At 50.2% G+C, this 71,667-nt stretch overlaps 1 protein-coding gene across 1 annotated transcript; it reads right to left on the bottom strand.

The window, feature by feature from the left end:
• Positions 1-13,771: 13,771 nt before the first annotated feature.
• Positions 13,772-67,344, bottom strand: Klf13 (KLF transcription factor 13). Its single transcript, XM_052161477.1, has 2 exons — positions 66,404-67,344; positions 13,772-19,205 (listed from the first exon to the last, which is right to left on the bottom strand). Exons 1-2 carry the CDS (start codon positions 66,981-66,983, stop codon positions 18,916-18,918), a joined length of 870 nt encoding a protein of 289 aa, XP_052017437.1. The 5' UTR covers positions 66,984-67,344; the 3' UTR covers positions 13,772-18,915.
• Positions 67,345-71,667: the final 4,323 nt, after the last annotated feature.

Below are 71,667 nucleotides of genomic sequence, written 5' to 3'. Positions count from 1 at the left end.
CTTCCTCACCTAAAACAAAAGTCTGGCAGCTTAAAACAAAGTCCCAGCAGGTCCCTCCCTCCCTCCCTCCCTGTTCCCCTGCCTCCCTCCCCTGGCTAGTAGGATCCCCTTCTAATACCTGATAAGTTTAAGGCCTGGTGAGGACATCATAATTGTGGGCCAGTCAGCTATCTTGTCCCTGTTAAAACTGACCAATCCTAAATTAGGAGACAAAGACCCTTTTCTCCCTTTAGACCCATGGTAATCATTGCTACAGTGTTTTCCGTTGCACTAGTCACCACAGTTTCCCAGGATTGGAACCTGGCCCAAAGAATTATGTTAGCCCTGGTGTACCAAAGAAATTTAAGATCGGAGAAGAACAAGTCAAGATCCGCTTGACTCTTGAGCGGTCAAACAGACCAAAACCTCCTGACCACTACCAACGAGGGACTCGTGCCCTCCCATAGGGAAAATGATGCTTCCACACCTACAGTTCAAAACTGGTTTGTGATAGGACCCAAAGACCTAGAGGAGGAAAACCTTTCTCTGCTGGGCTCTTGGTCCCCACCCATTCCGGCTCTTCCTCTTACTTCCTTCCTTTCTCCTTATTGTACTCAAACAGACATGTTTACCCCGTGTTTTGAACTTTTTACAGACATTCTTGCTGGACCACATCACCACGACCACCTGGTACACACGCAAAATGGACTATAAAAGTCACAGAGTCTCTCTCTAAGGCCAAAAAACCCCCAAAGGACATGTCCCCTGCCACCAGAAAGTAGCCAGACAGAAAAACAGCACCCCCATTGCTCATTTGTAAAGGATCTTAATAAAGAAGTTCCCTCCCCCACCCCACCCCCTCCAAAAAAAAAAAAAAACAAGACCAGAGTTCCAGGAAACAGAACTCGGGGAAGCAGCCTACTGCCACCATATGTCCCCGGGGGCCCAGAAGCTGCAAAACCATGCAATTTATCGCATCTCCCACCCCTCAGGTTTGAAAACCAGTTTGTCCAGAATAACCCCCCGGGTCTGGAGAAGTCATACATCTCCTCTCCCAGCTTACAGTTATAACAGCTGAACTCAGACTCCACACCATGCTGTGGGGCAGTGGCATGGGAGCTCCTACCATACCAACTAGCTCTCACCATACAGGTAGACCTCAGCTCTCCCTTTTTTTTTTTTTTTTTTAAAGATTCCCCCTGGTGTTTATTTCTTCCATTTTCTTAGAAAACCTACTATCAGGAACAACCTTGTTTGCTTGCTGCTTTTGCTGTCCAGTCAAGGTGAGCCCCTGCCAGAGGCACCCGGGCCAAGGGTTCACTGTGCAGATTTAGAACAGCTGCTGAATCCCTCTTCCTGGGCAGGAGAGGCCTCCCTGGCTAGTTCTTGTAACTTCGTGGTGCGGTGGCGTCTGCCTGTTTACTCATCTGTAGCGGAGGTGACGGTGGGGAGGAACTGTGTGCACAAACCTACCTACCTGGAGGAGCTGTTCCGAGCAGACCAGATTGCCACAGGACTGCTGCTTATCACCACCCTCACGGCCACACCAGCTGGAGGCGGCCTGGTGTTTAGCTTCTCCTTCCCAGATTCCCCTCTGTCCAGGAGGCGGAAGCAGTTGCTGTGCAACCCCAAAGCACAATGGTGTTGGCTCTGGGAGACAGGGTTAAGCAGACTAATAGGGAAGAGTGTGGAAGGAGGCTGTACAGCCAAGTCACCCATCCCTCTGGCCAAGGCATGCTAAAGGGGCTGGGGTGACAACTCTGTAACAGGAATTCATTAAAGCAGAGCCTGCAAGAAGTGGGGAGCGCACCCCAACATCTACATCAGAAAGTGCTCATCCAGCTCCCAGTGCCAACAAACTTGTAACTCTTTTTGGTAGCAAATACTTCCAGTCCCAACAAACTTGTAACTCTTTTTTGTAGCAAATACTTCTCCTTAGAAAAGAAAAGAACTGTCGGGCAAGCAGGCTCAGTGGATAAAGTGTTGCTGCGAAGCCTGACAGTGTGAGTTTGATCCCCAAGACCCGCACGAAGGATCCTGACTCCTGAAAGCTGTTCCCTGGCCTCCACAGGAGCACAGGAGAGAAAAGGGGTAAGGAATGGGGAGAAAGGAATTTGTAAAAAAAAAAAAAAAAAAAAAAAAGAGCCTGTGGACCAGACTCCAGCCGGTTGAGGCAGTCCAAGGCCCCAGGCAGAGACAGAAGGCAGTGGTCTAGATCCAGCCAGAGCTAAGGCCAGAGTGGCAGCCTCCTATGGCAGAGGTGGTAAGGTTTCCTCTCGGTGAAATAGAGGTGATAATTTATACCTGTCCCTCCCAGTGTGTAACAAGGTCTTGCTGGACACACACACACACACCACCACACACTCAGAGCTCTCAGGAACAGGCCTCCTCTGCTTCAGGAATCCAACTTCTGAGAGTAGCTAGTAAGAAAGGGGCCTTTGAGGGAATCGCGTGAGTCTTCACCACACCTACATCAAGGTCCTGAAGTCCCCACTGCTGAAACACGGGCAGACTTCGGAGTTTCCGAAATGTCAACTACTCAGATCACTCCACTACGAGGTCCTGGAACGGATCATCCTCCTGAGCCTGTCCTGAGAGAGAAGACAGAGCCCCAGTAGCCTCCGGAAAGCCTGAAACACAGGAAGAGACTCATTACATTCACCTGCAGACTTGGAGGACAGAGAGTCAGGAAGCAGAGGACCCTGGGGGCAGGGGGCGGGGTTTACAAGGGCTGGTAGGGTGTAGCTCAGGGACAGGCTAGCCAAGTCGTGGGGGAGTGGGGCAGTTAAGACAGGCCAGAGGGAGAGAAGGGGGATGTGGGGAGAGTGAGCCTCAGGCCTCAGGCCTCTCCCTAACCACAAGGGTAATGTCTCGGGTCCCTCTCTCTGATGGTCTTAAACATCCAAAGCCATCCAGAGATGGCTCACAAGGGGGAAAGGCTCCTGCTTCCAAGACTTCCGAGTTCCATCTTCCCAGAAGCTCTGTTATCTTCTGACCAAGCCCTCTCCCTCATAGTAACAAATGTAACTTGAAACAACTACAGAAACAACTGTAAGCTTGCAAAGGATGCCACCAGCGATTCTAATTACCCAACCATCCTCTTTCCATCTAGAATGGCTCTTGCACACAGGGTAGAAGTTTCCCAGACAGATCAAACAGGAAGATAGGCACAGAGGCGATCCCATCTCTACTCCCAAGAGGGGCTTTGGGAACCAAGCGAGAGGGGGCAGGAGTGGGCCCACAGCACTCAGGCGATGCTCCGAGCCAGGCTCGGCATCTCCAGGGACCACTGCCCTAAGGGAACCTGCCACTGTCCTGGGGATGGGGGTCCAACCATGAGGAAGCTGGCCTGGGGCCTGAGACACCATGCAGGCAGTTATGGGGAGTGGCAGGCCTCCCCTCCTCCTCATGACTCTGGGGTTCCCAGCCCAGCAGGCACTATCAGTCCTGACGTGAATCACAGCCTTCCGGGTTTCCACAGAAAACACCAGAGGGCAAGCAGTTCAGAATTCCAGGAATTTATGAGAGCCTTGGGAAGTTCTGGGAGGGCTTTCTGGCCTGGTCCCTCTGCCCCTCCTTTAGCTCTGACTGTCCCTGGGAGCCCCTGTAAGACTGAAGAGAAAAATACCCTCACTGGCTCCAAAGACTGACATATACAACTCCCTCTGTCTCCTATGGCCCAAGAACTGTTACCTACACAGACCCCTCCCAGACCCCTTACCTCACCCTTGCAGCTCCATTCAGCCTGTCATAGCCCCCTAAAGCCTGCTTTACAGCCCTCCATAAGTTCCCCCACAGACTCTTACCCCACTAGTCCTCACAACCAGCTACATCCTGGAAGTTCCCAAAACCCTGGGGGGGGGGGTTGGGGGGACCTCTTTGGCTTCCTGCTCCAGAGAAGGGCTCTGTCAGTGGCAGGAGTCCTTACCTGTATCAGAGGCCCAGTATGAACTGAACAGGACAAGGCACCATACAGAGGGGAACATAGCACTTCCTGAGGACAGAGAAAAGGATGGAAAAGGACCTGACAGACTGACATAGCACACAGATGGTCTAGCCTTCAGAAGATGAATGAGACCCAAAAGCAAATGGTTATTTCAGCTTCAGGGAAACAAGAAAAGGGCGGTGGGGGGAGGGGAGGATAACACAGGCTAATACTGAGTGAAGACACGGAGGATCAATTCAGCAGGCCCGCTCTCCACTAAGGAGTTCCTCAAGGAGAAGGTTAATCAGCAACAGGATAATAGAAAACACTCAGGATGGAAGAGAGTCCTCAGATGGAGTTGCCCACGGAATGCAGGCGAAGCAAGGGCCATAGAGATACATGTGTGAACACAAAGCAACAGGGAGTGACTCCTTGACAGATTTCAAAGATGGTGTGAATGTGCATTTGTTACACAGACCGAGGACTCCGGGGCATCCAACTTCCTGTCTGTTGCAACGGATGTGCAAAAGTCAAGAAGCAAGGTCAAACTCTCATTTTCTATACCGGGACAAACTACCAGTGCAGTATGAGACAGAATAAAGATAACCTAAAACAAACCACACCTCCGATATATCCTTCTAGGCACGACTATTAAAGAATGCAGTCCAGCAAAGCAAGAAAGAAAATTAAGCAAAAGACATGGGTTTTTTAGACAACTTACTCGGTGACCATCAAAGCAGAGGGAGTCCCAGGCCCAGCAGGAAGTAGTCAGATTAGGGAAGAAGGCCTGGAAGGAGATGTAGGGAAGAGAAATGGCGGCAAAGGGGCACTGTCATGCTACTGACAAGAAAGAGGCGGGACTCAAAGCTACGGAGACAAAATATGTGCAAGAAAACCATGCTTCAATGCGAAAGTAAACAAAATGTCAGTGCTTGTGTGTGTGTGTGTGTCTGTGTGTGTGTATACACTGGTCCAAAGAGACCGGAAAACGATGTTGCACTCATTAGAGCTTAGTTACAGGAGGCTGTGATCTGTGCAGTGCTGAGAACTGACCTTGGGTCCTCTGAGGAAGCAAATGTTCTTCATAGCTCACTCATCTCTCCAACCTCTGCTTCGTGCGTTTGTTCTTCAAAGACAGGTCTCACTGTATTTCCAAAGTCGGCAGAGAAGTCCTGAGTAGCTTGGACACCACACTTGGCTTCCAATTTGCTCTTGAGGTCAGAAATAGCTTCCTTTCGTGGTATCAGCTAGTGCCACATTAGGCTCACAAAGAAGGGAATGTCCCTGGAACCTTTGGCTGCACAGCCTGTCAATTATTATGTGTAGCATGGTTACCCTGGGTCCCTTCTGAACCATTGAAATCCATCTTTAAGAGAGCTAGGAGAAAAGAGGGCATGGCAGCTCACCTATGTCAGGGCTGGGGCTAAGGGGTGGGGTTAATGCTAAGGGGCGGGGCTAAGGGATTGGGATGAGCAGATCCCTGGGGATCAGTGTCCAGACCTAGGCCGAGTGAGTGAGGTCCTGCCTCAAAAACCAAAGTATACAGCTTTCAAGGAAGGGCATTCTGGGTTCAACCTCCTGTCTACACACACACACACACACACACACACTCACACACACACACGCATACCCACAAAACTGCCTTTAGTTTACAAAAAGCACACGGCTGAGGAGGGCAGAGAAAAAAAAGTAGAAAGGGTGGTCAACAAACGGGAGGCAGGAGGGTGCTGTGTAACTTTAGAATGTCTGTCACGGAGCAGAGATCAACCAATGAACCCAGGTCCAGGACTGGGAAGCTGAGAGGGAGAGTTAATTACCATATTCATTCTTTGAATCAGAAAGAACTTTGAATCAGATTGGAGAGACGGCTCAGCAAAGAGCATTTGTTGTTCTTGTAGAGGAGACACAATGTAGACTTCCAGCATCCACATGGCAGCTCACTGTAATCCTGCACTAGGGGGATCCAATACCTCTGGCCTCCGTGGGTACCTGCTCTTACATGCATACTCCCACACAGATACATATAATTAAAGATAATAAAAACAAGCCTTTATATAAAGGAGAATGGCAAACAAAATACTTAAGTGCTCTAAAGATGTGGTATGCATTTTGAGGGGCGTCCAGCTGTGGCTCTTCGTCCTCCACTTCCCTCCTCTCGGGGCGTCCAGACACCCACTGCACACCAGGCTGGAAGGATGAAGAGGAGCTGGGAACTGGTGGAGTTCTGCAGGGACTCCCAGCCCCTGTCCAGCTGTAATGAATACCGGGTGCCAGGTGGAGGAGGCCTTCTCAAGGATCTTAGCATTACAGCTCTTTTAGGTGAAGGCCTTCTCCAACGATCTTCAACAAAACAGCTAGCTTTCTGAGACAATCTTAGCTTGTTTATATTTCTTTATTCTAGTGGTATTGTATGCCTCGCTCTATTTGGGGTCAACCAAGGGTTATTACATAGTTTGGGGGAAGGGGATGAGAATACTCAGGGTGGGCAAAGGTTCTGAGATGCCTCCTTAGCATGGGAAGGTACTCCAGGAATCTCAGGTGCAGGGTAGTTGACATTCCTCATGTAGGTGGAAGGATTCAGGCTCCTCCAGGTAGAAGAGAGGAAGCCCTGCTGAGGAAGGGAGGCTGACGTTTTGTATAGTGCTCAGGGCTTTGTGGTAATGGACCTTAGCAGCAAGGTTTCGAACCAAGAGACTCATGTTGCTGGTATGTAGGGAGGGTTGGAGCAGGCAAGAAGGAGAGACTCTTTCATTATAAGATTTGGGGAGGGGCTCTTTTTAAAGTTTTGTTCTTAGATGTAACTTTCACTAGCTTCAAAATCTGAAGCCAATGGGCTGGTGAGATGGCTCAGCAATTAAGAGCACTGACTGCTCTTCCATTGTCCTGAGTTCAATTCTCAGCAACCACATGGTGGCTCACAACCATCTGTAATGGGATCTGATACCCTCTTCTGCTGTGTCTGAAAACAGTCACAGTGTAAAATATGTAAATATATGTAAAATAAACAAATATTTAAACATTTTTCAAAAAAATTTTTTTTCATTAAAACCAAAAATAAGAACAAAAACTAGAGCCCATAATCAAATTAGTTCTCCGGCTGCCTTGACTTAGCATGCTAAAATAAAACATTTGCTGCTTGGGCATCGGAAAGCATTTCCACTGGCATTTTCTCAATCAGTTTTACAACCATCACCAAATGTAGATGGCGCATTTGTTCTTTTTCTGAGTACATACGTATAGGAAAACAAACCATCTCCAATGCTTACCCAAGGACTGGATACCAGCCTGGAAGAGCGGTGAACACCCATCACCCACCTTCTGGTACCTGTGACCCTACCCACACCACAGCATCCTTCTCTAGGCTCAGATCAATGAAACCTGCTCCCGTTTAAGAGACTTCCCACCAAGCTGCAGGCTCTCCTCCCAACTGGAGACAGCTCATTCTATTTTTACTCTGTGTCGCCGAGCGGCTGGAGTCCAAACTGAACAGTGATCCGGGTGCCAGACTCCCTGGCAACATCCCTCCTTTGGAGCACACTGCTCTGCTCTGTGCAGAGAAGAGGCTGGTCACTGCAGTCCCCACACCCTGTGGTCCTCACATTGCAGGGATGGTCTTCACACCATCTCAGGCGTGCCCAGAATACACAGGAGAACCTGTACCCTGTAAATTCAAACACGCGCGCATGGAGCAAAAACAGAGAGAGGGAGCACGTGCCCCTCTAATAAACCTTAAAGGTAACATGGGCATTGATGAATCCCTGGACCTTTGGAACCATCTAATTGACAGTGATTCTTCACCATGTGGTTTCGTAGTCATGCTTTAGACTCTAGCGTCAGTGTAGATTGCTAAAACAAACCACCACATCCCAGTAGCATTCATTGCTCACAGACCTAGTGGCTCAGAAGATCAGGGTGGCCCCGATCCAGTGTCTGGAGAGGGCAGGCCTCTGGGCTTACAGAGTGCCAACTTCTTCCTTGTGTCCTCAAATGTCCAGGAGAGGTCATGTCTCCTGTCTTCTTATTAATATACCAATCTCATCATGAGCACTGTGCGTGCATGAGTATCTCCTGGGGCTTTAATTCCTTCCCTAGGGACTCAGCTGCAACCCACGAAGAGGGGCAGGTGACATTCAGCTGGCAGCAGGCAATGCTGTGTGAGAGGCTGGCATAGCCAGCTCCATTTCCTGGGACAGCCAATTTGAGGTGTGACTAGGAGAATGGGATATTCAATTTCTTGTCCTTTCTTCATGCTACTGTGCAGGGGGACAAGGAGAAGAGGCATGGGGCACATCCATCTTCCTATAAACTCCCGTTGGGGACATCCTGTTCTAAGTGCTGGCCATGGCAGCTGATGGATGGGTCCTTGGAAGTGTGGTGAGGCACACGCCATCAGCTGCCCTTTGGCAAGCTTTTACCTCAGAAGAGTACTAGTACTAGTACTCACATAAACTCTACCTGAGCAGTTTCGAAATTTTTGAGAATAAAAGCGAACAGACAAATGCCTTCTGTGTCTTTGGATACCAAATGGTCACGTGCACCTGAGTTTGTGTCCCATGCACCTTTCTTCTGTAAATGCATAATACAAACATGGACTAGCTGTAGATAAAGTGTGTGTGTGTGTGTGTGTGTCTGCCTCACTCTCTACCTTATGACTTAAGGTGGGGTCTCCAGATGAATCTAGAACTCACTGATTTTTGCCAATCTGTTTGGTCATCGGAGCCCAAGGGTCTTCCTACGTACATCCCATGGGATCGCTGACACATTCTCACCCCCTTTTTACAGGGTCCTAGGGCTCCAAGTCCAGGCCCGCGTGCTCACACAGACAGTACGGGAGCCACCTCCTGAGCCACCCGCCCTCCCCCACACACCTGACTAACTCCTGTCCTTACAGTATTTGAAACCCTTAGAAAGAAGCTGGATATTGTATGATTCACTGAAATACCGCCTCACCTTGGATGTTAAGAATGTTTTAAATGTTTTTGGCTTTCATATTTCCTAATTTACTATCTGCTACATTTACGGAACTGTGTGTGAGGGAAGTGTGAGTTCAGACGGGCTCCTCCCACCAGCACCAGCCTGCAGGCAGTTGCCTTGTGTGACTCTCCTGGCCCTTCATCACTACTGCAGGGGCATTACTTGCCTGGATCTGGGGTTTATAAGTCCATTATTACACAGCTTCCGTGTGTGAACTGCCACCGGCTCCTGTCACAGGAGAGGTAGGAAGCTCACTGGCCCATGATGGGGAAGACATTGCTGAGCTGAGGAACAAGGCTATCTTCTCAGTCAGTGTTATGGCTACAGTCCAGGGACTGATTTTGTAGACATCTGTGGCTAAGAGAAAAAAATGAGGACTGTTTACTCGAGTAAACAGGTTCTGACCCGTTTCCTAAGCATCAACAGCAGTCAATCAATAACCTTACCTCCATGGTGTCTGTGTTAGTAGTGCCCTTCAGGGGACTCGAAAATGGAGGACATTAAGACTCAGACAGTTAGCCGGGCAGTGGTGGCATACTCCTTTAATCCCAGCACTTGGGAGGCAGAGGCAGGTGGATTTCTGAGTTTGATGCCAGCCTGGTCTACAAAGTGAGTTCCAAGACAGCCAGGGCTACACAGAGAAACCTTGTCTTGAAAAACAAAAAACAAAACAAAACAAAACAAAACAAAACAAAGGGACCCTTTCTTCATCTGTACTGCCGACGGTAATGAATGCAGACTAGCACAGGTATTACAGAAACAACAAAGAGAGGCCTGAAGGAATGCACTAAAAGCAGAACTCCCCTGTGAGCTAGCAATCTCACTGCTGGGTGTGTGTGCAAAGGAAGTGAACTCGGTGTGTTGGGGAGATTCACGCACGACTGCGATTCCTGGGGGAACACCCTTGTGGCATTAACAACTGGGCAGAAGAACCCCCAGATAAGTTATATTTAACCCGAAGCCTAAACCAATGAACCTCTGGCCTCTGTGAGCTGTGCAACCCTGGGAAGGCCACCCTCCCTCTCTGACCTTATCTTTTCTGTGTTGTAAGTCAGAACCACTCATAGCTCTTGCTGACGGTGCTGACTGGGTAGCGCCTGCCCCTTGGTGTACAGATGTATCAGACAGCAGTGGACACGGAGAAGCTGAGCTGGCTGCTGCATCCAGGCAGGTGTGGCAGTGTGAGCCCGACAACCCTCATCCCAGGTTGGTCTTGGTCTCCACCCACAACAATCCTGCAGGGCTGCATGCCGTTTCCCACAAGTGTCTGGGAATACAGACCAGACCCTGGAAGGCTTGGCACAGGTAGGTCCTGTTCTGTTGATGCGGCCAGCTCCTGGCTTCTGCTGCCTCGCTGTGACCTTCACCCTCCAAACACCATGGCCAAGCCCACTTCCCGGGAGGGAACAAAAGCTCAGTGTAGTGGGGGCGGTAGTGCATGCCTTTAATCCCAGCACTTGGGAGGCAGAGGCAGGCGGATTTCTGAGTTCGAGGTCAGCCTGGTCTACAGAGTGAGTTCCAGGACAGCCGGAGCTACACAGAGAAACCCTGTCTTGAAAAACCAAAACAACAAAAAAAAAAGCACAAATCATGCTCTGTGTGTTCAAGATGGGAAGCCCATCTGCCATCAGCATTGAGACCCAAGCCCTTTCAGGACTGCGACGGTCACCCCTGTGACAGAGGCAGGGCATACTTGCAGGGATGGGGCATGACAGTGCCCATTTTCCAGCAGTAATCTGGAATCTAAGGCGAAAGCAAAGCTATGAAGGGCCACGCGAGCCAAAGAAATACTCAGTTATGGAGGACCTAGGGCCTTCCTAATCCTTCTGTTCTTTAAGTGCAGCCCGATGGGCCTGCATTACTAGGTAGGTCAGATGCAGCCGCAGAGGCAGACACTAGAGAAGACTCCCCTGATGGTTTGGAATTGATGATGGGGCCACAAGCCAAGGAACGTTCATGAACTCTAAAAACTTTCAGAAGGAACCAATCATAGTGATACCCTGACTACAACCCAGGAAAACTCAGTTTAGACTTTCGACCTTCAGAGCTTTGATGAGGAAAAAAAAAATTAAATGTGTGTTGCCCCAAGCTGCTGTCTGGGGAAGTGTGTTAAAGCAGTAACAGGAATGAAGAACCCCCCAGATAAGTTATAATAACGTTTTATTTAACCCAAAGCCTAAACCAATGAACCTCTGGCCTCTGAGCTGTGCAACCCTGGGAAGGCCACTCTCCCCGTCTGACCTTATCTTTTCTGTGTTGTAAGTCAGAACCACTTAAGGCTTCTTTCAGTGCTGCTAAAGGGTACTGCTTACCCTTCCTACTACTATCATGGAGTCAGCCCTGCACCCTTGTTGGTGCAGGACAGGCAGATATCAATCATGTGGCTGTCAGAGCTGAGTTTTACCTGATCACACTGCTTTGCATGTAAGACCAGGGAGTGTTACTCACAGTAGGTGTTCCTATCATGGCTCGTTTGAGATTTGATTGAAGAGACAGAGCCCTTTGTGTCCTCAGCACAAATCCCAAGCCTAACTTGTGACTTAAGGGCCACAGCAGGTGAATGCCGGGCAGGCTATACAAGGAGTGTTTCCAAGGGTCTGCATGAGCATGCCCTGTGTCTGACCTAAAGCAGACAGCCCACCCTGTGCATGGTAAGAGGCTCTTCTAGAACACAGCTTTCTCCAGGGTGTTCCTACTGTCTGCTTGACAATTTCTCGAGCAATGGGGTCTCACAGTCAGTCTACAGGCTGGTTCCAGGGGTGGTACTGTGGTTTGGATTTGGTCCCTCGCCAACAGAAAGGCATGCTGGAGATCAACCACATGAGAGGTAGAAGAGGCAGCAGCTTAATCCAGCTGTTACGTTTAGAGCAAGGTATCTGGCTAGCAGTGAAGCCCCCATGACTGACTGAGAGAGAGAGAACCCTGAGGTGACACATGCACTGCACACATGTGCCTCTCTGTATGTGCTGCCTTGGGACTTTGCTGGGAGGAAGGCAATCAGAGGTGGGCAACAGACCTTGCATCTGTAGGAAAAACTGGACCAAAACAAACCTCTGTTCTTCAGAGCTATCCCTGTGACACCACATTCCTGAAAGCAGAAGATTGGCAAGGCCACATGGTAAGTCCATCCTCAGAGGCAGATGTGGCCTGTGAGCCGTGGCCAGACTCTGCTCTCTGGGATGATGGAAGCCTGACACATTCCCGTTTCATACCACACCTCCCCTGGCCTGGACACAGGCATTTTGCTCCACCTTGTTCCAGGATGACACCAAGATGTGCTGTTTGGACATCACATGTACTAATGGATTCTACTTCCAAGTATCAGTAAAAGCTGACACTTGCTTCTTAGAGGATGCAGGCAGTCAACACAGCTTCCCTCTTAGAACGAGCTCTCAGCAGTGACGTCACGGGTGACGGGCAGTTCTTTTTCCTGTCAGTATTTTTAAAGCCTCCAGGACCCTTTCCCTACACAACTGTTTATGGAAGCAGACCCACCCCATGGTTACTGCCATCTTTGGAAGTTCCTATACAATAAGGGAACACTGCAGAGGCAGCGAACTACACTGTCCTGGGGCAAATCTCCAACTGAGAACAGGCTGTAACTATCCTGTGCCAACACAGGCCTCAGGATGATGTGTTTATGGCTGTAGTTAACATGTTTGGGTGTTTTCAACACACCTCTCTCCTAATTGTAGGAAACTGTCCACCAGGGTCTATGTTGCTTCAACAAATCCCACTATCAACTGAAAAGCCTTCTTTTATTAGTATTTAGAATTTCTTAGTGGGTTTTACTTACAGATACAGACTGAAATGGCTTACAGCACAGGTGCCACTGTGCCTTCCTGGATCAAAAGGCAGCTATGGGCCTCAACTCTGTCCACATGTTACTGTGGGTAAGAGACCATGGGGGACAGACCCAGTCACACACTTGACCCTGCTGGCATCCAGGAGCAGCCATGGACAATTTGGCATCTGGTGTTGACAAATAGCAGATCTCTTGCCTCTTCCCTAGGCAGTGAATTTTGGCCTCTAGCCAACCATACAACTTCTGTGGCTAGAAATAGACATTTTTCTAGAAGCCTAGACAAAGAGTAGCTGTACCCAGGGAGAGTGTAGGTGCTTATGGGGAGTGCTATAGCTTGAGTTGCAAGCATTTTCCAGGTGTCCATGTAGTTGTATTGGTAGATGGTAGAGCTTAAGTCTTCGGGTCATGATGCTGTGCCCATCAAGGGTACAGTGGGAACCTGGCTCTCTCTTCTACCTCATGGAAAAAGGTGAGTGGCATTGTCCCCCTCCCTCTTGGTATAACATGCAGCCTTATCAGAGGCTTACAGCAAGAGTAACTGGCTATGGTTGACCCTATGAAACCATGAGCCAGCCAGGTGGTAGTGGCGCACGCCTGTAATCCCAGCACTTGGGAGGCAGAGGCAGGCAGATTTCTGAGTTCGAGGCCAGCCTGGTCTACAGAGTGAGTTCCAGGACAGCCAGGGCTATACAGAGAAACCGTGTCTCAAAACACCAAAAAAAAAAAAAAAAAAAAAAAAAAAAAAGAAAAAAAAAGAAAAGAAAAAGAAACCATGAGCCAAAAAACCCCCTTTCTAAACTGAGTTGATTATCCTATCTGTTCCAGTGACATGTAACATAAAGGAAGGCTGAAGGAAGCTTATAACCCTCTGGAGACATGGGCATCACATCCTCCTGTGGACCTTTAGTTAATGAGCTCAAAGAAGCCCCACAAGACAGGCCCAGAAGGGAAGCCACCCTTGGTCAGAGCCCAGCTGAAATCCTGCCTCTCCAATCAGTGGCTGGAGTTTCTCCAGATTTTAGTTTCTGCCCCTTTAACAGAACCTCTGCAGACCACACCCTTCAAGTGAATCACCTAGGCAAATAAAATAATGAATCATAAATTTTATTTCAAAATGTAAACGTCACTAAACATGCATACATGTTAAAACAATAAAATTTACAATTTCATTAATTTTTTTCTTTTGCATAGGACATTACAATATAGAATCTATGCCTTACAAAATACATAACAAAGTTTTATCCGAGCAAGCCAAGGCCAGATTGGGAAACTGTACAACTGTAATACTTCACTGTAGTGATCCAGGAAAGACGGAACATGGCCTTTGGAAGCATGTTGGGAGCTAGGTTTAAAAAAAAAAAGTTCCTATGGAAAATCTAAGTGGGAACCTGATGGAAATGGCCTTGGACCCTTGGATTTTGCCTTGGGATTTTGGCAAAGGATCCCACAAAAGTTCCACCGATGGCTTTGGATGGGAAGCAGTCACCCAGGCCTGTCCGACAAAACCACAGCAGGGATTTCCAGTCACCAAGGAGGGACAGGAGCTCTGACCCCACAATGCATAGTGGCTCAGCAGGGAGCCTTAGGGTACTGTCCATGGGGTCCCCACACTCGGTACCCAGGGCCTCTCCAGTGTGCAGTGAGGGAACAGAAAGATTCTTCCACCCACGTACTATGGTAGACACTGTAAATCAGGTAGGCCACTGGAGCAGATGACCAGGCAGTGTCTGAGTCACAAGAGTAGATCTAGCTACTCCTGGGGGAGGAATTCTCCAAAGTCTAGGGTCTCAGTACTGAGACAGGCAACCTGGCCCACAGGCACTGAGGGGAATGAGCACAGGCCGCTGACCGCAGTAAGTACTCTAGGGAAACAGCGGGGAGAAAACCCGCCCTCATGCCTGACCAGTTTCCTGCCCACCCCCAGGAATGTGGGGGAGGTGTCTTCTCTGCCATCCTGTTTGTTTCTAAATAAAAGTAGTAAAGTTTTAAAGCTGTGTGAGATGAGGGGTGGGGGTGGGGTGACACTCGACTGGGCTGGGCTAGAGTTTCAGAGCAAGTCCACTCCGTAGGGGTCAAAGAAACCAATCACACGTCCCTTCCCTGGTGGACTGGGGCGGGCCTCTAGGCCACCAAGAGGAAGGCCTGTCCCTCAGCAGTGCTCAGGCCTGGATCAGTGATAAGCTGGACTGTGTGTCCATGTTCGGGCACAAAATTCTCTGGAATGTATCCAGGACAAACCTTCGAAGACTCAGAATCAGGAAAATTAGTCACAGGACCTGGCTCTTCCTAGTGCCATCCTGATTTCAAAACAGTGAGTCAAACATCTGGATTTTAGCTTTGAAAGATATAACCACTAGGACAGACAGATGGAAACTTTGGACAGGAAAAAAAAAAGGGTGACCTACGAAGCATTTCTTACTGATCATAACATGACTACACACAAACCTTCCCGCACGGTCTCTGACCAAATGACCTTTTGTGAAGTGGGGCAGGAGGAGGGGAGGGACAATGGGTAACACCTGTCAGAAGTCAAAATAGGCAGCCTTGTAAACAAAGCCACCATCAGGAGCGGAGAAAGAGGCCCAGCTACTGCTCAGGTTAGGCTCCCACGGAGGGGCCCTGTGGGAGGAGATCCCAGCTGAAGCCTCTAGGAAATGCTGTGACCCTGTGCAGTCCATCGTAGCACCTGCTTCTGGCGAGAAAAGGGGCCAGTCTTCTGGACGGAGTGGGGCCGAGAGGCATTAGTCTTGAAAGGTAAACCCTCTGTTCTGCCACATTTCTCTTGGGACCACAGAATGTCACCTTCCCCCATCCATCCCCACATCTAAAGCACCCCTCCCTGGGGTCACAAGGGTGCAGGATTGTGCACCTGCCCCAGTGCTGGCCTCGGAACAAGGTTTCGACGGTGTGGGCTGGAGGTGGGGAGCCTTTGCATCTCGGGTCCTGTGAGTAGGGGGTGTGGCAGGACACAGGCAGGGCACCTCCAGGACCACACACCCATCAAGGGCATCACTGTCCATCCCTACGTAGCACCCATCAAGAGAGAACCGAAGGCCCTCTTTGGAAAGGGCTATTTTCTGTATGGCTGTAGGATTCAGTAGGCATCTGGGGAACAGACAGTGGCCCCGTAATATGGCTGATGCAAAGAGGGACTTTCTCATTTGGGACATGAGCTGAACTCCAGCCCCATGGTGGCTGAAGGCCAGAGCTCCTCTTAGCCGCTGCTGTGGGGAACTCTCCCTTCACTCAGGCACTTTCACTGTGGGATCTCTGCTTCCCATCCCGGAAATAAAGATCTGACTTTCCAGTATTATTCCTGGGCACCCTACGGGTTCCTCAGTCAATCAAACCAGAAAATATGGCCATAAACCTCAACAAAAAAAAAAACCTCAAAGATCCTGCAACAGACCCAGTCTGGGAAGACACTGCGTCTTAGAAGGCATCCCTTGTTTATGACAAGATGGGAACCTAATGAGAAGCCACTGGAAGTGAAGCTAATCATGTTCCTTCCTTCCTCCCACCCCTTGATGAGATGAACTGAAGCCCCAGATGATACAGGGGGGTCTATGAGGGGTGCCCTGGCCCCAGGCCGAAAGGGCCACACCCTGCCATTAAAGGAGAACCACTTTGGGAATGAAGACACGTTCATTTGCCGAAAATAGCCAACGCCTGCATATTTCTGTTTTAAGGCAACATTACCCTTCCATCTATCAGATGGAACAGCCCTGGGTCATTCAGAGGAAAAATTAAATTAAGTGCTCTCTTTGGAAACAGCCTACGCCCGCTCTCCCTCCCCCTCCCCCCAACCCGCTCTAAAACAAACCAGCTCTTTCTTTTATTCCAAGATGATGGGGCTTAGAGTCCTTTTATCCTTCCTATGTGCAGACAGTGATGGAGTTAGAAAACCTCCTGCTGTGACTCTGTGGGTACATAGGTCACAGGGAGACACAGGGAGACACCCGGCTCCTCCCAAGGAGAGACCTTGGCTGGCCTTTGGGGCACACTGCTGCCTCTGTCTTCAGAAATGTGGATGTAGGTGCACCAAAGGACTTTGGAATAAAATTCCTGAATCTGGAATGTGAATTCCTGAGACATGAAATGTGTTCAGAGTGTGGCTTTCTCTGCCTCACACAAATGACTTTGGGAGGGACTACACTTTGGAACTCAGCATGAAGATTGCCACACCCCAAGCACCCAGGGTTCCCTCCAGTCAAGGTCCCGACGACCATGCACCCCATTCTCTTCCCCAGATGAAATGCAAGCAGAGCTGTTACCAGCTTTGCAGTGGACCAGGGCAGGGCCCATCCCCACCCACCGTGCCTGCTTTTGGCAGCAACAATGCCACAGCCTAACTCAGCACCTACTGTGCCACCAGAAGCCACCATATGCCATTAGCCTCTCATAGTTGACACAGGTAGTTAGAAAGGGGTGCCTGAGATCCACATGGGAGCCACATGACAATAGCCGGACACTGCAGGGCACGGTCTCTGGGCTTTCCCTGTGCCGTCCCGCGCCACACACATACACATACACACACACTCTCACATTCACACACACACTGTGTGAGGGTTGGGGTGGAGGCAGAATGGCCACAACCAAGGCCCACTGGGCCCAGGAAGCCCATCTACAACCCTCTGAGTCACAGAGGCCGGTCCTCCACATCAAAATGAAGAGAGGTCTCTGTAAGATTAACCATGTCCATCCCAAACCCACCCGCCACCCAATACATACTCACGCACATACACACACACATGTGCACAAACACACGCACACACACATATCCAGTCCTGGGGCCTTGTGGTCCTAGGCCCCAGTTTTTTTTGAGAAGGGGAAGAAATGCCTGGGCCTCTGTGGGGTGGGAGCAGATGACACTCCAAGTATCTGCAAAGGAGCAACCAGGCAACCAGACAACCAGAACATGGTCTTGCTGACAAGGCCCAGCACCTGAAGCCGATGTAGCTCAGGTCTGGGCTCCAGGAAAAATAGAACAGGCCTGGTTTACTCCAGCTGTCCTACCAGCAGGCTGCCCACCCCTCCCCTAACCTACACTGCAGACTGGGTGTGGTTTGGGTGCTCCCAGGCAGGGCAGGCAGAAGCAGGACAGAAAAGTGGGTAATGCAACAGTGTGGAACTGTGGGTTTGCCAAGTCTGTACCCAAGAATCTGGGAAAGCGATTCCCACAATTTTCATGCGGTGTCCCCCAGAGACGCAGAATCCTTGTTTCTCCAATAGCATCTCCTTCAACACCTGCTGTGTGTGCTGCTCTGAGGAGTTAACTAACGCCGCCTTTGCCACCATCAGTCCTGTGGGATGTATGAGTGCTGCCACACTCACAGACTGAAGAGGCAGAGGGGTCGTGATGGTCCTGTCCAGTGGCCCGGGGCACGAGAGCTTAGGGAGCTGGATAAAAACAACACCAATTTTGGGGGAAATCAGTTTCAGTACAATGTGCCCAGGGCACTATTTCCCAGTCTGAGAACATGGTGTGATAGTGAAGGGTCCCAGGTGCCCTCTTGTAGGGCAGGCAGGGCCCAGCCGCCTCCACGGGTTGTTGGCAACAATGATATGCCAATCCAGGCAGGGTTTGCATCTGGCCTCCATTTTCCCAAGGATTTCTGGAGGCAGGTAGATAGGCAGGCAGGCAGGCAGGAAGGCAGGCCCAGTCTTAGAAGGCAGGTGTCCTCCACAGTTCCATAGGCAAGTGTTCCCATGGTCTGTCATGGCTTACCACATCCCTGGGAGGTGGCTAGTCCCTCAGACCCACCTGTGCTCTAAGCCAGGCCAAGGGGCAGAGGACCAAAACTGAGTGGGGTAGGCGGGAGAGGGTCTACTGCGAAAGCACAATACCAGTGACCACAGCTCTGTCTCAGCTGTCCTGTTCTGCCCCCAATGTAATCCTAAACCTCACAGAAAGCTCCAGAGTGCAAATCTATGTACAAAGTAAGGCGGCAGAAAGGCATGCCCTCACTGACCTGGTGGACCGCGTTCATCCCTGAGAAAGGGGGGATTTCAACACCGCTGAATCTCAACTTCGTGGATAGCTGTATTGTGCAATTTGTGGGTGGTCTTTTTATTTTTTTTTAATTTTTTATTTTTTTTTGAGATTTTTTTTCCTTTTTGTTAAAAATTGACACCTGAGGTGAAGAAAACTGTTGCTGTGGACTTCTCAAGTTCACTCAGCTTTCCTATTACCAAAGGGGCGGGCAAGGAGGCGCGGTCCGGGCGCGGGTGCTCAAGGTGAGCTGGCCGGGCTGATGGTGGGGCTGCTGGCATCCGAGCGGCTGTAGTCGCTGAGCGAGCCGGTCCTCGAGCCCCCGCCACGCCGCTGCAGCATGCCCGGGTGGAAGTTGGCGTGGCGGCGTGCGTGCTTCGTCAGGTGGTCACTCCGCATGAAGCGCTTCTCGCAGATGGGGCAGCTGAACTTCTTCTCGCCCGTGTGCGTGCGATAGTGCCGCGCCAGCTCGTCTGAGCGTGCGAACTTCTTGTTGCACTCCTGCCAGCTGCAGGCGAAAGGCCTCTCACCTGCGGGTGACAGAAGAGAGGTTAAGTCTCGGCCACGCCCGGCCATCAGGCCAGGCCACTCACTCTCACCATCCTCCAAGGCCTATCTTCCCATCCTGTGCCAAGCTCTCAGCCCACACCCGAGACGGAAGCAGATGATGGGTTTGAGGAAGAAAGAACCACAATGGCCAACTCTGGCAGTGAGCAGAGCCAGTGGTGCTCAGCCCTGGGCGGGGAGTAGGAAGGCGGTGCGGGCCCAAAGGACAGTCTTCCAAATCTTGCCTAGGAAGAGAGGGTCAGACACAGCCTGGAGCAGCAGCAGCCTGGAGCCTGCTGCTCCTGACAGAGGCCCTACAGTGGGCCAGGGATTTATCAAACTTCCAACAGGCTCTTGAAGACTCAAAACAGGATAACAGACAACAGTGATGACCCCAAATAGCCCAGGAGGGGCCTACCCAGGTGTGCAGGAGGCAACCCACAGTGGGACTCAGACGGAATGTGGAGTCACTCAGTCTGAATGACCAGGGTGCACTCCTTGCTCAGATCAAGGGACAAGCTAGCATTTACCTAAACTCTTTATTATACACACTGGGGGGGGGGGGGGTTTAAAAAAAAAAGAGGAAAAGAAAAGGAAAGAAAGATGGACCAAGTGCTCAAGGAAAGGCATTCCGCAGTGCTCTAGCAGGAAGCTTCTCTGGTATTGGAGGAGCCACACTGTTGCTGCTCTCCCTCTCTGCTTCCCTGCCTTATGCTATAAGGAAGATTGCAAGCTCCTGAAGTTAGCCCACGTAAGTCCAGCAAAAGAAATCCACAGCACCCACCCCTCCACCTTAAATATCAACAGACACTCAGGGTCACCTGACGGCCAAAGGAAATCACATGCGTGAAGAGAAAGGAGATGGGGCAACAGAGCCAACAACTCGGAGGAAAGGGAGAAGAAGCTGGCAAACAGGAGAGTATCAACCTAAAACTTCTAATTAGAACTCTCAATGCCATGCACAGAACCAACAGAAAAATTCTCATAAAAAGCAAGTTCAGAGAACACACACACATACACACACACACACACACACCAGCACAGAGAAATTAAAAATATTATTAAATAACTCCAAAAAGCTGGAAATATATTCAAAGAAAGAACTATCCTGAAATAAAAAAAATTCTACAAAATATGTGAATGTCCATTGTTCCATCTCCTAGGACTGCTGAAGACAAGGCCCACATGAGGTGTGTTGATTTTCCTTGTTAATTTTCAGGGAAAGATCCTGAGAGGTGACCTTCAAAACCAGCAGCCTAGGGCATGGCCACTAGTTTTTTTAGTGCTTTCTGGCTCAATTTTCCAGGATTGTGCTGCAAGTATATTCCTAGCTTTTTGTTTGAGGGGCTAAAAGCTGAAAGCTCCAGGAATCGTACAGGGGCTAAAACTATTTAAGAAGAGGTATAGACTGGCAAAATAGAAAAAATGAATAAATGAAAACCAGACTTAGTGCATGGCATGGGAGAGTAAGATGGGAAACTGGGCAGAGATGGGGAGGCTATGTACAGAAAAGCATTGTTAGGATTTCTGCATAATCACCACAGTGTGTACCAATGGAGACCGACACTTAATAGGTGATACTGAGAACCAAACAGCAGGCTATCCCCACCACAAGGCAGGAGACGTTACGTATGTCCATCAAGCTGGACATGTTGGAGGGCAGCTGAGTTCGCATCTCATGTACTCCAGCACAACCAAGAGGAAACTAGGAGATGAGAGCGAGGCGGGGGTTTGGAGAGGTGGCTCTGTAGGGCCCAAAGGTGCAGAGGTATAATCCTAGAAAGAAAGGAGTTCTGTGCAGAAAACATGATCAAGATATTAGATAAACTTAAGGACATGGGGAAGGCACATTACTTTTATTAGAAAAAAGGTAACAATAAGCTACAGAAAATATCAGATCTATCTGCACACAACAGGGTCAAATAGAAAGCACACTAAACCGCCAGATGGTTGTGTGCAGCCAGCTCTAGGTGCCTTTTGTCTGTAAAACTACTTATCTTTTCCACCAACACCAGGAGAATGCAGAACGAGCTGTAATCCCAGCCCAGGCCCCAGCAGGTCTATCAAACTTTATGGTTCCAGTCGTAGAAACACAGCACTAGATTTCAACACTGTGCAGGATCAGTGTCAGACAAATCCATCAGAAAGCCAATCAGAAAATGTAGCTTTCAAGGAAATGGTGGAAGACACACAGTTAACATTAAAATAATATAATAATTAAAATTATATATTCATCAGTTCAGGGGGAGGTGAGGAGGTGGGTATAAGTGAGGAAGGTCTTAAATATAACTGTACAAAAGCAACAGATTGATTTGAGAAATTAAAAAACAGAAATATCACACACACACACACACACACACACACACACACACACACAATTTTTTTTTTTAACAGTACCCAGCAGGACAACTGAAATCAGATCAGGGGAATAGTACTGAACTGGACACAGCTTCATTATAAGCTTTGCTGTGTTGCAGGTCTTCTTAAAAATGATAGTTAAGGGCTTGCAAGATATGACTCAACAGGTAAAGTACTTGCTTCATCAGGCCTGATAACCTGAGTTCCAGCCCCAGAACCCACATGGTAGAGAGAACCAATTCCTAAAAATTACCTTCTCATCTTTACACCTGTCCTGCGATTCATGTTTATCACCATATCCTAATTTTTTTAAGAGGATGCTTAAATACAATTTAAGAAATATTTATTAACCCAACCACAGTCAAAGAAATGGTAATAATGTTGAATACACTGCTAACTGGTTCCAGAGGAGGGAGGTCTGTCAACAGAAGATGGAAAAATGTCACATGCTGGTTCCATTCTGGGACATTAACAAGGTCTATCAATCATTAGTGCCCTGGCAAGGTCTGGCATTACATGTGTCAGATCAGACCCAGTCTCCATTATATGGGTAGCAAGACACAAGACAGGTTCCCAACTGCGTACAGCAGTATAAGCAATGAAAAGATATAGCCAAACCCAACCATCAGCCCCCAAACCTCTGAGGTGGCCTAATTGGGAAGGAGAGAGAGGAAAAAAAACCTTTTTGTAGCTATAATTAGGATAAAAATCTTGAGATAAACTACAAGTTACAAGAGGGAAGTTTAGTGAAGGGGACATGGCGGTAAGGACTGGACAATCTATATAAGCTCGGAGTTGCCAGCTCCAGCACTAGAAATGAGGAGAGAGGAGCAGGAAAGTGGATTCTCCTTTGGAGCCTCCAGAAAGAACCACCCCTGCCAGCCAGTGTCTTGCTCTTAGATTTCTCATTTCATTCAGGAATCTGAAAAGTACATCTGAGCTGCTTTTAGCTCTCCACTGTGTGGTCGTATGGCACGGCAGGTACAGAAGTGAATATGCTATCCCGCTCTCACAGAAGGGCCCACGTGGTGATGTGTGCGCAGCCAGCTCTGGCACCAGGCCTGGCATGGTCCAAATGTCTTATTTGCTATCCCCAGATTAGACTGGGGTGGGGATGGGAGTTGGGTTCAGGGCGGAGTCAGAATCCACTGAACTCAGGTTCAACTGTTTCCCTAGAGCCCTGGATCCTGTCCTTCTTGGGATCTTTCTGCTCGCATCCCTGGATCCTGTGAGATGGTTACAGATGGCTGAGCACTGTAAGCACAGCATCTGAGGAGACGGCTTAAAGAGAGGAAGGTGGGAAGGTCTTACCCCAGATTTCATTGAGTACATGCTCAAGACAGGGCCCTCAGGACATAGTCCTCACCCCATGAGAGGATGGCCTCCCACCTGCTCTCTATCCCTGCATCAGCCCACATTTAAAAAAAAAAAAAAAAAAAAAGGCTGGGTGGTGGTGGCGCACACCTGTAATCCCAGCACTCTGGGAGGCAGAGACAGGCGGATTTCTGAGTTCGAGACCAGCCTGGTCTACAGAGTGAGTTCCAGGACAGCCAGTGCTACACAGAGAAACCCTGTCACGGAAAAAAAAAAAACAAATCCAAAAAAACAAAACCAAAAAAAGACTATGGACAGAAATTATAGGAGCTCAAGCCGGACGCTCACCCACAGTGGTAATATCCAAGGCTGCTGAGGAGATTGGCAGGAACTAGTATAACAGAGATGGATGGATGGATGGAAGGAAGGAAGGAAGGAAGGAAGGAAGGAAGGAAGGAAGGAAGGAAGGAAGGAAGGAAGGAAGGATGGAGGTGGGGGACACGACACTCCATGCTTTAGAGCTTCTAGTAGTTGAACAGCCTCTGGTAGGAATTGTATTTGAAAAAACACAACACAAAACAAAACCCAAGCACACATTACAGTTGCAGTCCAGAGAAGTGAGGCCATCAATTATCCCGTGGCCTCTGGAATTTTCCACTGAGCTCTTTATGAAGAGCAAAGGTAAGGTAGGTAATGTTACTGCAGTCAACACAATTTTATCTCATGGCCCTGTGAAAGGGTCTCTGGAAGTGCAGTTCTGGAGACTGGCCTCAGGGTGGGGTGCCTGAACTCAAACAGCCCAAGACACACTGCAGAGGTGAGGGAAGGTGGGGCAGATAGCCCAGCACCACAGCTGGAGACTACCTCCCACGCCAGCCAAGGGGGTGGGGGTGGGCTGATCAACAGCCTCAATGCCCCTCACCACGGACTGGAATCCTGCATCTGCCCTCCTGAGGACAGGGCAGCCTGCGAGGATAAGGTGTCATCTAACTCAAAAGAAGGCACCTCCCAAGTAGGTAGCTGAATTAGAGAACAGATCCCCCTAGAGGGCTGGCCTTTTCCCAAAGCCCTCCCCCCCCCGGGGGGGGGGAGCTCATTCTCAGAAGCTATAAAGGAACAGGGAACAGGGTGTTGAGTGACCAATACAGGTGCATATAAGTGCCTGGGAGTGGGGGAGGCGACTGGAGGCACAGGGCAAGATGTGGATTAGACTTTGAAAATGGGAGATAGGGGGAGCTGAGGACTGATATTGAGGCACTGTGACCGGGTGGGCAGGGAAGCAGAGGAAGGCCAACTGCTGTAGTGGGCTGGGTCACGACTAGGCAGTGTTGGTGGCACAGGGTGGGGGAAGTGCCTACACAGGCACAAGAGCTATAGGCCAGTGAAGGCTGGGAGGGAGCTACCAAATAGAGACCCTATACGCAATGCGGGGTGTGTGTGTGTGGGGGGGACTTAAACCTTGTGGGAGGAGGGGAGGTACAGTGTGCCCAGGGGTTTAGTGGGAGGTGGGACTGGCCACGGGCACTTGGCGCGCCAGAGAAACGGTTACATAAATGTTCCTTGGCGCCGCCGCGAGGCCGCTGGTAGCAGCAAGCAGTGCATGGCGCGGGCTGAGCGTGATTGCCTCATCTTATCAGGGAACATAACGTCCCATATGCTCTTGCCCAAGCCGCAGGCTTGGGCGGGAACAGCATGTTCTCAGTGAGGCCGGCGGAGGAGGGGAAGCGGCTGTGGAGGCTCTCTCCTCCCGCCAAAGCCCTAACTGGGAATGGGCGCGCACTGTCCCGCAGCAGAAGGGCACACGAGTGCTCCTGGCTTCCCAGAGCGTTCTAGCCCAGAGCCTGAGCTGGGTCCTCCGATCCGAAGGGCATACTCCCAGTACCTAGCCCAGACAGATAGCTAAGCCTCACTGCTTCTCTCTCCTCCCCCGGTGGGCGGACAGGCGGGCGGCTCCCAGCTCCAGCAGCACCTGAACAAACCACAGAGCCTTTCTGCTTTGTGTGGACCTCTGGGGGGGGGGGGGGTAGGGTGAGTTTTTAGAGACTTTTCTGCGGTCCCACCCCTGCCTAATGTATGCAGTGATAGTGGTGGAGAGGGGACCGAGCAACCTCCTGCTTGGTCTCGGTTTAGGTTTACTGCCCAAGCATTCAACTGGAAGCCCATCTTTCTCTCTTACTGTGGAGGGAGAAGAGAGAGCCTTCAGATGATGATGCTCCTCTGACCAGGAGATTCTGAAAATGCAGATAGATCCATCGACCTTATGCAGTATCCCAGATTCTAAGATCAGCCCTCTGCAGGCACAAGGAGTCTGTCTGTGGCAAGGCCGAATGGTCAGAACCCTTGAAGAGATCCCACACCTGCAGGCTCCCAGTCTCGCTACCGCTCATTAGTAAAGAGCTTTAGTCTGTGGTCACTGGCTCAGGGCCACTTCTAGCTTCAATCTCAAGAATGCCTTCAGTCTTCAGTCCAGGAAGGCCTGCTTGCTCTCCTAGCGTAGCTCAGCAAACAGCCAAGTATTTGAGTCGGTCAACTGGAGACCGCCAAGAAAATTCAGGTATATAAATAGCCTAGGTGGGCTAGAAAGAATTGTTTCTGAATGGTGGACTTTCCCGATTCCTTCAGGGTACATTTGGTTGGGGCCTTGAGCACTACAAATGCTAATGACCAAGACAGTTGATCTGCAGATGACCCCACCCCCATGCAACAGGTGAGAGACCTACGCCCCAGGAGGAGACCCCACTCTGCCACTGATGCCATCTTATCTTTCTCGGTCACTGTGAGGGGTATGTGAGGGAGCTCCTGCGGGTATATGCCAGAGCACGGACCGGGAGAACTGCTGCCTACAGGCACTGATCTAGCCCCTGGCCTGCTGCTGTGGAGCCAATGCCACTGATCATGTATATTCTTATACTTGATCTCAGCCCAGAGGCTCAGATGCGATGATCACGCACGTGAGCCCTCAGGATGCAGAAGGGAGACTGCTACTCAACCTCAGAACCCACCTTGGACTGATAGATGTTTGGACGATTTCTGCAATGGATGCAAGTTGGTATTTTAGCTGGTGTAATGTGTTACGTGATAACTTGTTACTAAAATGTGCATGGAAAATTAAGTGAGAAAAGTTCTGTGAGGGCCCCACCCTGTTTGAGTATAACTGTGGCAGCTAATAACTAGGTGCAGGACGGGCAGGAGGTCAGAGCTAGACCCAAACAGGGTGGTAGCTCCATCAGACATCACGTGTCCCTCACCAGCTCTATTTTTAAGATTTATTTTATTTTTAAATGTGCATGTTTATGTGCCTGTGTCTAGGTGGGTGTCTATGCCTGTGAGATGCCGCTGGTGGCCAGAAACTTGGGGGGAGGAGGTGTCACAAAGGTATTAATAGGTATACATAGATAGATACAACTTTTTGTCTGTTTGTTTTGTTTTGTTTTGTTTTTTGAGACAGGGTTTCCCTGTGTAGCCCTGGCTGTCCTGGAACTCACTCTGTAGACCAAACTCAGAGATCTGCCTGCCTCTGCCTCCCAAGCGCTGGGATTAAAGGTGTGTGCCACGACTGCCCAGCTAGACACAACTTTTATGTACTGGTTCAAATTTCAAAACTTGAAAAAGTTTAAGCTGTCAAAGATCTGAACGTGAAAGATGAAACCATGGACGTTCTATGAGAACTTCTTTATAATACATGGGGGAAAGTTCGCCATATAAATCCAAGTCCAGAAGCCATGAAAGTTAAGACTGATGATAACAGGACTACACAGAATGGAGTCATTATAGACAAAGGTAAAAGGTAAGTGACAAACAGCAAAACATACGTGTGGAGCCCATTATCTTCCACATAGAGAGTTCATGGAGACTGGAAAAGCCAGTGGAAAACCAGGCAGGCACAGTTCATAAGGAGAATACAATGGGTCTCTCAAGCAACCCCCGATATTCCCCCATGATGTCAAGGCAAAGGATCCCACTGAAATGTATTTTGTATTCACCAGATGGTCAGGCTACATACAGGGACACGGCTATTTTGTCCCTCTGCTCAGGACAACTGCGAAAAGCTCCTCTCTGGAAGACTGGCGACATTAGAAAGGTGATAAATGTGGCTGCTACTGTAGCTCAGTACTGGCCTGTTACCGGAGAGGACCAGCCCCCACTGTTGCATTTTAAAACACTGCTTATCCTTCAAGCCCCTAAACCTTTCAGTGCCTAGCCTACAAATGTGTACACACCTACACACTTAGAAAATGCATTCGCGCCCAACTGGTCTGCAGAGCTGAAGCCCAGAAGAAGCATTCTTCAGTAGATGGTTAAGGAAACTATGAATCGTGTACCACAGAAAGACAGGCTACCAGGTTTCACAGAAGTGAGGAAGACCAGGCCCAGAACAAATGCTCGAGCCATTTGGCTAAACAGTATGGGGTTGCACACGCACCTGCCTGTCTGTGCAGAAGTAGGATCAGGCTCTCTCCAGCAGACAGAAGAAGATAGGAAAGACTGGAAAAGGACTTAACCCAAGCCAAGCTTCCCCATGCCTCAAATAAGCCATATGGCAACTAGAAAATGATCTAGTCACGTTGAGGTTGGCAAGGTGGTACAGCAGGTAAGACACCATGCCAGCCTGACACCACGAACCAGATTCTTGGACCCCACATTCAAAGGACAGCGCAGTAGAGGGAGGCCCCCCTCTAACTTCCACATGCATGCTGTGGCATGAAGGCTGCTGTGTGCATACACATATAGCACACAATAATAAAAAAAAATTAAAAAATAGAAAATGCTACTCATGGGTGATACAACCTTAAAAACTAGACATTAGGGCTAAGAGAACAGCCCAGTGTGCCCCTTGCAGAACACACAAAGCCCCCAAAATACAAGAATAAAAATTAGACTTTAGCCGGGCAGTGGTGGCACATGCCTGTAATCCCAGCACCTGGGAGGCAGAGGCAGGTGGATTTCTGAGTTTGAGGCCAGCCTGGTCTACAGAGTGAGTTCCAGGACAGCCAGGGCTACACAGAGAAACCCTGTCTCAAAAAAACAAAAAAATAGACTTTAAACACTCACTGCTCAGCTGGACCTGGTACCTCGTGTCTGGGATTCCTGCACTTTGGGGATGGGGAGGCTGAGACTGCCCTCAGTTGCGGCCAGCCTAGGCTATAGAGTGGATTTTCAGGCCAAGGTGGCCTCATGTAAAAAACACTGTATCCGTAATAGATGGCAGTAATTCATCTGCACGCTCCTGGCCAAGCCCCGATGCATTTATCTGCAGTCTAGTCTGTTCAACCTTGTCTTTCCTCTGGTTTTAATCATATCTATGTTTATGTGTTCGTGTCTGGGTGGGGTGGGGTGGGGTGGGGGGCCTGTGGCTGTAAGTGCAGGTGCCACTGGTGGCAGAAACGCAGATGCTGGTTGTATGCTGCCTAACATGTGCTCTGAGAAACCAACTTAGGTCCCTTGTTCTTAACCACTGAGCCAGCCAGCCATCTCTCCTAGGAGCCCAACCAGCTCTCTTAACATGACTGTCATTCAGGAGATTAAAGCCGGGGTGGGGGTGGCGGGGAGTAGGGCTATTTAGAGAAACCCCAAAGCGTAGCAAAGTACAAAGCTTTAGAGACCCTGGATCTCCCAGCAAGTAGTTCTGTTCAAGGGCATTCCTGGATAAAGGGCTTGACAGGCAATCCAGAACAGGTCGGATTTAAAAGGTGACAGGTGACAAATACCCAACAGCAGAATATGAGCAGCAGCAGGAGGAACTGCCTGTACCCTTCAAGAAGACTGTCCCCTGAACACCTGCCTGCGTGTACGGGCAGGTGCTGGCAGCCTAGAGGCCGAGTCCTAGCCCTAGCCGCCGCCATTACACACATCCCAACATCCCTCAAGGGAGGAGAGCTGGCTTCTCTGTATCAGCTGCAGAGTGGCGGGCAGCAGCAGGGATACAGCAGACTTCTGTGAACAGTTTACTCTTGGACCAAAAAGAAAAAGGCAAAATGGAAGGGCAACAGGCACAAAGAGAAGAAGGCTGAGTACTTCCTCTGGTGGCGTGGCTAGGTAGTGATGTCTAGAGCAGCATGGCTATCAGCAGCTGCTTGTGGAGATCTGTAGAGACTCCCAGAGAATCAATCACCTGCTGCTCGGTACAAGCAGGCCCTGTGCCGACCTCCTCTGCAAAAGAAGCTCTTTAGTGGCACCAAGGAAGTGAGGCGTGGTGATGGGCTGTGGAGGTGCATGGTCAGCAGCTCCACCCCACATCCCCAGAACCCTGTAAGCAGCTGAGAGAGGCGAACCTCTGCACCTTTGCTAATCAATGTGCCCCCCTCCTCTCTGCTTTCCCTGCACACACCCCGCCCCCACCCTGGACGCCTCCTAGAAGCTTATGTTCTCAGACACCCCAGCTAAGGGTAGGAGCCATCCACAGTGGTCAGCCTCACCTTCACACTTTGCCAGCTCGCCTAATTCTTCCAGACCTGAAGTGTGGGAAGCCCATCTCAGATGGGGGGAGTCAAGGCCTGTCAGGGCTGGGCCTCAAGCCGGGATTTTGCCTAGGAATTAATTTGCATAGCCTTCCTTACCACAGCAGTGCTGTCAATAGCTGCTACAGCTTGCTGTATAAAACATGGGATAAGCAAAGAATAGTCTGAGGTACCTGGCTCTGAGCCTCACCAGAACCAACCCTCAGCACCCTGTCACTTCAGGCTCTGCAAAGGAAGGCTAGCAGCTACTTCAGAATCAGGTTGTATGTAGCACTTGGCTAATTCTTGATTTCAAAGTCATCCTGCAAGCTAACAGCAGCACCCTGCAAACAATCCCAGGAAAGGGCTGCCAGTCACCAATGTTCTTACTGCAGCCCACGACACTAGCACCTGGGGGAGGCTGAAAGGGACTATCTCAAAGTCTTGACCCTCTACCTGGCCTGCCCCAACTGACACAGAGGGTGCCAATTAACTGGGTAGAGAGGGAAGTCCCATGAAATTGCAGCAGGACATAATAAAACAATTTATCCAGAGTTGACTTCATAAAGCAAACACATCGGAACTGTCGTTTTTTTTACCGTGGGGTCAGGCTATCTGGCTTTTTTATTTTAAAGAAGGAAAAAGGGGGGAACCTGTCATTTTTAGAACAGCTGCAGTGTGGTAGGGATTCTTGCTTCACACCCTCAAGGCCAGCCAGAAAATCTCCCTTACAGGATCACAGGCCCACTGACCCAACAGATGTCTCCAGTTACTGGCAATTTACACCCAGCATTTTCTGGGAAAACCACTGTGTTCAAAGGTCTAGTCTGAGAACAGGCTTTCCTGTAAAATTTCTAGAGCCACAGGTATAGTCAGTCCTTCAGTTCTGTCTGTGGCTGCTCACAAGTTTGGGAATTCTGCACAGAAAGCCATTTAGGAGACAAAGCCAGCCCTAATTCCAGGCCCAGCTCTGCCCACTGCTCCCACACAGCCTCTTCCTCCTTGAACCCTGTCTCACCCTCCGCCCTATTTCCTATGCCCTTTGCTACCTGGCCTGGAGCAGGACCCCAAGGGAGCTCCAAGGAGCTAATCCAAAAGACACCAACCAGGAAGGAAGGCCCGTGATACAGTCTGTACACCCAGGATTCGGAATATCTTTCCACTGTAGCTTTGCAAGCGATTTTATGGCCCAGGTCTACCTGGTGCTAAGGGGAGGTTTGGTGACAGTAGGACAAGCCCAGAGCTGGAATCCTGTCCCAAATCCTGCCCCTCTCCAGCAAGACAGGTTGGGGATGGCACTCCATGACCAGTGGCATCTACAGTTACTTCACTCACCTGGAGGAGGGTTAGGAAGGGGGTGGGGGACAGGGAGCACATGGAACTGTCTAATGTTTTCACAAGCAACAGACAGAGAGGTTTAAACACAGCAGAAGTCCTGAAGCCATGCCTGGATGCAGGCAAACAGAATACTCTATGGAATACCAAAGAGTATGTACTCTATGAGCACAGCAAAGAAACATGGAATATTCTGGGGTACATAAGGTGTCTGGCTATCCTTTCTGAAATTCTTATATTTTCAAGTGAACTGGTTCAGGCAGTCATAATATAACAACACTCTACACAAAGCCACGTACATACCTACCAGCGCGCAAACACACACACACACACACACACACACACACACACACACTCACTCACTCACTCTCAATCTCCCGCTCCTAGCTGATTGCACCAAACCATCACCCCAACCTGACAAGCAGCACTAATTTGCACACGTTGGTACACTTGCCCAGAGAGGTCAAAAGGCCCACATGCCAGACATTTCATAATAGTGTTTCCCCTCCTTTTACTAAGGGTTACAAAACATACTTGAAAACTTCTGTTTCTACGAACCCCTATAAAATGGCAACCATCACTACTCTTGGTTTCTGCCAGGAGACTAGCAACCATCAAGTCAGGCTCTCCCAGGCACTCTACCCTATTACTACTGGAGACACTTGCAAGGAGAAATATGCACTCCAAAAGCTTTCAGATGCAGACTGCTGCGTCAACACTCTTCCAGGTGATCAAGCTATGAGGCAGTGAGCTGAACCCAAAGAGCAGACATTTCCACTTCTTCCATTCAATGTTTAGGTCTCAACACTGCTTTCCAAAGGAACAACAGTGTATGTTCCTGGCTCCTTTTTCCCAAGCTGCGGAGAGCCACATGGGGGCCTGCTTTCTTTGTCATCCATTTCCGAGGCCAGCATCAACAGTCTGTCTGGGTATTCCATGGTAGCTGCTGCATTTACACAGCACTCAGACAGTGGCCTGCGGCCCAGGAATGATGTGCTACCTGTTTCTGAGCCTCCAAGATACCAAAGAAAGACAGGAGACCCATGTTTAATTAGCTGACAAAATTTGAGGCTGATCTAAAGAAATGGCAATTTAGTCAGAAATGGCAGCACACACCTTTAATCTCAGACCTTGACTGAGGCACAGGCAGGAAGATCTCTGGAAGTTTGAAGACATTCCGATCTACAGAGCAAGTTCCAGGATAGCCAGGAGTTACACAGAGAAGCCATGTCTCAAAAAACCAGAGAGAGAGAGAGAGAGAGAGAGAGAGAGAGAGAGCGAGCGCAAGAGGGAGGGAGGGAGAGAGGGAGGAAGGGAGAAAGAGAGACAAAGACAGGCAGGCAGATGGGCAGGAGGAAGGACAGAAGAAGGAAGGAAAGAAAGAAAAGGCAACTTGTAGCCATCTGCCTATATAAACTGCTCTGAAGTTGCATCAATAAGCTCCCAGCTTCAACAATGAACACATAATCAGGCGGTGATGGCGCACGCGGGTAATCCCAGCACTTTGGGAGGCAGAGGCAAGCGGATTTCTGAGTTCGAGGCCAGCCTGGTCTACAGAGTGAGTTCCAGGACAGCCAGGGCTACACAGAGAAACCCTGTCATGAAAAAAACCAAATCCAAAAAAATAAAAAATAAATAAAAAAATTAAACAATAACCACATAATCTGAGTGTGACACTGAAGAGGATGGTCAACAGCTCAGGGGTGCTCTGCATCTTCTGACCCGATGAGAACAAGAGAAGACAGCACCATGCACATACACGACAATGCCAGAATCACAAAGCCTCCAGCACTCAGTGCTGCTGGACCAGTTCACTCTCACACTAGGAAAGAGAGGCAGCCACTGTGGAAGGTCACTCACAGATTCTTATGAATTTATACAGCCTTAAACACAACACCCTAACCCAACTCATAGGCCTTCACCAAGGTGAACTAAGATTCCATACTAAGACCTGTACACAAACCGTAAAATAGCTATTTATAACCATTGCAAATGGAAACACACACTTTCTACAGATGGAGAGACTAATTTTGGTATCTCCACATGATGGAATATTATTCAGTGGTTAACAAAGAAGCTACTGACTCACAATAAGTTATGAATGAATTTTGCTAAGCTGAAGTAACCAGACATAAAAGGCTGCACTTCACATGGCTCTATTTGTATTTCATTCTGCAAAACACAACCTATAGACAGAAATCCCATTAAGGACAGGGGGATTTGGGACTGATTAGCTTCGATAAAGGGATGAACAGGGTAATTTCTACATTGGCTATTAGGACAGCAGATAAAGACTGCATTTGTCAGTTCTCATAGAACTGGGGGTAGGGGTAACCTTAGTGCAGTCTCCATTTCAACCCAAAACCATAACAAACAAACAAACAAAAAAACCCAACAACAACAACAACAACAAAAACCCAGCACTTGGAACTGTATTCACAAACAAGGCATTTCAGGCTACACAAATAAACACCAACCAGGAAGTTGGGGAATCCCAGGCTGGAACTCTTCTGAGTCACATGCCTTTGTGCAGGGTGGGACAGCAGCTGGCCTAAGTTACTGGGAACACAGTGTTGTGACGGGAAACTCTATTAGAGTAGGCAAAAGGACCTGCACTGTAGTCAGCAAAGATCAGCTCTAAGCATGCTCTAACAATCTCCTCCTGCCTCCCAGGTGCACTAAGAAAGGGGACACAGGTAAGACCACTGCTGGGGGGCAGAGGTAGAGGGGTCACAGAAAGGGGCAGTCTGTTGGGAGTCTAGTCCCATAGGCTGGCCACAAATAAGACCTAGATGTGGAGGGACAGAGATATATGGTGTATTTCATTAATGTGTTAAACTGTGTATAAAAGGCACACACATACACACACACTCCCTCCCCCCCACACACACACTCCCACAGAGTGGCATAACAGCAGCCACACCCCAGTCACAAGGAGCACACCCAGATCCTGGATGCTGATACCATTCTGCAGTGAAAGGAAACGGGGTCCTTTGAATTTGATTTGTGGGCTGGGACAGGAAAAGTCCGTAAGCTCGAGCATCATGTAGTGCCAGAGAGTCAGGAAACAGACAAAAGCTCAAAACGAAGGGGCAGGTCAAAAGGACACAGGAACAGCCTAAAGAGTCCCTGTGCGGGGCGGGACATCTGAGTAAGAACACTAACAGCACTAAATTCACATGGACTGGATTCCCCACAGGCAAGAAGTGGAGAGAGAAAGAGCCTTCCTTTCTGCTGTGTTTGCCTCCGAGAGCCACACACCCAGTCCAAGCAGGAGAAAGATCAGACAGCTACAGGCCGAGGATCAGTCTACAGAACACTTAGCCAGGGTAGAGTTCCTATTTCTGTGGCTGTGTCTGAGTACCTGACCACAGCAATGAAAGGAAGAGTTTATTCTGGGCTTACAGTTTGAGGGGACAACAGTTTATCATGGCAAGAGGCAAGGAGGCAGCAGCACTGGGCAGCTAGCTGGTCACACTGCATTCTCAGGTAGCAGAGGGATGAATGGATGCAGATACTTGTCTGCTTTTTATACAGTCTGGGACCCCAGATCACCAGGTGGCATCACCCCCACACAGGTGGTATCAGGTGGGCCTTCCCTCTCACACCCAGACAGGTGTCTCCTGGGTGACTCTAAATCTACACTAATGAGCTCACATCCCCTCTGAAGTTACCTGCACAACATCAAGCCAGTGCGCATTCTAGCATGGGCCAGGGAAGGGCTCGTGAGGTCCTACCCCTAGCTGACAAGCTATGTGGCAATTGATAGGTTTTGGCCCCTGTGGTGAGGAGACTGCTATTTTTTAGGGTTGTGGCCACTGGTAAGTTACCTGTGCTCTGGTGGGTGAATGGTCCATACCCATCTGCAGGGGGGCAGCACTGGACTCATTGACTTATTTTAAAAGAACACAAGGGCTAAAGAAAGACAAGCTGAAAAGGGTTAGGGGGAAATGTGAGAGATGAATTGGGTGATGATAATCAATCAAGACGGGCGCACGCGCGTGTGTGCGTGTATGTGTGTGAAATTGTCAAAGATTAAATAAAATATTTATTTAAAAAGAAATGCCAACGCTGGACATGATGGTGAAGCTCGCCTTTAATCCCAGCACCCAGGAGGCAGAGGCAGGGGGAACTCTGAGTTGAAGGCCAGCCCAGTCTCCATAGCAAGTTCCAGCCAGCCAGGGTTATACAGAGAGATGTGTCTCAAAACAAAAGGTCTGGAGAGCTGGCTCAGCCGTTAAGAGCACTGCTCTTCCAGAAGTCCTGAGTTCAAATTCCAGCAACCACATGGTGGGTCACAACCATCTGTAATGAGATCTGATGCCCTCTTCTGGGGAGTCTGAAGACAGCTACAGCACACTCACATATAATAAATAAATCTTAAAAAAACAAAACAAAACAACAACAACAAAAAACACACCCAACAACCACCAAAAACCAAAACCAGAAAAAAAAAAAAAAAGTCAAATCTCAGATGCCAGGAGGGACCCAGGGAAACATGACAGTCATGGCCCTGTTGAGGAACGACAATGATGCCTCTTGCCTTTTGTGATCATAACAACAGTCATGTGGCTCTCCTTGGAGTCACAAGCTACTAATGGCAAGCTAGTGCAAATGACCAAAGCAGATTCAATTGACAAAAAAGATGGAGATGGATAAACTAATCTCTCCGGCAACTCGACTGCTTTGGGAGCAGCCCCCATGGTCACTTCTGTCAAGCAGACACTTCCTTAATGAGTGACTCCCCACCGGAAGGTAGGTGGACAGGAACCCACCCCACAGTGTGCTGCAAACGGGCAGCTACTGGCCCAGCAACTGCTCTTCAGAGGGACTGACTACAGTTTGAGGGCAATACCCAAGGAAGACTGTTCTTCACAGCCTCCCTTAGACCTGGCTTTGTAAACCACTTCTGACCAACCAACACTAGACACATTTCCTTTAATAATAAAAAGAAGAGGAGGGGGAGGAGGAGGGGGAGGAGGAGGAGGAGGAGGAGGAGGAGGAGGAGGAGGAGGAGGGCATATTTCCTTCACTCTCCCTTTCTTCATGGCCCGGTTATGGTCCAATGATTCTAATACAATAGGAGCAGATGTCATCATGCCCCATGCTGTGACAAGGGCCCAATCTGAATGCTAAAAAAAAAAAAATTCTTTCAGTGAAAAGAGGGAATGAGCTCAGGCCTCTGGTCACCCTCTGTGGCTGCTACCCCAGACCTGGATTGTCCATGTGGGGGCCTGGGACCAGAAGGAAGGAGACCTGGGACCTCGGGCCTGGGAAAAGAGAACCGATTCATCCAAACTGTCCTCTGACTACCAAGGGCATGCCTCCTTCCCCAATAAATAAATAGTTTGTTCATCATCTCCTCTCTAGCTCTCTCCCTAGACCTCTGTGCTAGACAGAAGGCCACACAGCTCTGGGTACAGCTGGAAGCTTTGCTGCAGGCGCGGCCCAGCTTCTGATTTCCACTGACACAAATTAACAGACAAAGCAAAAGATAGATAGAGGGCAAGGCTAACACTTAGAAGCTGGATGGTAGACGACAGAGGCAGTGAAAGGGGGCTCTCCTTACCCTACACAAGGCACCTAACCAGAAAAGACCAGCTAATGCAAGGCTTTGGACAGGGAGTCCTCTGGCTCAGGGTGTGGCGGCTGGATGTGGCCACTCTAGTGCACCCACCCACCCACCCACACACACACATTGGTTCTGAACCCCCAGGCAGGGCAGAAGACTCCTTCCTAAGGCAAAGGCCTGAAGAAAATGGCCTAACAGGCCTCGACCATCAGGGCAGTACCAAGACAACTCAGCCCCTGGCCCTGTAGGCCAAAGGACACTGGAGAGCAAGGGGAAAGGCGCCAAGAATGAGAGGCGCACTTCCCAAGCTCCCACCACAATCCTGAGACTGAGCAGGCAGGGGAGGAAGAGGAAGTGCACAAGAGGCACAGAAGCCCGAGGCAGAAAGCAATGCAAGAAAATGGGTCAGAAAGAAAAGCCCAGCAGAGTTAGGACAAATGCTGAAGAAAATACAGAGAAAACAGCACAGGGGACAAAGGGATGAGGAAGGGAAAGAAGGAGGAAGGGAAAGAAGGAGTGGATTCAGTCCCAGGATGGTCAGAGAACTTATGAAGAAAGTACGTAAGGATGCCCTCCCTTCACATGCCCAACGGGGTGGGGGTGGGGATGCAATACAGGAAAGCCCACCGCAGGCATGCTCACAAATCTCTACCTCAGTGGTGAAGAGCTCACTCTGTTCTTACACAGGATCTGGGTTCAATTCCCAGCACCCACACTGGGCAGCTCATAACTGCCTGGAACTCCAGGTCTCAGGTATCGGACACCCCTCTGCAGACATCTGCACTCACATGCCAAACCACACAGACACAAATTAAAAATGGGTGTGTGTGTGTGCCAAAGGATAATGCAAATACAGTGCACATATAGGGAATTCTCAAAAAAATAAATTATTAATGGTAAAAATAAATCTTTTTTTTTTTAAAGTATTTGGGCTGGAAAGATGGCTCAGAGTTTCAAGTATTTTCAGAGAACCTGGATTAGGTTCCCAGCACTCACATGGTTCAGTTCCAAATCCAACACCCTCTTCTGGTCTCCACAGGAGACCAGGCACACATGTGGTGCGTGCACACACATACATGCAGGCAAACATCTACAGATACAAAACAAAAATAAACAAACCTTAGGGAGGGAGAGAGGGAGGGAAGGAGGAAAGGAGGGGGAAAGGAAGGGGAGGGGAGTGGAGAGGAGGGGAGGGAAATGGAAAGGAGGGGAGGGAAGGGAAGAAGGGGGCAGGGGAGAGACAGTCCAGAGAGGAGCCAAGCAGGGAAAGACACAATGTCTTCATTGTGCAACAGAAGGGCTCTAGCCTTAGCAATGTGGGTTTCATAGTTCCAAGAAAACTCTCACAGCCAAATCTGAACTACCAAGACCAAGATGGAGCCATTTCCCATCCTCTAAGCCTGCTCCCACACCCTCCTCAGCAGCAGTGGAGGCATGCCTCACCAAGAGGTAGAGCAAATGAGCCTCCACCCTCCAGGGGACACAGTATAAAGGCCATGCCCAGCAGGTGCACAGGCCCAGGAAGGATCTGGAAAACCAGTAACAGAGAAAACTGTGCCAAAGACAACTACACTGATTCCATGGGGGAGGGGGGCACACACATGTGGTACACTGATCTCCTGCAACTCACAGTCACCTACCAAAGGATCCTATGACCATAGGAGAGGAGCAAAGGTACCATGGGTGGGTGGTAGGGGCTACATCCCCATCTGCCATCATGTAAGTCAAGAGATAAAGCCAGACTCTTCTTAGAGGCCAAATGCCAAGCACAGGAAAGGGCCATGGGCCAGGCAGTGCTGGCAGGGAGAGGCACAGTGGGAGGGACAATGAGGGAGCCATTTACTATAATAAAATGTGTGCAATAGCCTGCTACTTAAGCCTTATAGATTGCCGGATGTGCACACTCACCAATTTTTTTCCCCAAATAATAGTTTTTGAAATCCCATTGCAAAATGGGGGGTGGACACAGCATCTCAGCATCTCTGGCTGTTCCTTGGAGAATTAAGCCCTGGAGAGAGCTGGCCCTGCTGGGTCTCCTAAGGTGTGTGCAGGCAAAGCGCTTCCCCTGCTCCGGGGTGAGGGACCATCCGGAAGGCACAGGGCCTCCCAGGCCGCCTCCGATTGCTTTAGCCCCGGGCATGAGCCGAGGCCCTTGCTTGCTCACAGCTAGTTAGAAGTTGAGGCCGAGGGTCAGTGTACACTTTTTTAAACTTCCTCTTTTCCAGTGTGGGGCCCCATGCGTGCAGAGCACACACTCGGCCACAGGGCCACATCTACAGGTGACTCTGACTTTGAGGTAAGGGGGATCAGGTTTCAGGTTTCTTCAGGTGTCACAGAGTGTTATCCTTCATGAATTACACATGCTGGATTTTCAGGTTAAACAAAAACAAAACAAAAAACCAAACAACAACAACAACAAAAAACCTGGCATTTAAATTCTTAGGGTAAGTAATGGGGTGTTCCAGAGAATCTTTCAAAACAACTGGGAGGGAGAGATGGGGTGGTGCCTGGGACGTTCTTCACCACAGTGGTTTAGCAATCCCAAGCAACAGGCCCAACACACTGGCCACACTTCCTCCCCAGCTGGAAGGCCTGCTCTAGGGGTTTGCCTGTCCTCACCTCCCTGGGTGGGTCCATCCTGCAGCCCGAAGCCGTGGGCCATCACAATCACTGTCCCTTCACTAGAGTCTCGTGTGCTTCCATGACTGGGAAGGCAGCGCTGGGCAAGCTCTAAACTTGGCAAACCCACAACACGCTAGGTCATGGGGCCATGGGGTGGTGGTGGTGATGACTGTAGCCAAGTGCCACATCTGACCCCAGACTATAAACCTGGGTGCTGTCCTCAGCAATTCTCTGGTTGGGGGGGGGGGGCAAGGCTGTGAGGACATGCCATTTTCCTGGCGCTAGCCTGGTTTTGATATAAAAGGAGAAAGAAATGGAAACAGGGGGCCTCTTGTACTCAAAGCCTAGAAGTACCTTGGGGTACGGGGCCTAGGGCCGGGGTCCTGGGCTTATGCCTACAGACAACCCCTCCTCCATAGCTAGGCAGCAGAAGCTGCCTCACACAGGCTGATGGCTCACTGTGGGAACTCTGGCCACAGCCCCTGCAGCCCCCCCTCCCAGCAGCTATTCTTGGTCTGTGTCTCCCTTTGGGGGGAGGATAAGGGTGGAAATGATCAGAAGCTAAAGTTAGCAAACTGCAAACAATTGAGGCCAGGAATCCGAGGTCAGCTGAGGACAACAGTTTGTTCTATGTGGCCCTGAGGTGGTTTAGCAATAAAGGGAACTGAAAATGAAAACAGATCTGGAAGGCGCCCAAACCCTGATGGTGGCACGCTGAGGGTGGCCCCAGGTGGGCCAGGCCATATGGCCGAGCAGACCCTCCCACAGTACCCCACTTTGCAAGACGATCCTCTGTATCCTGGCAGCACACTTAAAGGTACCTACAACTCTGGCTACAGGGCCTTAGGTCAGGCCTTCCCAGTCTTAAGCTAGCTGAGACTTTTTTTGCTGAAAAGCCTGCATCTTTCTTGCTCTGGGCCTGTTAGCCATTTTCCTTTTTAACATGTCCCACTGAAAGTGCCTTGGTGACAGATAAAGAAACCAAGCCAAAAGGGAATCTGAGGGGTGCCAGGAGACTCACTCCAGCAGCAGGAGGCTGCTTGAAGCCCAGTCCCCCCCACCCCGCCCAGTCCCCCCCACCACACCCGGGCAGGCCATTGCTTCCCTGTCACCACCCTCTGCAGCCCCTCCTCTTGAAGGCCCACCCAGTGTCTGAGTAGGCCACAGGCTGAGAGGAGGTGCCAGTAGAGCCCAGTCAGCCCAGCTGTGTTCATGGCTGCAGACGGGCGGGGGTGGGATTGGGGGAGACAGTCTAGCCTTGTCCTGCTCCATGCTGAAAAGCTTCCCTTCCCAACAACAGCTCCTGTTGACTACCCAGGAGGACCCACTGCTCAGTGCCCTGGGTTTCTTCTATCTGGTGATATCCACCACTTAAAATTATGCTCTCCTTGTTCCTTAGGGAATCTGGCTTTGGCCATGTGATAAAAGAGATTGAATACAACCTTGTATTAAGTTTCTTTCAATCTATTTGTGAATGTTGAAAGAAATGAATCAACCAGAAGGCCTACTGGGGGGGGGGGGGGGGCGCCGCGCGCTGGAGAGATGACTCAGTGGTTAAAAGTATTGCCTGCACTTCCAAAGGTCCTGAGTTCAATTCCCAGTGGCTCACAACCATCTGTAATGGGATCTGCTGCCCTCTTCTGGTGTGCATGAAGGCAGAGTACTCATGGATATTAAACAAACAAACAAACAAACACCTAAAGTCTGCTATCCACACTTAGGCAAGTTGGAGCCGGCAGGGCCCACTATTACGGTGGCTACTAAGTCTGCATTCCAGGCAGAAGCCAAAATTCTCACAGCCTGAAGAGCCCACTGGCAGAACCCCTGCCCGGCTCCTTTCCTCTACCCTAGAGCACATGGAGACCCTTCCTGCAGACAGCTGAGGAAAGTAGGAAGTGATGGTGTAGTCCACGGTAAGCGTTCTGTGGGCTAGCCCCGGCAGGCTTTTCTGTTGGGAAACACCCTTCAACTGCTACATCTGAGAATCCCAGTCTTTCAAGGCTGGGTCATAAAGCTCTCAGGGTGTGGATCAGGGCCACAGGGTGCACTGCTTTCCTGGAAGCAGCTTTATTCCCCTTTAAAAGGAGAGAGGCTACAGCTCTTGGGTGAAGGGTGAGTCTGGGCCCCTCTGGTGGCAAGCCTACTCGAGCAGCGACTTCTGTTTACTGCAAAATCCTCTGATACCCAAGGAAAGCGTACTTCCTTCTCTGCTGAGGTACAGACCGCAGGAGTCCTCTGGCCTTCCTAAAAGACTACTTACTGACCCTTGAAAGGCACATTCTTTAGCTGGCTCCTAGGAATTCACACTGGAATTGCTGAGGATAGCAGTCACAAGGCTGCCGCAGGAGAGCAGATCACTACAGAGGGCCATGCTTATCTGACCTGGGGCTTGAGTAGGGAGGCAGAGAAAGGGACTGCAGGGGGGCGGGGGGGGGGGGCAGTCCACTGAAAGAAAGCCAGGCTATGGCTGTGGGATGAGTAAACACAAGGTTCTGAGTGTCGACTCTAGCCAAGCACACACACAAGTCTGACTAAAAATCACTTAGTGCCTTGTGGACACTCCCACCATCAAACAAGTGGCAGAGCACTTGACTAGGAGGCTAAGGCTCTGGGTTTAATTCCTAGCACCACCAACACTAAAAATGTTAATAGTGATGACTGTGGGTGAAGTGCTTGATTCCCTTTCAGTCTTTCCTCGACAGCTTCCTGTTACCTAAATAATTTTTAATGAAAAGGTTCTTTTGCCATCTGAAAGGTAAGTGAAGAGAGGATGTTCAAGTCAGTGATTCAACAAGGTGACTTCTTCCAAACAGCAGCAGCACACACCTTATGCTACCCCCAAAGCCCCAACAATGAGACTCAACTGTCAACTCAGACTTCTCAGGCCTTGACATATTTTGGAATCTGCCTCCAGGTCCTGGGATGGCGGAGTGGGGTGTACTGTAGAGTTGTTCTGGAGACATTAGACTTCTCCACTTGGGCAAGCATCTCCTGGCATCTTTCACTGTCAGCACCATGTTCTCACAGGAGGGCCATGAAGACTATTCCATCCCACAAGGACTTGGGCCAGTGGCTGCCAAGCCTGGGCTTTGGCTAAAAACTATGGGGGAGTCTCAGAGCTCAGTGGACTTCACATTCTCGGCTGACCTGAAGTACCTGAGGCCCTTCTTAAGAGAACTGACTCTAGGCCTGAGCAGCCTGGTACCCCTTGAGGTCTTTAGGTTGGGCAGAGCCAGACCCTGTGTAGGTTGCAAGTACTAACAAGTACAAGTGCAAGAACCCTAGACCACATTATGCACCAAACGGCTTTCTCCAAACACTTGGTGAATGGACTCCAGGTTCATGGCCTTTACCATGAACCATGATAAAAAACTCTTTGGGGTTCGAAACACATAATTCCTCCTAATGTTCAATATTCAAGGGAGAAGCACCCTCACCTACAGCGACCCCTGCCTCCTCCACAGAGATCACTCACAGATGCCTGTCCAGCAGCAGACAGCCATTCTCCTTGTACTATGGCAGATTAGGGACCTATGTGTTGAGTGAGCACCCAGGAGCCCTGTGTCAGAAGGAGCCTGTTCTGTCACTCTTTTTGTCTACTTTTTCTAGCCTCAAAGGACTCGTGTATCTGTCCAAGATTCCTGGATCACAGATGCTTGATGGCTGCAGACCTCATTCCCTTCCCACACCATTATGCTTATATCATTAACAGCGTTAAGAGCAGAGGCTGCATTGTCTCTAAGTCCTAGGATGACTGAAGGTCAGAGCACCTGTCCCCAGAGCATCGCAGGGTGAAGGCCGCACCATCTAGGAGATGGTCACAGCTCAGCGAAGGCTGCCCCCATGATCCAGCAGCTTTAAGAATGCTAGGAGTACTTGCAATTCAGTCAGGGATACATGGCTGATCACATGCTACCATCTACCTTCACATACAAGTCCAGGGAGTACCGAATGCATCTGCTTTTTTTTTAAACACCCAAGTTCACCTGGCAGGGGAGGCATTGGTAGCTGTGACCCCGCCTCCCACTGGACCATGTCTGCCCAGGAGAAAGAAACAGCCTTCAAGGACTGTTTCCAGGACTTCAAGGACTCAGGCACAACAGCACAGGCCTGCGAACACCCACTTGTCGAGCCCCTCTCCTCCAGGCCCTTCTTTCTCCAGTCATCAGCGAGTTTCCTCTCTAGTGCTGTGGGGTCAGAAGAGGCACAACCCTGACACCTAAGCAGCAGAAACTCTAGGACTATGAGGGGTAAGGAACTATAAAACAAAGGGCAGAACCAGTGAGAGCAGAGCATGAGATGTGCTACCGTTTCCCTGTGTCCCACTGCTACCTTAAAAGATATAGAATTCAAGCAGGGCGTGGTGGCGCACACCTGTAATCCCAGCACTTGGGAGGCAGAGACAGGCGGGGATTTCTGTGTTCGAGGCCAGCCTGGTTTACAGAGTGAGTTCCAGAGAAACCCTGTCTCAAAAAAAACCCAAAAACAAAAACAAAAACAAAAGATACAGAATTCCACCTGGGTGAAGGTGACTGTGGGTCCATCTGGAGTTCTGGGAAAAGCATCACTGCCCAGACAATGATGTAATATTGTAACATATTACAAATCCAGTTTCCACTTCCTCTCCCTAAATGGGTGGCAGAAGCATTTCCCAAGGAGTCTGGTATTCCCCAAGATGAAGTAACAGAGCTGTGGTCTGTCTCAGAGAAGCAGGGTGCAGGAAAAGTCCTATAAGGAGGGGCAACAGACCTGCAGAAGACACAGAATCTAACCCTACCCCGTCATCTATGCTACGGGATTCCATAAGCACTGCACACATTGTAGTCTAAATGTCTCCTTCAAAATCCACAATGAAATCTTCACGTGGAACATGATGGTACAAGGGGCTGAAACCTCTGAGGTGAACTAGTCTTCATAATTGGGATAGAAGAGTGCATCAGAAAACTCTCAGACACTGAACTTGAAGCTGACATGAACTTGGCCTTCCAGCCTCTAGAACTATGATAATAAAGTCTTTCTGTTCTCAAGACTTCTGGTCCATGGCACATGACAGCAGCCCAAAAGATGAAGTCTAGAAATGGTCTGTGCTAAAACGAACTCAGTCAACTGAGGGTCCTGAATGAAGGGATGGAGGTCGGAGATACAGACTGTGGAGGTCTGAGTAAGACTGAATGCACAGTCATTGGGGGGTGGCAGGACTTGAAAAGGATGAAGAGGTGTGCCCTTCTAGCAAGAACTGGGGGTGGGGTCTATGGTGTCAAACGCCCATGTCAGGCCCAGAGTCTCTCTGCTTATGGAATCAGGATGCAGCTCTCAGCTACTTCCTCAGGAGGACTATGTCTACGTGCATACCTTCACGCTCCTCACCATGATGAGGGACTGACCTCTGAAACTGTAAGTAAGCCCCCAATTAAATGTTTCCTTTTCGAAGAGTTGCCAAGGCCGTGTTGTCTCTTCATAGCAACATAACAGTGATCAAGACACAGACTGAGCCGCAGACTCCTAACACATGCAGTTCTCTGTGGCCAGAGCAGGCAGCTCACACCTGTGCAGTGACAGCCAGTCAAGGTATGGCTGGCAGCAAAGGCTACCTGGGCTGTTTATTTCTAAGTCTTTGGTGAGAACAAGGCCAAGCACCTCTCTCTCCTCCCTTGGGTGCATCTTTGGGGGATCCTGAATTTCTTCTTTGAACATTTCTGTATCAAGAAAATGGTCTGCAGTAATGTATCACTATCTGCGTGTGTGTGTGTGTGTGTGTGTGTGTGTGTGTGCGCGCGCGCGCGCGCGTGCGCGCGCGCGCGCGCACTCACATGAACCCACACATGTGCTTGCCTGGAACACGAGGTTGAGCTGGCAGCATTCCCTGTTCTGCTGTCAAGTCAATGTACAATGTACCATGGGGTAAATGGAGTGCCGCGAGGCACCTGCTGCTCCATGTGCTTCTGCTGTGAACTTTCGTTTGGACTTTAGCCCATGCAGGACCTTCTGGCAAGAGAAGCAAGTGTCCGCCCCAGCTCCATGCTTGACTTGAATAAAGAGACAGGGACTGCCCGTCCCTGAGTCCTTCACCAGCAAGAGAGCTCTAGTGTGGGTCTCCCCACAGACACTACTATGCCCAGAGAAAACAAGAGGCAGCCTTAGGGTGAGGGAGAGCCATAGCATGGGGCAAAGGCAGGCTGGAAGTGTCCAGGGCTTGACTGAGAAGCATGATTTTCCTTCTTGTGTTGAGGACCAATGCTATCCTTGGGGGCTGGTAACCAGGAAAAGTACACACATTCATATGCTACTAAAACTATACTGAACCACGGAGGGGGCACCACCCCGAAACACCCATGCTGCACAGGGTTCCAGATGCCAGGAGGGAGCACAGAGAGACGAGTCCTTCAGGATACCCTTGGGTGGTGATCACAAATGCTCGTGGCCACTTCTTCCCTTGGCCTCCCAAGTCATGCTGTCATCTGCCTGTCCCATCTGTCCCATGCTGATGGGAGTCTGCTGCAGATCTCTCATCTCTCAGAAGTTATCATTTAAGCCACAGACCAGGCAGGATCACACACCAGAGTCAAGGCACTGTACACAGCCAGTCTCCTGAGAGTCCCTGTAGACCTACAAATGTGGGCCCTGCTATAAATGGCTTACCGCTACCTCCACATTGCCACCCCCAACTCCAAATGCCAAGGTAGCTCTCCTGGCCTTGTACCCTCAGGCTGTCTATCTCTGGGGGCTGAACCTTATTTCTAACTCTTGCAAAACTCTCTTCCCTCATTCCACAGCCATGGATGTTGATGACTGCAATTCCCACAGTGCACTAGTCCAGTGGGTCTCAGAAAAGAAGTAGGCAGCCTTGGTGTGCCCAGGTAGTTCCCAGGGTGCATACAGAAGCCTGTTCCTCATAGGGCTAGTTCTGCTAACAGCGATCTCTCAGGATACCTGCTGACCCTTGGAGAACGGCCACATCCCCAAAGAGCTCATTTCTCAAGCCCTTACATCCTCCTACCTGCTGAGCTTGTGTGCTGTCACAGGTCCAAGGAACAGGGACCAAGCTCCCACCTTGTCCTGCCTAGTGGCACAGCCTATTCCTACTGCAGCCTCCCCAAACCCTGGACCCCAGGATGCCTCTTTCCTTGAAGCCTAAAAGGCCTTAAAAGCACCTCCCCAGACCTTTTCTGACCTGCTGGCACACGAGGGTAGGGGGAAGGCCGCCAGGATGGTCACTGGGATGTACTGGCCACACCACACAGGATCCTATATATGGCCTCAGAATACCCAGGCCCCTCCATTTAGAAACAAAGATATCAAGGACAGGATAAAGGCATAAGAACAGGAAAAGACACAGAATTAAACTGTGGCCTTATACTACATCAAGGGTGCCCTGAACCTAGTGCAGAGGCCAGGACCACAGATGGGCAGCAGGCAGCTCTCCTGGCCTTGTGCCCTCCGCTCCCTCAGAGATGGGAGCAGCAGGCATAGAGGGAGAAGGATGGCCTGGGGAGAATACAGATCACTAAGGGATGAGGGAGGAGCCAAGGTAAGGAAAGCTAGTCCAGAATGGGCAAGGGTAAGGTGCCCAGTGTGGACTCTTAGGAGACAAGACTGAACAGGAAAAAAACCTGTTTATTTCAGGGTGCATTTCTCAGAGCAGTGTGGGGAAGCACCTTGGTGTTTATGCAGAACCATCATGGGGTCTGGCCAGTACTGAGCATACAGGCCCATCGTGGGTGCTCTGGCTGAACTCCCACTGCCCTCCTTTAAAACAAGATCGGATCATACAGATCCAACCAGCAGCTGCTCACTGTACCTAGTGGGCAGGACTGCAACTGGAATCCTCTCCCGTGGGTTATCACGTGCCTTCTTTGGACCATGGAGCCAATACAATTTCATACGGTTGGCTGTGTATGGAGCACTCACGCCAGGGCGCGCAGGTGCACAGGAAGCAGAAAGCTACACAGTAGAGTGTCTCCTGCATCACAACGGTGGTGATGGCTCTAGGGCCCAAAGCACATGCTCAACAGAGGAGGTCTACCCATTTGGGCACACCAGAACCCAGTGTGGTAAGAAAGGGGTTGCAGTGTGGGACCAGGAGGCTCCAAAGCAGCTCACACCCATGTTTTCTCAACTATGCCCACAGCACACACTCTCTGAACAACTTTCAGTCTCAGGATATGATCTGGTGACACACTTCCTTTCCCCCCACCCCCCCCCTTGCTGCTTGTCTTCAAGCACACTTCAAGTCACTTGGGCCTAGACCTGCCCCACTCCAACAACACTTTAGCCAGGCACCTCCCTCGGGGAAGAGGGAGGCCCCAGGAGGCTGGCCAAGAGGGCCGGGGAAGGAGCACTAGCTTCCCAGAAGTGTCCTCAGGAGGTCCCTCAGGAGTGTCCCAGAAGTGTTCCCAGTCCTGGGACAGAAGAACCAGACAGGCCAGGGCCCTCACAACATTCAGGGAACAAGAAGAACACCATGTCACTTACCCAGCACTTCCCAGTCATACCCCACAAACACACTGGTGTGCACATTCAGCATGTGTCACTGGTCAGAACTATCCCTGACCCCTCCCTCTCTCTACTTACACCATTGACCCTGCCCATCAACTCTCTCCCCAAGCCCAGGGCTTCTCCCAGGATGTGGGACAAACCCAGAAGGAACAGAAGGAGTTGGAAAGCACTGGCCTCATGCCTCCACAGTTCATACCCAGCCCAGCCCAACGACCATCCTGAACTTCCCTGAAGCACCATGGGCAGAAGAGGGGCACTGAGAGGCTCTAGGCCAGGACCTCAGCCTCTTCTTGGGTTACCTAGGGCTTCTCTATCTCCACTCCACCTAGCTGGCTGCCTTCCCCTACACATCAAGAACAGGGAGGGCCCTGCAATACCTTAGAATACCATGGCCACTTGACTGTGGTAGTGTAAAAGGAGAAGAAAACAAGCAGAACAACAACAAAAAGTACCCCACAAAAATCCAGACTCCATTCTGTGTTAGTATGGAGCCTGCACTGGAGTGTGGTTGATACACCCAGTGACACTCCAGCGGGGGTCTAATAATTTCCTCTGCCAGCAAGTATCAATTGCAGTAGCTTCCTCACTGGCATCCATGCTGGAATTGTCTGGTTTGAACCTGTGTAGTCTTATGCATGCTATCAGTCTTGAGAGTTCATTGTTTAGATTCTTTCTTGACAGAGGAAAAAAACAAGAGACAGAGATAACAAGAAGTTGGTGGGCAGGAAAGTAGGGAGGATCTGGGAGGAGTTGGGGAAGGGAAAGACTACTAACAAAATAGATACAATTAAAAAAACCTAAATAAGCCAGGCAGTGGTGGCACATCCCCTTTAATCCCAGCACTTTGGAGGCAGAGGCGGAGGAAGGTGGATTTCTGAGTTCGAGGTCTGATCTACAGAGTGAGTTCCAGGACAGCCAGGCCTATACAGAGAAACCCTGCCTCCAAAAGACCAAAAACAAAACAAAACAACAAAAAAATTAAAAAGTTAAATAAAATAAATAAATAAATTATAAATAGAGCCACGCAGAGAGATCTAAAGCTCAGCTCCTAGGTGGATTACGGTTCCTGCCCATAAGCAATAGGTCAAAAACAAGGTACCAAGTGCCCATGAGGAGCTGGACGGCATTGTTTGTTGGGTGTGTGTCTTAGGGAGGAGGAAGGTTCTCCAGGTTAAAGGCATCCTTGACAGCCGGGCTCTTTAGACACAGTAACCAAAGCAACATGTGGCTCACAGTCTCTGAGGGCAACGCAAGGCACTTCGAATAACGGAGATGGGAACCAGCCACACACATGCCACCCCAGGCTGAGCAGGCTGGACAAGAGACCATCCGGATCAAGCCGGATACTGTTAGGAGGACTACCCTCAGCACCTTCCAGCCAACTGAGAAGGCTAGGTTGGCTAATTCTATGTCCTGGGGCCAAGGGTAGCTGCAAGCTACACTCTCTCTCTCTAGAGGTGCCTCTGGTGGGAGGTGCAGGGCTACTCCGTCGTCCTACATGGTATGTTAGCAGAGTCTGTGCCCAACTCTTAGCTGTTTAAGTTAAAAAAAAAAGTTCCCAGGCTATTTTCTTTAGTTGTAAATTGTCTCCTCCCAAAGAGATGTAGGCTGAGCTTCTACAGACCAAGGTGGAGGCTCATGCATGGGTAGATATCTGGTCCTTACTAGGACAAATTAGCACCAGACTCCAATGGTCTTCACAGAAATCCCTACTGGTCTTCATGTCTTCCCATTCTAGGCACTAAGATGGAGGAAAGTCCTAGAACAGCACCTGGCCTAGGTACATACAGTATACGCGCAGATACGGGAGGCTTCCTGGGACACAGAGCACATCCCATACACATCTGTTCTAACAGCCCCCAGGCCTCGCTTTCCTACCTACTCCACGGTCTTCAAGACATCCAAATGTGAGCCGGGCAGTGGTGGTGCATGCCTGTAATCCCAGCACTCTGGGAGGCAGAGGCAGGCGAATTTCTGACTTTGAGGCCAGCCTGGTCTACAGAGTGAGTTCCAGGACAGCCAGGCTTATACAGAGAAACCCTGTCTCTGGAAAAAAACAAAACAAAAAAAAACAACCTAAATCCAAAAAACAAACAAACAAAAAAACAAAAACAAAAGACATCCAAATGTGGGCAAGTAACTGCCTTGCCATTGGCTCTCCCCAGGATGGTGCTTAGTAGATGCCTAAACAGTACGTCCTGGATAGGGTACAGACAGCCCCTAAAGGGGATCAGACACCCCCCAAAAGGAGGGGGGAGAGGGAGGGAGGGAGGGATGGAGGGATGGAGGGAGGGAGACTGTTCTAAAGACCACAGGAACAGGACATGGAAGTGCATGCGGCACAGTGCTCTGTCTAAGCAGGGCCCTGGGCAGTGCAGAAGGTCAAGGCTATCTCATGTCCCCCAACAAATAGGCTCTCCACAGTGGCATTCTTAGGTATCCTCAGGAGCAATCAGATACAAGGAGAAAGGCAGGCCATGTTCTTATTTATAATCAGTCAACATGTTCACCTCAGACCACACAGGAAGCGTTTTCATGCCAAGTACACTAACGCGAAGATGCCGAGAAGACAGGAAAGAGGTAAGAAAGGGTGGTTCACAGCTGAGAAGCCAACCTCAGAAATGCTTCCAGGCTTCCCTTTAGGAAACAATTGTTGCACTTGCAAATAGTGTTGCTGCCCCCTAAAGAAAAAACAGGGGGTGGGGGCTATGGGGAAGGGGGGCATGGGGGGTTGGTGGCTAAAGCTGGCAAAGGTAATTACTTCTGAAAAGAGTGAATGCCTGCTGAGACCAGAGCAGGAGGCCACAGATAGGGCAGCCTGTCTTCTGTGTCCTAATGGCCTCCCTATGTCGCCCATGTCCATGCACTGACAGCAGGCCTGCCCCAGGAGTCCATAGAAATACTGGGTATGTTTCTACAAACAACATTTCTGCACCATCGAACTGTGAAGGCACAAAACTGGCCATGACACCTAGAGGGTACTACTTTCCCTGTAGAATAGGCCAACACCCTTGCTTAAGACTTCTGGAAAGTGTAGCCCAGAGCACACCTGGACTCTGGACTGTTTCTCTTTGCACACTCTGCAAGGCTGGCACTGCTGCCTCCTCCTGTGAAACTACAAAACTACAGACATAGTGTGGGCTACTGGCCTTCAGCCCACCAAGCCTTATGGAAGCCTTTCACCTTGAGGTTTCAGATTATCTGCTCCTGATAAATTAGTGCAACTGAATACAATTTACTGAACTTGGGAGGTCCTGGTTACCTAGCAACAAATGAGTTGTACCTGAGATGGGGGCTGCCACACCCTAATCTGAGCACAGCTTAATACCAGCAAGGAGATCTCCATAGCAATCCAAGGATGCTCATGATAGCTACAGTTCTTACTACTGTCCTTCAGAAGGAAGGTCATGGAGATCTAGGAGTATGACAAACAGCAAAAACATCTAGGCACCCATGAGCAAAACTGCAGGGCTATTAAAGAAATGGTTCAGTAGTTAAGGCCGCATGCTGCTCTTACTGATGAGGGAGGTTCAGTTCCCAACACTAATATGGTGGCTTACAACTGCCTGTAACTCCAGTTCTAGGGCATCTGAAGCCCTCTTTTGGCCTTGGAAGGTACTGCAGTCACATGGTGACCTTACAGGCAAAATACTTAAATGAAAAACTTCAGAACAACTCAGGCATGGTGGTGCATGCCTTTAGTCCCAGCACTCGAGAGATCGTGGTAGATTTCTGAGTTCAAGGCCAGCCAGGTCTACAAAGGGAGTCCTGGAGGCCATAGTTGGTTACACTCAGATACCCTTCTTTGAAAAACAAATAAACAAACAAACAAAACCCCCAAAAAAACCAAAAGCCAAAAAAACTCCTTCAGTACAGGAACTTCTGTTTTATCAGCAGGCGGGGCTGGGTGGGTTGGGTGCCTAGGACAACCCCTCTTGGATATTTGAGTCATTTTCTCTTCTGCTCTTCCGAGGTCATCATGACCAGACAGACCGAACTAAGGATAAACACTCAAGGTGGTTCAGCCCACTTGTACTTCAAGGCCAAGCCTCCTTTATTAATAAGCCATATTATCGGGGCTGGAGAGATGGCTCAGAGGTTAAGAACACTGACTGCTCTTTCAGAGGTCCTGAGTTCAATTCCCAGCAACCACATGATGGCTCACAACCATCTGTAATGGGTGTCTGAAGACAGCTACAGTGTGCTCATATAAATTAAAAAACAACAACAACAACAAAACAAAACAAAACTTAAAAAAAAAAAAGCCATATTATCTTTGTTTACACAATAAGGCATTGCCAAATAGAAGGCATTCCTCAAAACAAAATGGGGCAATGGATAAGGAAATCACTGCCGAGCCTGGTGAGCTGAGTTTGATTTCTGGAACCCACATGGTAGCAAGAACTGACCCCCCCCCAGGCTGTCCCCCGACCTTCACATACGTGTATGTTGTGGGGTGTGCACGTGTGCATGCACACACACAAACACGTCAGTGTAAAAGCAACTTTTAAAAAATGAAACACCGAGAGGTTTTTAAAGAAGGGTGCTAAAAAGCACACCATCTATAATGCCAAACCTCACACAGCTGGCCAGGGACAGAGACAGCAGCACCATTGGACCTTACAGACAACACACAAGTCTCGTGTTCATGCTTTGGGGGCCTTCACCACCCCTCGACGCACTGCTAAAAACTCTGTTTTTTAACATATGAAATAAATTCTGAAAAACAAACAAAAAACCCAAAACCTCAATTCTGCAAACATCCTTGAACAGATGTGGTCATATTAGGAGGACCATGCCTACCTTACAGAGTCGGGTGGGAAGTCATTCTGTGATGGGGACACAGGCAGCCCTCTACTCAGGGGCTAGGCCAGGCCTCCTGCTGAGGGCCAGCCAGCGACTGCTCCCTAGTGAAAGCAGGTGGAGCTGGAATGTTTGGACTGCGGGAAGCAAAAGCAGCCCTGAATCTGCAATCCGCACAGCAAATCTGGACATTCCTTTGGTGCTGGGTTGGGGGCCTGCTACACATGGCAACTCTAACAGGCTACTGCCAACAGCTGCTTTCCTGGGCAGGTCCACACAGACAATGGAATAAACAACCCATAAAACAACCCAACCCCCTTGACATGCATAAACCAGAGACTGACCCGCACAACCCTAAAGGGAGCCTCAACAGGTAACCATCAACCAGGTGACCATCAACCAGGTGACCAGCATTTCTGGTCAGCAAATCAATCAGCTTCCCAGCTTACTCACCAGGCTCTCTGTTGGGGCAAGGATATATTAGGTGACCGACAGAAAGACAGAGAAGAGACCCTGGCCAAACAGAAAGCTCTGGGAACCTGCTGCTGAGTCCACTCATGGGCTGGCCATTCCCACAGGGACCTTCCCATCAACAGCCAGGCATGTGGGCAGGAGAGCCTGGCCAGGTGCTGCTCGCCCGGGTTGCTGGGCTCCTGCAAGAGCAGTTAAGAGTGTAACAGCAAACATAATCCTCACTGGCATGGCTGAGGTGTAAAACCAGATCACACCCTAGACTCCTCCAGGAAGACTGGCTCTGGGCAGGAAAGTAGGTGGCCCCCAGGCTCTGGAAGCTCCACTTATGGGCATCTGAGCACTCCAGGAGAAGAGAGGCAGTGCCCCAAAATTTTCCATGGAACTTAATCAGCCTCAAAGCCAATAAATCCCGGTGTGGTGTTTACGTAAGTGCTCCCAGCCTCTGGGCCTCAGCCAGTACTCCAAAGCCTACGCTGTGCCAGCTGTCGGCAGTGGGGTGCCCTCTGTGCTGCCCCCACCCCGCCTCACCAACCTAAAAGAAAAAGTCAATGAATCACAGAAATGTTCCTCCTATAAAAGGAATATAAATGTTTATTAAGAAATTACGGGAACCAGGTCAGGCATTTTGCAATCTTAGTCATACGGCTAATTAAAAAAAAAAAATCAAAATAGAAACCCATCTTAGGAACTTGAGACAATGAAAGCTTCTCTAGCCAAGGAGCACTGGGAGCCCAGACTCAGCTTGGTTGTCAAGGCAACTCAGTATTTACCTCTAGTTCTGCTGTGTAGGAGGACCCTGGCTGGGACCAGGAACAGCCAACCAAGCCACCTCCTCCCCAACACCACAGAGGATAGGTGCCAGGGTGTCCCCAGAGAGCGGAAGGAGGAAGCCACAGCTTCCCTCATGGCTATGCAGCCGTCTCCCCTGTATAGCACCAAGGAGAGGCATCCACATTCTCCTTCCTTCAGCCCCCTGTGCCCCGGTTCCTTAGGGGTTGGAAACCACTGAAAGCAAGTTAGAACCAGCTTGGGTCCAAAGTACAAGGCGGAAATTAAGAGTGGATGTGCCCAGACTGCACCCTCAGCTGGACAGCCCATACGCGCACCCAGATCCTATCCAGGTTCCAAGTCTGTGAGGAGGCCTGAGGGATGGAGGGCAAACCCCTCGTGCTCAACTACAGGTCCCTCTCGACATCCTGAGGACCGACAGCCCTGTCTGCAGAGCCTCCGCCAGGCACGCTCCTCCCTTCTCCTCCGCTCTGGCTGGGCATCAGGCTTTCTGAAGGGTTCAGGGCACCATAGCAACAAACATTCCTGCTACAGCCTGTACATCCTATGGCTATCTTCCATCCAAGGGAGCAAGTGTCCTATGTGCTGGCTCAATGGCTTGTATGTGTGCACACGAACACACAAAGGCACACATGCATTCATGTACATATGGGCACACATCCATACACACCCACATAAACTCTTCCAAGCTGAGCTCCATGGTTAACTTGACAAATGAGTTCAAAACACTGGATCATAATTCAGGCCAAGAGCCAGATGTGGGAGTGGAGACTTATAATTCTAGCTCTTCGAGAGGCTGGGGCAGAAGAACCCCAAGTTCCAGCGCAGCCTAGGCAACTTAACGAGATCGCTGACAGAGGAAAATAGCTGGGGCTCAGTGGAACAAGTACTTACCTAGCATACATAAACCTGGGATTCCATCTCTAGTAATGGAATACTACTTACTGTGATGGCAAAGTAGAAGAATGAGGACAAGAAAATAAAGGCTGAAGTTTTTCAAAAGCTACAGTGTGAACTTTATCCAAAGTGATAGAATAATCCAAAGCAAAATGCCTGGCCACAGGACGGGCCTGGCAGTTCGGGAAAACCAGCTTTCTTTCTGACTGCTAACATGGCCGAAGCATGCCAGTGCAGTAACACCCTGACTGTTCTCTTTGAGAGAGCCACATCCCTTCACAAAGCCTGGCAGGCACACCGCCTTGACATGGACATTCTGCAAAGCCCAGGGCTCACACAGAAGACACAGTGTGTTGTATCAGGCCAAGTAGCAAAGAGGGCACTCTGGAAAAGATAATAGTTCAAAGTCCCTGTGTGTCCCAGGTGCTGCCAAGGGCTGACAGTCAAAAACAGCAGGTCAGAGAAAATCTTCCCGAGAACCTCAGAGAACCTGAGGCAACCTGAGGGTCCTAAGGACCACCTACGGGTTGCAGGTCACTCAGCAAACCTGGTAGGAGAGAAGCATGGGAGAAACATGTAGGTACCATCACCACTAAGCAAACCAAGGTGGTGGGCTGTGGTGTTGAGTACAAGGAGACCAGAGAGGCATGGACCAAGACAATGGAGGGCCTGCTAAGGACTAGACTACAGTCAACACGTCTTCATGTGACTGGCCACTATGTAATTAACTTAAGCTCACTATCCTTGTTCAAACTACACACCTCTGTGCCCCTTCAACAGCAGGAGTTTAGTCTATGGGTACAAATCTCCTCCACGTCCTCTTACCCAGCACTTCTTTGCACAACCCTCTTGTCTACTTTCCAAGTCAAGCAAGTTCCCCTTGTTCATTCTCTTCCCCAGTTCACGTGTGTGTGTGTGTGTGTGTGTGTGTGTGTGTGTAGCAGGTATTTGTTAGTGTGAATGCACATGCATGGGGTACAAGTGCACACGGCATCTGGGGAGACCCAAGGTTGTTGACTCTGGCTGATACTTTCCACTTTTTAAAAAAGATTTATTTATTTTATATATCTAAGTACACCACTGCTCTCTTCAGACACACCAGAAGAGGGCATCAGATCCCATTACAGATGGTTCTGAGACATCATGTGGTTGCTGGGAACTGAACTCAGAACCTCTGCTCTTAACCGCTGAGTCATCTCTCTAATCCTACACTTTCATTTTTTTGAGACAGACTCTCATTGATTCAGCTAGGCTGGCCAGCCAATGAGCTTCAGGGTCCTCTCGTCTCCACCCCCCACCCCCACCCCACCCCCAGCTTGGATGGGTTGGGGTTACAAGGCCCAGGCTGTCTCCACAGCTTTTCACACAGGTTTGTGTGAACTCAGGACCTCTTGCTTAGAGCAGCAGGCACTCTATTAAGCGAGCCATTTCCCAGTCGTGTCCTTTTTCTCAGTTAGGAACAATAGGGGTCAGAGAAGGAATTCACAGCAGTAGGGCATTCCTATTACTGCAGGCTCACACACACTCTGGTGTGGCTGAAAACAAGATTCCCTAAAGCTACCTGCACACCTAGACAACTTCCCAAAAGATTTGTTCTTGCAAAGGCTGGACCCTTCCCTAGCAAGGATCCCAGTCCCCCTAAGAAGAGCTCGTCTGCCTTGGGGTCCCACATATGAAACCCAAGGACCCCTCAGTTCCATAAACCTGAGGATTGCTGCTGTGGTCAAAGGTTTTCCTTACTGTAAGAAAAGAGCTGGCCCGGGGTAGGAAGGACCACATACCCATAAAGGTTAACTATAGAGGGCCCTGTTTTGTGTACTGTCAATGTGGTTGAGGCAAGGTAACCCCCCTCTCTGTGAAGTCTCTAGCTGCTGTTAAACTTACTTCCACAGCAGACCAACCAGTGCCAAACCTTTAGAAGTCCCCTCAAGACAGGAACTGTGCCACTGACTCTTTGGCAGGTGGCTGTTATTTTACTTGGGGATCAAACAGAGCCTCACTCTGCAAGTGCTCTATACTGAGCCACATACCGGAGACCTGATAAGTGTCTTTTAATTTGGGTCCCCATGTCTTGCTCTTCCATGATGCACCCTGGGTCTGGCTCCAAGGAGATAAGCCTGCCTTGGCCCCTCACACCCCTGTGGCAGAAGTACAAGGACATTTAATCTAGGGTTTCAAGCCTCAGGGCTTTTCTAAGCAGGTCACCTTGGGACAGACTGGCCAATGGCCACGGAGTGTGGCCAAGTTCCTGGTTAGCAAGTGTTTTTGTGTTCAAAAAAGTGAGAACAATAAACAGATGCCCCCCCCCCCCACCCCTGGGGAAAAAATTCTTTGGAAGCATGTTCGAGGCTTGGTTTGTAACAATGCTGCAAAGGAGAGGCTTGTCTAGACCATAATACCATGCCACGGTCCACCAAACGTGCATGAATAACTTACATACACATGTGCACACACTAGGGCACACCCCCACACAGTGCTCATACCCAGCCCTTCATCAGGAATAATACTGGAAGGATAGAAGACAAAACAGCCAGCCACAAGTCAGACAGAGCTGGGCATGTGGACACCAGCACGCAAAAGCCTGCAAAGCCAAGCTAAATAGCAAGACCCTACAGAGATAGGTAGGTAGGTAGATAGATAGATAGATAGATAGATAGATAGATAGATAGATAGATAGATAGATATAGGGTAAATAGCAAGACCCCATTTAAATAAATAGACAGAAAATAGCAAGACCCCATCTAGACAAACAGGCTGGCTAAACAGCAAGACCCCATCTAAAGAGATAGATGGATGGATGGATGCACACATGCATGGATGGATCGATCTAGGCAAAGAAAAAGGAAAAAAAAATCAAATCAAATAGGGACAGATGGGGCAGATGGATACCTCTTTACCACACAGTCCTATTTCCAAGTAAGGGAACCCTGCACCTCTACCAAGAGTAAGACTCATGAAAAGCTCATCCACAGTTGTTGGGGCTGTGGGTGGACCCTAAAATATAACTCAGAAGTAGAAAGCAGAGTATCCATATAGCCAGCATACTCCAGCTCTGAATGCCTGGCGCGGACACTGCATTTGTGTGTGTCCTAGGGTTTCTAGTGTAAGGCAGCTTTAGAAGAATGAGTGTATTTGGGGTTTATATCTCCAGAGGATTAGGTTCCATAATGGTGGGGACAGAAGGTGCCTGAAGCTAGAAGCTGAGCACTGAGGGCTCACACCTCAAACCACAAACAGGAAGCCAAGAAAGCAAAATCAAAATGGTGCCTGTCTTTAAACTCTCAAGGCCCACCCCAGTGACATACTTCCCTAGAAAGGCCACACCCCTAAGCTTCTCCAAATGGCACTAACTACTAGAGACCAAGTATTCAAATGCCAGAGAGTATGGGGGAACCGTTATCATTCAAATTTTCTTTTCTTTTTTCTTTTTTGTTTGGTTAGGTTTTGGTTTTACGAGACAGGGTTTCTCTGTGTAGCCCTGGCTGTCCTGGAACTCACTCTGTAGACCAGGCTGGCCTCCAACTCAGAAACCCGCCTGCCTCTGCCTCCCAAGTGCTGGGATTAAAGGAGTGCACTACCACCTCCTGGTTCATTCAAATTTCCACAACACCTGTGTTTACATGTATGTAGACAAACATTCAAAGACTAAATGCAGAACTTTGCTTGAATGATCATTATTCTGGCTTCCAACAAGTACCTTGTACCAATCTATTCCTGCTGGGAAGACTCAACAGTTAAGTTCGGGTCCCCATTACACTGGCTTATGACAATGGCTGCACTCTCTACACTCTGTGTCTAGGGACTGGGTGGCAGCTGCTTTATCACCCCAATCCTGCTCATAGGGCACAGCCAACTTCTAAACTACCAAGCCTTTACTTTCTACTTTGAAGAGAAGCTGATTTCTTGAGAAAAATCCCATCTAAGGCTATAAAACGAAAAGCAAGCAAACAAAACCCACAGGCTCAGTGGGCACAGGAGTGTTCTTTTTTTCTTGAGAATACGTAGAGTCTCACCAGGTTCTTATAGGTGTTGGCCATAACAACCACCCAGACACAAGAGCAAGCCAAGTGAGCGTGCAGGCAGTCTGGCCAAGAATGGCACCAATTACCCTTTGAGCTGACTACAAATGCACCAAGAAGCACTTATGAGTAATGCTCTGGTGTATTTGCTTGGGGTGGGGGAGGGGGAGCACAATGCCTAAAGCTCCTTCAGGATACTCTGTTGACTTTAAAAGCCATCAAAAAAAGGACTGGAGAGATGGCTTAGTGGTTAAGAGCACTGGCTGCTCTTCCAGAGGTCCTGAGTTCAATTCCCAGCAAGCACATGGTGGCTTACAGCCATCTGTAATGGGATCCGATGCCCTCTTCTGGTGTGTCTGAAGACAGCTACAATGTATTCATATACATAAACTAAATAAATCTTAAAAAAAAAAGTCATCAAAAGTAGAGACCCCAAACCTCCCACACACTTGAGTCAGGATGTTAGAAGATGATCAAGAAACCAACCAGGGGAACCCAAGGGCATGAGCACAAGGCAGGAGGCGGATCTCAAAGCATCAGCCACAGGTTATTATTATTAAGAAAAACATGAGGGCCGGGAGTTGGTGGCGCACGCCTGTAATCCCAGCACTCTGGGAAGCAAAGGCAGGCGGATTTCTGAGTTCGAGGCCAGCCTGGTCTTCAGAGTGAGTTCCAGGACAGCCAGGGCTACATAGAGAAACCCTGTCTCGAAAAACAAACAAACAACAACAAGAGAGAGAGAGAGAGAGAGAGAGAGAGAGAGAGAGACATGTCCCTGTGCAATAGGGACCCAACAAGTACCATCTTAACCATGTGATCCATCTCGAAAAAACCAAAAAAAAAAAAAAAAAAAAAAGAAAAGAAAAGAAAAACATGAGCAGGGTGTGGTGGCATACACCTTAATCCCAGCACTTGGGAGGCAGAGGCAGGCAGATTTCTGAGTTTGAGGCCGGCCTGGTCTACAGAGTGAGTTCCAGTACCACCAGGGCTACACAGAGAAACCCTGTCTCGAAAAACAAACAAACAACAACAACAGAGAGAGAGAGAGAGAGAGAGAGAGAGAGAGAGAGAGAGAGAGAGAGAGAGAGAGAGAGAGAAACATGTCCCTGTGCAATAGGGACCCAACAAGTACCATCTTAACCATGTGATCCAGCAAGGGAACTAGTTGACATCTTTTTCCTGGAGAGGTTAAGGGCACTTGTTGCTCTTATAGAAGACTTGGGTTTAGTTCCCAGAACACACATGATGGCTCACAACTAGTAACTCTAGTTCCAAAGGATCTGGTACCCTCTTCTGACCTCCTTGGACACCAGGCATACACATGGTATACAACATACACATAAGCAAACCCCACTTAAAATAAATATATCTAAATAAACTCCTCTTAAATGTCACTTTCTCAAATGGTTCTCAAATGGCTCAAGGAAGCCAAGGACAAAGTCTGTTGCCTAGATAGATCCTGGGTGGGAATTTCGGGACTCCTTACAGAAACTGAATACATACAGCAGATATTTAAAGAGCCTGGGAAGGAAAGACATGGTAAGGGAGCAGGCCATGGCACAGTATCAACTGCTCAGCCCCAACTCCAAAGCACTGGCGGCCATCATACAAATGTGGCGTGAGACGAGTGCCTTGCTTACCTGTGTCACACAGAATGCTGATCCAAGAGCAATGGCCAAGGAGCACATGCTAGGTAGCACTTGTGCTGCAGCGCTCAGAAGCACAAGGCCACTGCAAACCCTTGATGCACCCTCACCTGCAGTGTGTGCATTTTTTTAAAGATTTCTTTTTTTTTTGATTTTTGGTTTTTTCGAGACAGGGTTTCTCTGTGTAGCCCTGGCTGTCCTGGAACTCACTCTGTAGACCAGGCTGGCCTTGAACTCAGAAATCACCTGCCTTTGCCTCCCAGAGTGCTGGGATTACAGGCGTGCGCCACCACCGCCCGGCCAAAGATTTTATTTTTAATTTATTTGAGAACACTGTAGCCGTCTTTAGACACACCAGAAGAGGGCATCAGATTCCATTTCAGATAGTTGTGAGCCACCGTGTGGTTGCTGGGAATTGAACTCAGCATCTTTGGATGAGCAGTCAGTGCTCTTAACCCCTGAGCCATATCTCCAGCCCGCAAGGCAACTCTTATAAGGACAGCATTTAATTGGAGCTGGCTTACAGGTTCAGAAAGTTCAGTCCATTATCATCAAGGTGGGAGCATGGCAGCATCCAGAAAGGCACGGTGCAGAATAGCTGAGAGTTCTACGTCTTCATCTGAAGGCTGCTTGCAGAATGTTTACTTCCAGGCAGCTAGGATTGGGGTATTATTAAAGCCCACACCCACAGTGACACACCTATTCCGACTAGGCCACACCTAATAGTCCCACTCTCTAGTTACCCTAATAGTCACCAATACTTTTTTAGTTTATGTAAAGGCAAGATATTCAATGTGGCCAAGGGTGACATTCAGGTTTTGGTCAACCACCTGGATAGCGGGGATTTCAGAAATATGCAGCCATATCTGACAGAACTAGTGAAAAAACTCATTTCACTGACTACTCTTCTAGAGGTCCTGAGTTCGATCCCCAGCAACCACATGGTGGCTCACAACTATCTGTAATGGGATCTGATACCCTCTTCCAATGTGTCTGAAGACAGCTACAATGTACTCATCTATATTAGTAAATAGTAATATTATATATTAGTTAATAAATAATATCTTTTTTAAAAGTTGCCTCAGTCACCATGTCTGTTCACAGCAGTAAAACCCTAAACTACATGCCTCCTTAGGTTTGATTCCCCAGTACCACAAACACAAACACTATATCCTAGGTTCCTCCTGAAAGTCGAGGTGCTTAACACCAAGCCTAGTCTGGGAGAGTTAGGGATGTGGTTGAGAGCATACCCGTCATTCTAGATCAGTGGTTCTCAGCTGTAGGTCATAACTCCCACAGGGGTCACACATCAGATATTTACACTTCAGTTTATAACAGTAGCAAAGTTACAGTTATGAAGTAGCAAGGAAATAATCTCTATGGTTGGGGGTCACGGCAAACATGAGGAACTGTATTAAAGGGTTGTAGCAGTAAGAAGGTTGAGAACCACGGCTCTAGATGTTCTCATGAACCATTTAAAGTGCCTTCTTAGAGAACAAACTGCATATACTTTAATGCATTGCTATCTGAAAATCTCTGTGAGGAATATACAGGGTCTCTGATGCAAGCACAGGACGGCTAAGCGCAAGGATGATGCGCCTCTCCCATTGTGCTCCTTGGGTTTCTCTGGGTATATATTTAAATGCACACACATAGGAGTTTCTTAACTGCTTGGTTCCTTCCTCACTTTTAACAGCTTTGGGATCTAATTCACCTTGTCCCTCTGCTTTGCTACAACCAAGAAGCAAATAACCACAGGGTAAAAGTTATGTAGTTGCCGGGTGGTGGTGGCACACGCCTCTAATCCCAGCACTCTGGGAGGCAGAGGCAGGAGAATTTCTGAGTTTGAGGCCAGCCTGGTCTACAAAGTGAGTTCCAAGATAGCCAGGGCTACACAGAGAAACCCTGTCTCGAAAAAACAAGAACAAAAACAAACAAACAAAAAGTTATGTAGTTAGCAAGAACAAGCAGGACCTGAGACTAGAAAGGCTGCCTGTCACAAGTTCATTTTGATGCCTGCCAGCAAGGCCCTAGCACTGTGTTCCCAGATCCAAGGCCTCTTCTGGAGTGACCTCTAGCCTATGACTTATTCCTGCCTGTCAGCACATCCCAGTCCCAGGTCAGGTAAGTAGCCTCTGTGCAGGGAAGCACACTTGACCGTCATAGGGACTTAACACTGAGTGAGCATTTCATGGGCCTGGAAAAGCCAGACCTAAGGAAGCCAGGAGAGCAGGCACAGAGCGTGTGGGAGTAAGCCTGCTCCATCCAGTGTGGGTCTAGATTCTAAAGCCCTACAGCAGTAAAAGAACTAGAGATAAAAACTCTTTTGAAAGACAGTAGTGACACAGCAGGTCTCCCCCACCACCCAGACAAAACCAAGAAGTGCAGCTGGCTCATCTTTCAGGCCAGCAGACCCCACATGGACATAATCAGTTCATAGACAGTGCGAGTAATGTCACCAGACCTCTACACAACCACCAGCTCCTCTGCATTGAGACAGTCACCTAAAAGCTAGAAACAGCAGAACCGATTGGAGACAAGAGATCACAAAAGCCATGGCCTGGCTCAAGCGCTGGCCATTCCACAGAAGACTCACACCACAAGAACAGTGCTGTCTCCTTTACACATGGAGCAAACCCTGCAGAGGATCCTACTCATGCACATTTTAAATGTCAATGTGGCCACACAAGCATGCACACATGTAAATACACAGGGGAATCCAGAAAGACATACACAGCGCAGGTAGTGATAGGTATCTGGGAGACAGTTCTCTGTGCTACTTGTTCAGAAGAGACCCCTCACAGCACAGCTGAGAGAGGGTTAGAAGCCACTGGAATAGCATGCTCTTGGGCTGCTAATCAAGGAGCTTGGTTCTGTCCTGGCTCAAGGAAGTACTAGCCAAGCCACCCTCTGCTCAGATAGACTACCTCTGGGCAGCTATGTCAGAGAGTACCTACCCATCAGCAGAGAAGGCAGCAGTGTTTTGGAAATGAAGCTCTGAGGTCAGTGTGCACATTAGGAAGAGGGGGCTCAAATATATGGCCCAAGAATCCCATAAAGAACCGGCAATGGTGGCGCACGCCTGTAATCCCAGCACTTGGGAGGCAGAGGCAGGCGGATTTCTGAGTTCAAGGACAGCCTGGTCTACAGAGTGAGTTTTGGGACAGCCAGGACTAAACAGATCTCGAAAATGCCCGCCCCCCAAAAGAATCCCATATAGAATCAAATTCCCACTTAACAGGGAAGGGTAAATTTGCAGACTAACCCTCAGAAATGAATGCAGAAAACTGCTGAAGGTAATCTCATAATCTCATTCTACTTCCCATTCCCTGTCCCAAACAAGGGCAGGTGACCACAAACCTCACCCCTGGCTGCAGGGATAGACTATGCCAACCAACACCTTGCTTCTTCAGGGTGCCCTGAGAGCCACTATGCAGCCCAGCCCAGGGAGCATACAAGGAAATATTCCGGTTCTAGGCGCTAGGATAACAGCACAAAACCACGTTGAAAACAATTCTTTAGAGGAACAAGAAGAGAGGAGGAATCTATTCAGGATATCTTAAAACTGAGTGACCCCATTCTACCGCAGGCCTACCAGCCATGCAGGACTCTCCAGGTGTGTGTGTGGGGGGGGGGGGGGAGGTGTTGCTGCTCAAAGGAGTAAGCCTTCTGAAAATCCTCCCCTTTTCACCTCAAATCCCCCAGCCTCCAAAACAACTGCCCCTCCAAAAGTAAGTCAGCAAACTCCCCGAATATAGGCTGAGAGGTTCCAATTAAACAAACATGTAGCTCGGGTTGTTGCATTTCTTTGTTCTATCCACTGGCTGTAATACTGACTTTTGAAATGTAGGCAATGGTCCACAGGACTACTAGGGAGGGAGGGGTCATCACCTTGCAGTTAAGCAGGAGGGGCAGCTCTTTGCAAACAGCTGTTTAGGCAGAGGACATCCAAAACAGAGGAAGGCCCTTCCCAAAGGCAATAAGCACACAGCTCATCCTCTCAGCTTTCTAGGTGGCCAGGGCACAAGCCACCAAACCACAGCGAGGCTCGGGAAAGTTGCCGGCTACCTTGTTAGCTAAAGCGGTGATGATAATCACTCCTGCCACGAAATTATTATTCTCGAGGGGAGTATTGGGGTGGAGTGGATGTGGCAAGACCTCAGTTAGCCACTGCCCTATTATATCCACGAACAAACCGGCCCCAGAGCCAGAGCCTGCTCTGAAGTCCTGGGAGAAGATTAAGTCACTCCCTGGGACCACCTTGCCAGATTATCCCTTCGGTGCCCAAGAAACGCCCTGCGTCTCTTATAACATCAGTTATTTAAGCTGCAAGGTTTAGCAATGGCTTCCCAGGGCTTCCTGGATCAGAGGCAGAACCAGACTCCACCCAGGGGCAGGCATTTGAAATGGGCAACTCTCATCATCAGACTCACCTGGGTACCAAATAAGATGCAGCTTAGACAGGCGTCCCTAATCCCGCTTTCAAGAAGGCCTGGAACTTTACAACCCCAGAGGTGCAGCCTCTCTCTATCTCAGCACATAGGAAGGGCGGCACCGAGTACCTACTCTTAAAACAGTATAGCATACTACTGCCACTAAATAGAAGGTCGACTCTATTTTCTTCTACCTGCTCTGAGTTTCCTGGAGCTCCGAGGAGAATGGCTCCCTTTCCATTACGGAAGATGCGGTCCCCAGCGCCCCCAAACGTTTTCTAAACTCCAACTGAGACAGAAAGGAGGAGCGAGCCAAAAAGGAAAAACATCTTGAACCCAACCCGCCCACGAAGCCCAGCCCCTCCCCTCAGGCAAGCCTTCCGAGTTTCACCAGATCGGCTACCCGGTGCTGCGTGCAAGTGGTAAACCACGGAGAAATATTCGGCACCAAGATTTCTCAATCCGATAATTGTTCGCCGAACACCCCCGCCCCAACTCAGCACTCTTGGTCCATCAAGTTCTGAACCAAGCTCTCTGCTCCTCCCCCCACGGCCACACCCACCCCGGCAGCGGCTTTTCCCTAGCAGAACTGGGAACCCTATACAAACCCCACCCACCTCCTGGGCTCACACACCATTAATTTTGACTCCGAAAGCCGGGAGATGACACAGTCTTCACTCACCCCATCACCTGCCACGTGGTTTGAGGGACCACAGTAAAAGGCCGAGACACCGTACCACCACCACCACCACCCCCGAGCCTCTGTGGGGAAAGTTCTGAGACCCTCACCACCCGGGCCTAGAGCTCGGGCACCATTACAAATACGCAGGCAGAAAGGCCTTGAGCTCTAGGCTCCACGACTTCTACATCCTGAGCTTCTTGGTCTGCCACTTAACTGTTAGCAACAACAAAGACACAAACAAACAAAAACCAAAAAAAACCCGACCCTGGTAACAAAGTAACAGAACTGAGTATTTTTGCTGTGAACTTGCCTCAAAGCTGTAGAAAGAGTTAACTGTTACGAAAGAGTTTCCGTGAGCTCAAAGAAGAAAAAAAAAAAAAACAACCTTAAATGTTTGTGTTAACACCAAAAATGGATGGGGGGGGGGAGGTCGGACTACCAAGAGTCGCGCTTAGAAACGGGGCCCGGAAACCACAGAAGCTAATGACCCCACACCATCCCAGGGTTCAGGCTCAGGCCGGCCGCCCCGGTACAGGTGCCACCTGCCCCCACCCAGCCCAGGAGCAGGTGAGAGTTGGATCAGAAAGGACAGTGAACGGAACGAACCGTCCTAGAGCAAGCGCAGCCGGGCAGCGCAGCCCCCTGCGGCCGGGCGCGCCCCCGCCGGCCGGATGGGCTGGGGCTCCCACAAAGAGCCGCGGGGTGGGGAGCGAGGGCTGGGACCGCCCCCCGCGTCGGCCAGCGCCGCCGTTGGGTCGGGTTGCGACAAATTAAACCTTAGAGCCCTGGAAAAATTACAGGAAGAAGAGAGCGAAGAATGTGCCGAGTGGCTGAAGGGAACCCTGTCCCCGCGTGAACTTCGCCCGCCCCGGCCGGCCCCTCCCTCGCCAGAGCCCGCCCAGAGGCTTGGGAAGGGGGTGGCGAGACTCCAGCTCCCGGAGCACCTACGCCCCAAAAGGGAGCGCCGCCCGCCCCCCCAACCACCTCCAGCGCACCTGCCCGCGCCGCCCGCAGCCCGGATGACGACATCTACCCCCGCGGCCCCGCCCCAAGAGCCCGGGAGGGGGCGTGCCCGATGGGGGCGCGGTCGCCGAGAGGGCGCCGGCTCCGAGCGCCACGGCCAGCGTCACGCGAGGCCGGAGCGCCAGGACAGGGGCGCGGCCGCGATCGCCCTCAGCTCATGGTTCCCCGCCCCCGGCCCTGGCCCCGGCCCCCTCTCGCGCAGGGCGCGGAGCTCTGGGGGCGTGACCGGTCCCAAGCAGTCCCTAGTCCGCGCGTTCGCGGCGTCCCGGCCGCCCCACTGACCTGTGTGAGTTCTCAGGTGCGCCTTGAGGTGCGAAGATTTCCCGTAAACTTTCTCGCAGCCCGCGTAGTGGCACTTGTGCTTCCTCTGCGGGGACTCGAGGTCCGCGCGGCTCCGGCCCCGCCGACCCCTTTGTCTGAGGCCAGGCTCGCCGCTCCCCGCGGGGCCGGGCTCTGGCTCCAATGCCGCCTCGGGCTCGCTCCACGCGGGGCTGGGGGGCGCGGCCGGCGCGCCCGCTTGTCCCGGGGAGGCGGGCTCTGGGCCGGGCGGCGGCGCAGGGGGCGCCGGCGGCAGGCGGCAGGGGGTCCTCGCCTTGCGCGCAGCGGCCCCTTCTCTGCGTTCCGCGGGGGCGGGCGCCGGCGCCTGCTGGTTGAGGTCCGCTAGGATCCGAGCTACCACGAAAAGCGAGGCGCTGTCCTTGCCGTCGCGGCGCTCGTCAACGCGGGGCAGTGTGGGGGCGGCGGCGGCCGCGCCCTCGGGCCGGGGTTCAGGTCCTTCCCGCGGCTCGTGCACGACTGCGCGGCTGGACATGGACACGAGGCACTCGGCGGCAAAGTGGTCCACATAGGCGGCGGCTGCCATGCTGCGGGCTCGGGCGCGCGGTGCTCTCGCTGGAGTCGTCAGCGGCGCATCCGCACCCACGGCCTCCGGAGAGCGGCGGGGGGCGGGGGCGCGGCGCGCCCTCTTCTCCGGCTGGGCTGGGCTAGGCTGGGCGCGTAGCCGCTTCTGCCGTCACCCGCGCGGCTCCGCGTCCGCCTGGCTGGGCACTGGAGGGTGAGCGCATGGGGGGCTCCAGTGAGGAGGGTCCGCGTGCGGCGTCAGAGCCGGCCAGTCTTAGGGACGTCGAGCAGCGGCGACGTTAAGCACGACCCCTGCAAGTTGTGGTCGCAGTTCCACCGTGCATTGTGGCAGGCGGGACAGCCTCCGTGCGCGCCGCGGCTCGGTGTGGGCGGACCGGCCCCGGGGGTGGGCGGGGCCGGGGCCACATCTGGACCCGACGTCAGCCCCCAGCCACATCCTGGCGGCGCAGGTTACAGGCGGCAGCGGCCGCAGGGAGCAGCGCGCACGAAGGGGGCGGGGAACTTGGAGCGCGCACTGTCCCTCCGGTGCGGTCGCGCGCCCGCGCCTCAGGAGGGGCGTGGCCAGCGGTAGACGCGAACCCCATTGGCTCTTGAGTACTTTATGCAGCCAATCCAGGCCTCTAGAGGGTCCTACTGGCCGCGAGACCTGCGCGCGCCAGTGGGCGTGCCCCTGGGCCTGCAAGAGGAGGGGCGGAAATCGGAGCCGGGCGCGGGGCGCGCAGACGCATGACGTCCGAGGGTGGCGGGCCGCTGTGTAGCGGCGCAGGGTTGGGGCGCGTGCCTCCCGCAGCGGGAACCCCGCCGGGCCTTTCCTTGCCAGTGCTTTTGTGAGCAGGCGGCAGTGGGTGGCACGAGGATGGTAACGCTGGGGAGAGCACCCTGTGGTCGCTCCGCCCTCTGGGAGTGCGAGCAAGGTGGCGTATCCGTTCCGGCGGGACCTTAGCTGCCGACCTCGCCTATGGGCGGAACATGACCGAGCCTCACCCCATCGCCCTGGAGTTTTCTGGTGGCCGGGCTTGCATTGCCCATCTCCAGCCACCTTCTCACCCTGTTTCTACTGAGCTCCGGTCCTCCACGCAACCTTGGCCGGAGCCATGTCACCAATGGGTCCGCCCCGCCCCCGCGCGGCCGCACTGCCCTTGAGCCTATGTTAACCTGGCTGATGCAGGGCCCACCACTGCCAGTGCTGAGAGAGTGAGCTACGTGCAGGGGCTGCGGTCGCGGCTGTTCAGGGAACACGGGGCCCCTTCCTCCCCCTTCCTGCCCCAGGCCCGCTGCCAACTTCTCCAGGCCGCCCCTCTCCCACCGCGGTCGTGGAGGCTTCAAACGCCACCAGCTGCGAGGACCCCGCCCAGGGCGCCCCACCCATCCACTGTCTGGGCCTCTGAAGGAAATGCTTCGCTGCGCCCTGCCGGGCCTTCCAACTAGGCCACCTTGCTCTAAAGTCTAGACACATTCATGTTCTTTTTCTCTGAACACTAGGCCATCATGAGAGAGACCATACCTTCTAACTATGAACCAATCTTAACACACTCAGGACTCTGACCTGTGAGGAAAGGATCAGCAGCCTCTGCTTTTCATTGTGGATGATGTCTTGAAATAAGTCAGTCACCTAGTCAGGGAGACTGACTGCCAGTTGGTCAACCCCAGTGGGCTAAAGAATGCTCAGTCACCTCACCGGGAAAAATAACAACCATGGCTCTGATTTCAAGTGCTTCCCCAGATTAAATAGGAGCCTAAAATAGAAAAGACTTTGATTTCTGATAATCGGGAAAACTGAGCGATTTGGAATTTTCAGTTGTTAACATTTGGACACCCCGAGTGTGAGCACACACCCATTTCCTCACTGGTGGGCTGCTGTCTTGTGGAGAAGCTGGATCAAGGCTTTGTAGGAGGGTCTCGACTTGGCAGAAAGTAGTCATCTTTGTTCCAGGCAGATTGTGTTGATGACATTTAAGAGACTGTGTCCTGACCAAGTGGTGACTCAGAATGCTCCTCTGTTCCCACCACATGCCACAGATAGTCATTTCATTGGGAAAGAGCTGGCCCCTACACTGCCTTTCTGACCATGCATTCCTTCCTGTCCCTCTGCAGCCAGGGACATTCAACAGTCTGTTTGGTGGCATCCTCCTGGGCTCTGCCTACACTAAGGCAAGGTGGACCTTCCTAGAACATACATATTTACTGAACATTATAGGTTCCTATGATATCCTTGGTCAATGTACCCTTCTGATATGCCCCATCCAAGCTTTCTTCCTGATGGTCTCACCAGTTCCCTCACCAAGTACATAAGGATTGGAGTCTCAAACTTGGCCTTTCTTGTCCCAAACCCAGATGGAAATATCCTTGGGGTACGGCTCTGCTCTCCAGTGAGTATCTCCTAGCTCTAGGTCTATGTTTCTGTGCTAGTAGGATCTTGACAACAATAGTATAGGTAGGTGAGAGTAGGGCTATTTGCTTTTAGCTGGAAAGAAGAAGAAACACCAGAACAAAAGAGATCAGAGTGGACTAAGTGGGAGCAAGTGAACCATGGAGGACTAATGGGAAAGGTTTTTGAGGAAGGGTGGTAGCTGCTCCACTTGGAGCCTCTGAAACAACTCAGATATCAGATAGAAATCTCAACTCTAAGACAAGAGTGCAAATGGACAAGAGCAGGAGAAGCAGCAGCAGCAGCAGCAGCCAGTAAAGCTGAGATGTACCCCTAGACCCAAGAACACGAAAGCCTGAAATAGGAAGTAAAGTTTCCCCACAAGGTTCACAAATGGTGACACTGGACATGGAAGGGAAAGGGACTTGAAATAAGAATGATCATAAATGATTGTATTAGAGTCCCTCCAGAGATGTTTAGGTTGGCTGCCAGCTCTGTGTAGCCTCACAGTTGCCCCTTCCTTTTCCTGAGGAGAGACTGCCTCTATCTAAAGGAGACAGAAACTATCCCCAAACAGTGGCAGGGGCAGGGGCGCTTAGTGATACCTACAAGCCCCTTTCAGGGATTCCATGGCACAGGGAGCCAGGAGCCTAGAAGAGGCTTTTAGGCTGAGTAAGCCAGGCCACAGGGAATGATCAACACATTCTGACATCCATAGCTACTCAAGTGTCCAATTAGCATACTACACAGAAGGCCACAGTGAAAGGTGCCACTCGACTCAGAACTTGTGGTCCATCTCAGTCCTTCCCCTGCAAATAAGAGTGGGCAGCCCGGAGCTGACATGTCAGGAAACCCTGCATCAGGAAATCAAAGCCACAATAGGTTGGTTTTTTGTTCTTGTTTTGTTTTTGTTAAGTTGTAGGAAACAAGCCATATAGAGAGAAGTAAACATCAACAAAACAACCAATAATATCAACAGGGAAATGTAAAAGGATACCACAATCTGCAAAGGGAACATGTGTGAAGAGATATTTAGGAGTAAAAGAAAGAGTTCTTGAAGCCTTAAAGCAAAGTAGCAAGCATATAAATGACAACGTCTTCAGTGGAAAGACTGAGAGAGAACATTAGCCAGAAAGGATCCACAAAAGCATGAAATGGAAAGAGAGGAAAATTAAAGAATCAACCAGAAATTGCTTTGGTCAGTTAATAGAAACCCTGACATGATGGCTAGGAAAAAAAATCCCTGATGAATTAATTAGTCGAAGGGAAGTCTTGACAGTCAAGGAGCATATGTTGGGAAGGCCATGGAGAGTAAGAGCATGAGAGAAGAGCTCCATACGTTTTCTTACCACTCTTGAATTTCTGGGTATCAGGGAACGTGGTCTGATGATAACTGTAGTTAGTCTAGTTACAAACTGGAGTCAGAAATAATGGGCTTCTCACAGCTGGAGTAGCTGCTAGGATCAAAGAAACAGCTTTGGGAATGCTAAAGGAAAACTACCATAGCTGTCACTGAGCTAAACAAATGGCAAAGCAAACATAAGCATCCATCAATAGGGATGGATACATTCTAGGAAATGTCTCCTTGAGCAGTTAAGTTGCTGTGAGCACTGCAGAGCATGCCCATGCAAGAGTGAGAGTTGTGCGCTGGTAACTCTTATGTTTACCGTGAAGAGACACAGAAAGCTTGAATTAATACTCTTCACCATAATTTAGATAACTGTACCCCAATTTACCACCATGCATACCTCTGAGTTATGGTGAAGCCCTTGGGGAGATAGAGATCCTAGACCTTCTTTTACATTCATCCCTGCTTACTACTGCCATTGGTCCGGACTGAAATCTCTAAAACTGTGGGCCAAAGTAACTATTTCCTGCTTTAAAAAACTAACACACTCTGCCAGTGGTGTTAATACCTTTAATTCCAGCACTTGAGAGGCAGAGGCAGGCGGATTTCTGAGTTTGAAGCCAACCTGGTCTACAGAGTGAGTTCTAGGACAGCCAGGGCTACAGAGGAAACACACACACACGATTTTACAATGATCTTTAAGTAGGAATCTTGTAAGAGTAACAGGTATCAGATGTGCCTTGCTGTGCTTTCAGATAACCAGCAGCACAGTAGGTTTGTTGGTACCAATACCCCAGGTAAGTAATTCGTTTGCCTGTGAACACTGTGGCACTTGGCATATTGGAGGTGATAGGAATGCCTTAGGGATTCCCTTTAGGGATTATGGTGGTATGTGTTGTCTATAACTGACAGAAACTTTGCTCTACGGCCTGACTGCATTTTCAGATGCAAGATATTTCAAAAAGCCCC

The sequence above is a fragment of the Apodemus sylvaticus genome, chromosome 1 (genome assembly GCF_947179515.1).
Source record: "Apodemus sylvaticus chromosome 1, mApoSyl1.1, whole genome shotgun sequence".
Classification (NCBI taxonomy): domain Eukaryota; kingdom Metazoa; phylum Chordata; class Mammalia; order Rodentia; family Muridae; genus Apodemus; species Apodemus sylvaticus.
Note: the sequence above shows the minus strand (reverse complement) of the source record. Positions and strands in the feature narration are given on the sequence as shown.

What these genes read in the sequence shown, in the direction of transcription:
- Klf13 (XM_052161477.1), bottom strand. Translation starts at nt 66,983, where the DNA reads ATGGCAGCCGCCGCCTATGTGGACCACTTTGCCGCCGAGTGCCTCGTG. An exon ending in GCACCTGAGAACTCACACAG is followed by an intron (nt 19,206 to 66,403) that starts GTCAGTGGGGCG and finishes TGTCACCCGCAG; the next exon opens with GTGAGAGGCCTTTCGCCTGC.